Genomic DNA, 72,089 nt, shown 5'->3' on the forward strand with positions numbered 1-72,089 from the left:
ATATTACTCTACATTGACCACATTTGTAGTAGTTGGTGTGTGCGATTTTGTTTACATATACTTCATGATGATAAATGCTGTTTAGCACTGCTTTATATTGCTTAACACATGGCAATCATGCCTCAGGTGTTGATGCAGGGCTGCCTATGTCGGATGCACATACTACACTCCCTATACATGTTTGAAAGCAGGTAGTGTCAACGTAGGCATCCCTTTTACTATATGTGCGGGTCAGAGAGAGGTATCATTTCCAGAGTTCCTACTGAGCCAGTGTATGTGCTATGCGTTGCCTCTTTGCCAAGGCCAAAGCATACTGGGCATGCCTCCTTCTGCCCACTGGGGCAGGCTCAGGTTGTTCCTCCTCTGAGTCACGCTCTGCCTGTGATGGCCTTGGCAATGGTGGGGTCTGTTTGTCCCAGGCCTATGCTGGTCCTGATGCAGCTGTTTTCGCAGGATCATATTGTGTAGCATAGCACATACCATGAGAATTTGGGTACATGTAGTTGGTGAGTACTGCAAGGCTCCACCAGATGTGTCCAGGCACTGGAGCTGTGACTTGAGCAGCCCAAACACATGCTCAATTACATTTCGTGTTTGTGTGTGTGCCTCATTATGGCGTTCCTGTTCAGGTGTGTGTGCGTTTCTGATGGGTGTCATCAGCCACGGCTCCAGTGCATAGCCAGCATCCCCCACTAGGTGACCATGTGGGATGTCCCCACTGGCAAATGTCTGGTACAGCTGCATCAGATGCCAGATATGGGAATCATGGCAGCTTCCAGGGCAGCCAGCACACACATTCAGTATTATGCCCTGGGCATCACACACGACCTGGCAGTTGATGGAGGGGAAGCCCTTGCGGTTGAAGTAGACCCTACCCCGCTCACCAGCTGGTGCTTTGATGCATATGTGCATGCAGTCTATTGCACCCACTACCACAGGGTATTCTGCTATTTGCTGGAAGAGATGCATATTGCTAGCCAATTCCTCAAGGGAACTGGGGGAATATACATGATCACCGACATGTGCTGACATGGCATCCAGGAACTGGTGCAGTACCCTGGATGCTGATGCCTGTGGTATCCCCATCATATCACCAGTTGGTCTCTGGAAGGTACCTGTTGCTAATATTCTTAGGCCAACACATACCTTAGTTTCCACTGGGATGGGTTCCCCTCTGTTGGTTCTGTGTGTGAGGCGTGGCCTGCACAGCTCAACAATTTGCTGCAAGAGGTCTCTGTCCACTCTATAGCACTCCACTATCTCCAGCTCATGTAGCCCCTGGTAGGTAACCCTGGGCCTGTACACTCTTCTCCGTCTCCTCACTGTGGGTTGTCCAGCAGCATTTGCGTTATCACCACCCTCAGCATGTTGCATATGTCGCCTTATAACAGCAATGGCAGCCCCTAACATTTTTTGTCTCAGTGAAGCTTTTCAGTTTTCACTTCTATTAGCTTACTGCAGTGTTGCAGTGTCTCTTAAGAGAAACATAATGGACTGTTGTTTGCAGAGTTTTAAGTGCTGGGATGGGCTGGGCTTGTGTTCTGCCTGGGTAATTGCCTGTTCTGATTGTTTTCACCTGCTAGCTCTGCTAGTACTCCCTGGTAACTTCCCACTATTTGGTGTGCTTCCTTTTTCCTTTCTGTTTCCTCAGGGTGGGGGGGAGCACCGAGCACACAAGTGCAAACACGCGCACAGCAGCCAACTCACACGCACACATGCTTACACGGACTAAACCTTGCTTATACTTGTTAAAATGTGCGCATACCATCGCAAATGCACTTACTACTGTTTACACAGCCTTACATATGCTTACTCAAGCCTACACATGCACACACATGCTAACATGTGTGCACACTGTCTTACTCGGGTTTACTGGTGCACACACGTGCGCATGCACACTCAGCAAGAAACTTTGGTGTTATCCACGGCATACACCTTCAATTTCTTGACTTTACCTGGCCTACCTGTTGACACACCTCTTTCACTATTACGTGAATGTAAGCTGACACATGACACTCTGCTCCAATGAGCTTCACTCCTTTCATACATACCCCCCTCATGATGTCACCTATCTTCTACTCTGTTACACCCCTTATCCTCCTCCTACACTCCACTGACTGTGCTCATTTGCTATGTAAACTTCCGATTCACTATCCTAACTCTCATTTGCATAGGATTGCCTACTAATGCTTAGTTACATCTCTTAGACTGAGCTTCCCCCCTTAGCAACCTCTACTCAGTGGCCATGTTGTCTTCAGCCTGCCATTCTCTTGCATTCTAAGTTCTTTTTATCTATAAAATCCACATTTGTGGATCTTAATTATTAATTTTCTGCTTTTAGGGCGCAATGCGTTTGCGCGGCACTGCGCTACGGTTAAACCCCAGAGATCGGGATAAAAAAATAAGTTATTTTATTTTTAATTTGCATCCCTTCCCATTGCCAGTGGCCATATTTTTGGCCATTGGCATGCTTCCTCCTGTACATTCATGCTTTATTTCCAGCTGACACGGCTCAGTTTTTCTATTTGCAGAACCGTACTCAGTTATCAACTGAGTACGTTTCTGCAAGTAACACTACTCCTACTCGGACAGGTTCGGGTTTCCTGGATCGCAAATGTACCTCATTTGCATAGCTTTCACCTGCAATTGAGGTAATTTGCATATCCCAGCCCTGTCCGTGTAGGACTAGTTTAGAGATCTCAGTTGCACGCCCCTACCGGCTGTTCCTGGATCGCTCGGCGGACATGTTGGCTGCATGGAGTCTTACTCTACTCTAAGACTCCATGCAAGCCTTTGTGAATCCGGCCCACAGTCATTCATTTTTGGACTTGCCTCTCTGCCAATACTTTACAAGCTATGGAAGTCACCTACTTAAAAGTTCATGCACCCAGCTAACTTATACCAAGTACCTGGCATCACTTGTATTATTTATAATACTATCTTTCAGACCTTATAAACTGTGTGGTTGCTGAACATCAGAGTTTATCTTTAATCCCCCAGCTAACTTCACCCATGCCCTATAGAAACATAAACACCATATCTCTGACATTTGAGTAGTCCTTTTCTATATTTAAGCACATGGGGTACAGCACATTATCCTCACTTTAGCTTTCTTGGTTTAGCCATCATGCTGCTAAAGTTCTGTGCTCTACTGTTTTCTCATGTTCCTTTCAGCCAGACTATGGCATTGCAGTCTGGAGTGAGCATGACATTTGTATCTAGCCTACCTTGAGTTAAATGTCCCTAGTTATTAACCTCTCTTGCAGTGCTGTATAGTCCTTACCACATTTCAGTGATTCTGTGAGTGCCACTGATTGCTTTGATAGTATCTAATGCCTGTTATACAGGATAATCACTGTCAGTAGGTGAACATTTTTGTTTATTTATCTCATTTCAGGGTTTGACATGGTGCACCATCCAATGTCAGTAGCTCATAAATTACCTGATAAATGCTACAATAGCCCTGTTTGTACATCACATCTGAACTCCTACTGTGGAATTATTGTACTGTCTTTTTAAATTCTTTAAATGTGTTGTGAGCCCCAGGAAGTGATGTAATGGTCTCCTCCTGGTTGTAGTAATACATATTTGTGTGTGTTAAACAAGAGTCATTCATTCTTATGAGATCTTTTCAAAAGATGAAAGCGCTAAATAAATAGTGGATATTTTACAAATTCTGTTTGGAGGAGCGACAGGTTTTTTTGGTGTGTCATTGATGGAGGCATTCTTTAGGGTTATTTGTATATTTGTTCCTCTCACTGCCAATTTGTTTTGTGATTACATGCAGTAACATACGTAGTATTATATAATAGTAGAGTACAGGGCAGATGGATCTCAAGGTGTTAGATGCAGGTCCAATGAGGATGAATCATAACCCACAATGTGATGCAAATCTACAAATCAGAGGTCACATAATATTTAAGTTTAAAGAAATTACTATAATGAAAAAAAAATACAACTGCAGAATTACTACTGCACACACATATGGTTAGTACCTTTCTATGGAGCAAAATGAATGTGCACTACACATTTACAGCCAAGACTTAAGTCCAAAATATACCTCACATTTCTCAAATCAAACCCTACCAATGGTAGAATGAGTGCGGATGGTCTTCATCCCAAGTCCCTATACATTCATAATACCATTAATGCCATTCCTCTTACACATTTACTCACTCTATTCATTTCTATGGGCAATGTCTTATTATAGAAATCTTCAGACATTGTCCCCTCGCCTAAAACGTCCATGCCCTTCTCTGCAAATAACAAAGATCCTACTCCTCCTACTCTTGTCCTCAGCAAAATCTTGAAAAAGACCTTATCTGTCCTTGCTTAATAGTGTGGAAAAGGGTGCTTTGAAGGAAATATATTTGTTCATAGGTTCATAGGTTCATACTAGGCTATCTGCCCTAGGGCATTTATAAGCCTAGCCAGAATGTGTTTGGCTTTTGCCACCCATTTTAAATTTATTTTGCTATGCCCTTTTTCGAGGTTAGTATACTGTGCCTCTGTCTAACAGTGACACAGAAGTGATACCCGGGGTAAACCTACAATCTCCCATCCACTCATCAAGATTCCTCTTGAAGAGAGTCAATGAGGGACTCTGCCTAACCTGGACTGGGATTTTATTCCAGAGTGAAGGGAGCCTCTGGGTTATGAATCTGTCCCTCCAGCATGTCGTATTTATTTCAGTGCTGAGGTTCAAGTCTCTCGAGCACGTAGCTCGATGGGATTTGGATTTTCTGAGATGCAGCATGTCCATTAATTCCGGGTTGGACATGGCTTTATACGTCAGGCACAGATCGCCTCTGAACAGGCGGTATGCCACTGAGTAGAACTGGAGTTTCTTTAACCGGGCAGCATATGGCATCTGTTTGAGCCCTTTGATCCTCTTGGTGAGGTACTTTTGGGGTCTTTCCATTTGCTGCAGGTGTCTGGTAAGGTACATCCCAAAAGGGGCATTGTACTTAATTATGGGCCTGATGAGGAATGAGTAAAAAGGCACGATGACCTCTCCTGATTTAGATGTGAATCCCTTCATGATTAGGTGGGCTATATAAAATGTTTTTCTAACCACTTTGGCCACGTGGTTATCAAATGAGAGATTGCTATCAACTTGGGTCCCTAGGTCCCTAATTACTTCTTCTGTACTTAATGGATTACCACCTATGTGGTAATTTGTGGGCACTTTGTTTTTGCCAAAGGGGATGACTATACACTTTTTGGCATTTAGCTTGAGGCCATGGCTCTGGCACCAGTTGTATGTTTCTATGAGGCCCTTTTGAAGGATGCTTGTGTCAGCTGGAGAGTCGATTATGGCACCCAGTTTGCAGTCATCTGCAAACTTGGTCAGCCACAGTCCTTCCGTGTTGGCCTGTACCTCCGAGAAATATATACCGAACAAGAGAGGTCCCAGGACTGAGCCTTGTGGGACACCACTTGTAACTGGTTTGGAGTCTGACATGGCTCCAGCAATTCTAACCATGTGGGTTCTGTCCTTGAGCCAGTTTGCAATCCATCTAGTGACATAGGGGTTTATATTTAAGCTGGTGAGCTTATCTATAATGCTCGAGTGGGGTATTGTATCAAAGGCTTTTGCGAGGTCCAGGTAGGCTGTATGGACCACCTTCCCCTCGGCAATGGCCTTGGTGACTGTTTCAAAGAAATCAACCAGGTTTAAGAGGCAGGATCTGCCCTTAACAAAGCCAAACTGGGTAGGATCCAGTGTCTGTAGGTCCCCAATATCTATATTTATGAGGTCCATGATGATCCTTTCCATAGCTTTGCAGACCAAGCTAGCCGGGCTTATGGGGCAATAGTTTCCAGGATCCGTTGAGGCACCACCTTTATGGAGAGGGACCACTGTTGCTGTACGCCACTCTTTGAGCACATATCCTGTAGTAAGGCTGAGACTGAACAGTAGTTTTATGTTTGGGTTTAGCTCTTCTTGGAGTTCATGTAGGACACAGCCCAGGACACCGTCTGGTCCCATTGATGCTGTGTTTTTTGCTTTACAGAGGGCGGCTCTTACCTGAGCATCTGAGATGTCAGGGGGCAGCACTCTGCTGGGATAGATATTTGCCCTTTTGGTGGGGGGGGGAGAAGTTTGCGCTGAACCTGTCAGCTAGGATGTTGGCAATGTCTGTGGGTTCGGTGTATTTTTTGTCATTTTGGACTAATTCTGAGCATATCTGGGAATTACCACCCAGGTTGCTAACATAACTAAAGAAAGCCTTGTGATTATCCTTAGTGTCCTGTGCAATTTTTCTCTCGAAGCTGGCCTTAGGCAATTTTATGAGTGCCCGTAGTTTTTTGCTAATACTGATCAGTGATGCCTTCCCTTTTTGGGATTTTGCTCTATCATTTAGTAGCTTCCTCCTTCTATTGTATAGTTTGTTTATGGCTGGGGTCCACCAGACAGGACATCTGCCTTTGGAGGATTGGGTCTTGGTTTTATTTGGGATCGCATGATCCATGCATTCCTGAAGGTGTTCATAGAATGCGTTTATAAAGGATTCTGCAGTCTGGGTCGTATTTTCCACAGGCCCGGAGGCTTTGAAGGATTCCCTCTCGGTTTTGAGGTGTGTGAAATTTGCTTTAGAGAAGTTTTTCACTGTGGTTTTCTGGGCAGGGGGTGGGGTCGGGATGTGAATATCCAGTGAGATTAGTTTATGGTCTGATCTTACCAGTGAGGGATACACTTCTGGTCTGGAGCATAGAGTCCCCATGTTGGTGATGATCAGGTCCAGTATGTTTTCCCCTCTTGTGGGAGTGGTAACAAGTTGTTCCATAGCATTTGAGTTGATAAATTCTAGGAACCTTTGGGCTAGGGTGTTGGAGCTAGAGTAATGCTCCCAGTCTATGTTTGGGTAGTTGAAGTCGCCCAGTATAATGGTGTTTGGAGAGACCTTCATATTTTCCAGTGTTCTCAGGAAGGCCGAGTGGGGTTCCTTGGTTTGGGAGGGTGGTCTGTAGCAGACTATAAACTGGAAGGCAGTTTTACTCACTGTTAGTTGCACATGGATAGTCTCTGATGCTTCGTGCTTTGCCACCAACCTGGAGGTGTGGGTATCTTTGATGAATATCGATACTCCCCCTCCTTTTGTGGTTCGGTCCAAGTTTTGGGGCCGAAAAGCATGGTATGAGGTATAACCTGGCAGTGCTGGGATGGTCTTGGGAGCCCGGAACCAGGTTTCTGTTACTGCACAGATATGCATGCTAAGGAGAGTTTCGAGTGCATGAATCTTGAGGTTTAGACTTCTGGCGTTGAGTAGCATTACTCTTAGTTTCTTATCCCTTGTGATACCTATGGAGGTGGGTTTGTCTTTTGAGCCTTGCCTAAAAAAGGCACTATGGGGGTAGCAAGAGCCTTTGCCAATATCCGAAAGCCCAGGGGTGACAGGTGCAAGCCGTCCCTAGCGAAGCATCGTGGCTTGTCGAGCATATCATCCCAAGCTGACAGGCATTGGATCCCCTTTGAATGACACCAGTACTTAAGCAAATTGTTGAAATTGATCATCTTGTCTTCATATTGTGGCATCATTCTTGGTGAGGGTAAGATGCTAATCAAGGTCAGGGTCATACCGGCCTGAGCTACATGCTCAGAGAGCTCCTCTATGTCTCTTTTCATGTAGTCCAGGGAGGTACGTCTCAGGTCATTCACACCAGCATGGACAATGACTGAGTCATATTTGCTCAGCACCACACCTATTCCTACTATAACTATAACTATATATATATATATATATATATATATATATATATATATATATATATATATATATATATATATATATATATATATACGCTCGAAATCCTGAAATATCTCATTTCAGAATCTCGAGCCCATAAAGTGGAAAGGCTAAAACAGCGAACACCAAGAAGCGCAAAATTAAAAATCGTGACTTTTATACTACACACACACCACACACATACACATACACACACCTTTGTCCCCACAGACAAACACACAACCCAATCCTATGTACAAGCAGGGGGCTGTGCCCCCTGAACCCCCCCATGTGGGGGGCTGTGCCCCCCTACTTAAATATACTAACTCCAAGGTCGCATTACATACATAAGCACACAAAACACCACCACACAAGCTACATCCTCCTCGCACACACACACCACAGTAACAAAACACACTAACAAACACTACAGCCCCTACCCAAACCCCTTAAAACATAAACACTTACCTGAATCCATGAACACAGCGCAACACCATAACTGCTAATTCAACATCTCTGAAATGCGAGATTTTGAATTTCACACTTCTGGGTGTTCGCTGTTTAAGCCTTTTCACTTTATGGACTCGAGATTCTGAAATTCGATATTTCAGGATTTCGAGCATATAAAATTTTTCCATATATATATATGTTTCATGACCTGAAATTGACTGTAATAACATAGGTTTAGAGCTACCTTGGTAATTGTTCAGAAAACGTCATATTGAAGGCATCTATGTTACTAAAGGCTTTGTGCTCGGGCCACCTCTTTTCTCCATTCTCCTGAACTCTGGCCTTATTCAAAATATTTAGGATAACATTTTGTAATGCACAAATAATATGGTTATGATCAGGTTTGTACCCTAATCCACTAACATCATTACTGTTCTTGACTCTGACATATATTTCTTCTCCACTCAGCCTTTGGGAAAAAACTCTCACCCTAGGCAATGATAAAATCAAAGCCTTGGTGTTTTCATCTCCAGGAGAAGAAGCTATGTTTGCTTAGAATGTGTTGTCTGCTCTCCATCTGGATCTTAGCTGCAAACAATGTGGTTATTTAGGTTCCTGGGAGTAATCTCCACACTTTTCTATACTTTTCCCTTTATATGGGCTGTATCCAAAGAAGAATCCCACCCATGCTCAAAGCCTGCTACAGATCCACTAGGTCCTTAAGCTCTTCAGGCTGCTTAAAATGGGTATTTATACCTATTCTAAAATATGTTTTGCGCTTTTCCCCTCACAGTCACAAATATTGATGGAGTTCAATGTACACAAAACAAAATATGTAGAGTTATGATACACTAATGTAACATGGTACACCACTGCATTGCTTTAGCAAAAGCTAAGTATCAAACTATCTGCCTCATACTGACATTCTTTTCCTGTTCAGATGCAGTCAAAGTCCTGCTTCTTGGCTAGAATCCTTTTCTTATAAACCCTCTTACTTCCCCTTTTAACCGAACACTTTGATTATCCTGGATGAATACAAAGACTCTAGCCCAGTCCTGTTGGCATAAAGGGATAAATCTCTGATTTTGAGTCATATGATTCAGATTCAACTAATGTCTCAGGCCCCTGAGGGAGACTGGATGTGGGGAAGAAAGGAATGATGTGTCTTTGCCTGCTTCCCTTTCTCAGAGAGGAGTGATGGGGATGATAAATCTAAGGAGGTGGCCTTTTCTCTGTAGCCTTCATGAAGACCAGTGTTCAGAAGGGCTGCCATGTTTGGTGAGTGAGTGTATCTAAGAGATGGTAGCACTCAAGGTTGGAACACTTCCAAGACCACTACTTATCACCCACCCAGTCTATGATAAGACAGTAGCACAAAAACAGGGGTAGAGGCATATCTGTTTATGTCTACCTCTACAACTAGCAGTATTTGATCCCATGCCCACTCCCCTCCAGTGAGAGACTATTGTCATTGGAAGAGGGAATAGGCAAACTTGACCTGGAGAGGTTAAAGCCCCCAAATAAAGCCACAACTAGTGCCCGAATCTTTGGTTCATAGGTTCATAGGTGCTTACTGGGCTAACGAACACAAGGTCCTTTTTAAGCCTAGCCATGCATCCCAAATCTCTGACAAGTTCTGTTACCCTTGATAAGTGTAAGCAGGGGCTTGATAAATTAAACATTTACAAGCAGGGGCCTCGGAGATGAACCATTTACAGGCACCCTGGGTCCATTACAGACATAGGTGCCAAACCAGGGATGAATTTCCTGTTCCCCATCCAATTGTCCAAGTTACACCTGAATTAGGTTACAGAGGAACTCCGTTTCACATGGATAGAGAGTCTGTTCCAGAGATGGAGTAGTCTCTGGGATACATACCTGTGTCTCCAGCAGGTCCTATTTATATCACAGACAAGGTTTAAGTCTTTAGAATCGGTAATTCTGGTGCTGTTTGTTTTGTGGATATGCAGAAAGTCCATCAGGGTGGGGTCTCACAATTCCTTGTATGCCCTGCATAGCTCTCTCCTCAACAGCCTGTAGGAGACACAACACAGGGATAGGGCCTTGAGGTGATCTGTGTAGGACATTTTACTTACACCCTGTATTCTTTTAATGAGGATTCTCTGTGGATGTTCCATTTGTTGGATATGCCTACACGGGGAGAGACAAAACTATTGTTTTGTTGAATGTGTGTTTGAGCTAAACTATTGTCACAACCTAGGCAGGAAGTGGTTATAATCCTAACAACCATAGCTCTCAACCTTCCATCTCCAAAATTAGGAACACTAGCCCTTATAATGTGGAACAAATGGGCAAAATGTGGAACACATACTAACGACTTACTAACAGCCTCAACTAGGAAGGTCATAGGATGGTTTAAATACTCTCTTTTTACTTATAAAAAAGATCTTTTAATGAATTATTATGATTCATTTCTATTTACCATGAATATCAGTTAAAAATTTCATAATACTGAATGTGTGACAGACCCTTTCAATGTGGAACTTTGAGGAACATGAACTTTTTAAGACAACAAATGAGGTACGTTCCTCATAATGAGGTACGCTTGAGAAGTATGCTAACAACCCAGAAATGTATAAATATATGAAACAATAAATGGTGAGACAGATGTCTGTTACTGTTTGTATATAAAAAGAAAGTTGCATATGTTAAGACCAATGTGCAATTAGTAAAGCTGCATCAGCTGAGAGACCCGCAGTGGTGTGAATTGTTAACAGATGTCTAGATCCTGTTACTATAGTACAGAGCTGTATATACCAATGAAACTGTTGCAACTGATAAGCGTGCAGCATTCAGTAATTCCCTAGATTAGTAGGATTCATAAAATACTTGCAGTGAAATTTGCACTATCTACTTACCTACTACTTACCTACAATTAATTGTGAAATAGATGAAGTTGCAACTCATCAATCTTAAATGGATGAGCTGTAACTCATCAAGTACTTTTGTTGATATAAAATTATTGTTATTGGTATTTCCATTACAGCCCCAGAAGCAATTCACTGATTTATGGAAGTTTCTCTTTTCTCTGCAATTCTACATCCATGACGTTGGTATTCATATGTCTGGGAGAGTGAGAAGAGCTTACAAAACTGATGTAAGTAAAGTGTTGCATTGAATTGAAATTTTGATGCATTGTTTCTACCCTGATGAGCTTTCGTGCATTAGTTAATCAGGAAAGCACAGGTGAACCTTTTAATGTGACAATGAAAAAAATACATGGTGCTTCTCAAGTATGTGCCTCCTAGTGTACAACTTTATACGTAAGGATTAGTACCAGTTAACCTATCATTACGAGTGGAACATTTAGCACTCGACAACAGGCAAAGACACAGTAGCCTTTTATAAATGAATTTTATTAATTCATTTAATTACATTTGTTAACCAGGTCAGTGACATACCTTTGAACGGTCCAAATTTTCACAGAATGTCTAGATTTTTGCCTCATATTTTTGGTCTGTTCCTGATAAAATTTGTGTTTTTCTGGCAAATCACTGGGATGCTCTGAGAATTTAAGTCACTAAATAATGGCATACAATTACGTTTCAGACTTCAAATCCTTCAGAAAATTAATGTTAACACAAATGCTGTTACTCTAGCAACTTTCTAAATTTATAAGAACAACATTTAAAATCTAAAAACAAAAGAGGATGAACCAAGCCACAACAGGCAGCAGATAAAAAAGAATTCCGTTTAATGGTAAGCACTTTCACAGCACATCAAGCTGCTTCATCAGACACACAAGAAATGCAATGCCTTACTTTTAAACTAAAATCAACCAATAAAATAATTTGTTCAATTACATGGAGTAATTAACTGTCGTATCCTCTCATGCAGATGCAGGTGGTTCCTTTCCCATGCAGCCATGACAATTGCACTAAGAGGTTGAGAGGTATGGTGAGTGATTCAGTCTGTGGACCCTTTTTAATCACAACCCAGACCAAAATGCAGTTACAAGCAAGCCCAGAAATTGCACTTAAATAATTAAAGTGAAAAAAGCAAAATTTCACCTAATTATTTAATGCAATGTATGACTCATGAATGCAAGTAAAAATGTTACAGATGTAGCCTTAGGGTTAACATTTTTACAATACACAGACACATCACCAAAGCAAATAAATAACAATGTGCTGAGTAAAAGGATACAAGTTGCAATATAACAGAGGCATACAAGTTGCTACACTGTCAGGATTCTGGCATAAAAAATAAAAGTGCATAGAGATTGGAATGCTTTTCATTCAAGAAGCACCACTACTGCAACATTGTATTATGATAGAGTCAAGTGATAGATATTGCACAACGTATTATGTACCACATATATAATATGTTAACACAGCTTATGTACTGCTTCTTGTGCATATAAAACAGTAACAGAGTCAATAAAGTGGCATCTGTGTGGTACCTTTAGTACTGTGTTGGAGTCAATGGTCTGCATCAGTTGTATTTACAATGGTGGTGGCAGGATTTCTAACAATACACATCTGTAACATACATTATATCATTGCATACCTACACACATAAGTTAGAATTCTCTTCCCGACTGCAGGCATATCAGCTCAATATTTGATTAACATGCACTTCCAGAAGGGTAGATGGGAGTCTTAGGAGCACAATTCAAACTAAAATGTGGGTAGGTAATGAAGGAAAATACATAAGGATTAGGATGGAGCAGGAACCTAATCAGGGTATTACAATATACAGTTTTAAAAATATATATATTGATCTTCCTATAGTCAGAGTAAGTATCCATGTAGTTAAAACTGTGGTGCACATACATATGGTACACATAATTAGCTACTTGTTTGGGCAGTCTCAGTGCTTACACTGTAAATATTCATTTATCCTTTGGGTATTTTGTAGTTCAGTTATCTATGCCATACAAGAACTAATACCTATTTTGCTGGACACACAGTGAGACTTCAGTGGTAACGATATAATAGCACCTCTACCTTTATTCCTCACAAACCACACCCACTTATCCAATTACCCAATCATTCTCCATTCCCTCAACACACCCATTCTCTTATCCCGCCCACTTTAATCTTAAACTACCCCACCTAGTTTACCCCACCTATCCAAATACCTTCAATTACTCTATTAACAAACAACCTTTAACTACTACCATATCAAACACTACTCTACTCCCCACTCCATTCTCTAAAATAAAAGACCTACCAGCTTCACAACACATACAATCACTATATAATTCGCAAATTGTTTTAGTAATCTACTTAACAACTCGTCACCTCATCTCATAATGCTTTCTAAACCTTTACTCATCTCCCTTCTACTGCTACTATTCCTACAGTTTTCCTTTATTCTCTACCTCACCCAACCCACTAATATCTACCACTCACAATCCTTCCATATAACTAACCATCTTACCTCACCTCTCCAACACTCATACACCCCAATCTCTCCACACCTATATCCCATAAAAAAACATCTACTTTTTCCATACAAACTTCTATCCTCACATAGACATTATACCCCCATAGTAACTAGCAAATCTTCCACAATCATAAGGGAGCCCAATGTATACTCTAAACTTTCCAATAACCTCTCTAACTATATCCACCCTATTATCTGGAGATATCCACCCTAACCCAGGTCCACTCACCTCAACAACTATGAACAAGTCCATACTATTTACCTCTTTAAACTCCCAAAGCATAGTCAACAAAATCCCAACCCTGCATGCCTGGCTCACACACAATAAACCTGACATCCTATCCATCTCAGAAACATGGGTAAAACCTCACATAAAAGACTTTGAAATTATCCCACCCAACTATTCTATCATTAGAAAAGACAGATCTCATAAAAAAGGGGGCGGTGTAGCTCTCCTATACTTATCCTCACTATCAGTTACTCCCTATAATAAACCCACTCCCCACTTTAAAAATGCTGAGTTACTACTAACATTACTCCAAATCAACAAACACAAGCATATATGTATAGCCTCCCTCTACATTCCCCCCAGGTGACAATATTTCAACACTTGAAGACATTCTCTACTGGCTCTCCACCAACATCAGTAATGAAACAATAATCCTAGGAGACATGAATATCAATTGGGCCTCCATTCAGTCTCCCTCCAACCCACTTAACATTAACCTCTACAACTTCTCTCAGCTTATGAACTCTGTAACCCGCCCCTCAAAAAACCTCTCCAGTGGCACTACCCTAGACTGGATCTTAGTCTCTCACCCTCATAATTGCTCTGACAGGGGTACTCTCCCCGATCCTCTTAGTGACCACTTACCCACCTTTATACACTGACTACCCTTACCCCTTCATCGTACTCATAACTTTATTACCACACGTAACCACAAAAACTTTGACCCAACAGCTTTTTCTAACTCTCTAAAAGCAATAAATTGGAACAGCCTAAAAACACTTCCTCTAGATAATGCAGTTGCCCATTTTAGCACAACCTTCTTACACCTCCTAGACCACCACGCTCCCCTAAGAACAAAAAGAATAAAGACCAAAACTGCCCCTTGGCTTACCAAAAATACACTTGCTACAATGCGACACAGAGACAAACTCTGGACTCAATACCAAAAAAATAGGACCCCCCTCATCCATAATGAATATAAAACACTTCGAAATAAAGTAAAAAAGCTCATCATCACTGACCGACAAAACTACTTCTCCTCACTCCAAAACAACAATAAAACAAACCCTCAGAAATTCTGGAAAGGCATCTCCACTCTCCTACATCCCAGTAAACCAGACACCCCCACCCCAGACCCGAATGCTTCCGATACAGACTTGGCTACTCAATTTAACTGTTTTTTATTGACTCTATATCCAAATTAACCTCTTCCTTCTCTAACACTACTACTCTTTCCCATTTACCCCCACCCTTGTCTACTTACCCTCCACCATTAACCACTAGTGCACCCCTTCTCCCATCATCCAACTCTACACCCTCCTCCTCTTACTCCACTCCCCCTCCCTCCTCATCACCCCTACCCCTAGATACCCCCACCTCCCACTCTCCACCTTTCTCTTTAAAACCCATACCCACATCTACCATTAAAAAACTCCTTCTAAAACTGAAACCTGGTTCAAATGCTCCTGATAATATTCCTCCACAATTCCTGAGCATAGCTGCCGAAGCAATTGCCTACCCCATTAGTATTTTAATAAACCGCTCCATCCAAGAAAGCATAGTACCCCTAATTTGGAAAAAAGCCTTTATCACACCCCTGCATAAACAACGTGACTAATTTCCGGCCCATCGCTATCCTGTCTCCCATCTCTAAACTCCTTGAAAAGTGCATCCAATTACAACTCCTACCATATCTCATTGATAACCACCTACTAACTCCCACACAACATGGTTTCAGACCAGGCCACAGTACTATGACAGCCCTCCTCTCCTTCCTGGAAACTGTAAACAAAGCCTGAGACTCAGGTCATACTGTTTCTTCCCTTTTTCTGGATCTCTCCAAGGCCTTCGACACTATCTCCCACAACCTTCTTCTATCTAAACTCTCTAAGCTTAACCTGTCTCCTTCCTCTCTGAACTGGTTCTCTAGCTACTTATCCAACAGATATAAAGCAGTAAAATGGAAAAAGGCAACCTCTTCATTCCTTAATACCCCAACTGGAGTTCCTCAAGGTTCCATATTGGGTCCCCTTCTCTTTAATATATTTATTAATGACTTCCGCAACTCTATCCCTTTCTCTAATATCATCCAATATGCAGACAACTGTACCATTATTTGCTCAGCCACTTCTATCCCCACACTTCAAAAGCTAACTCAAGATGCTTTTTCTTCCACTGAACAGTGGATGTAAAAAAATCACTTGGCACTCAATGCTTCTAAAACCAAATTAATGGTATTTACTCCCTCTAAAGTCACCCCTTTCAACAAAAACACATTTTGTATTACTATTCAAAACAACACAACCCTGGAACTGGTATCAGAGACCAAGCTACTTGGCATCCAAATTGACAATCAGCTTAAATTTAACTCCCACATACAACTAAATATCAAAAAAACCCATCAAAAACTAGGCATGCTTTATCAACAAAATTATTATCTTACACCCACCACTAAACTCACCCTCTCTACATCTTTTCTCATCCCCTCCCTCCTCTATGGTGCCCCACTCCTAACTAATCTACAATCCTCTCTGAAAACTCAACTATCTTGTTGCTACAACAAAATCGCCAAGTTCGCCACTAGCCATAAGTCTTCCACTCACCACTGTTCCTCTCTTCACAAACTAAAATGACTAGAGCTACCCAATCAGCTTATCTATACCCAGCTCACTCTAGCACATAAGCTCATTCTCAACCCCTCTCTCTGTCCCTCCCTTTCCTCTGCATTTAAAATGCACCTACCTGACAGAGTGCTAAGGTCTAACAACCAAAATCTTCTAGAAGTATACAAACCAGCTCGTCCCCCAGGCAAACACCTCCTATCCTTTAGTCTAGCACGACTCTGGAACTCCCTACCACCATCCATTCGTACTACCCCTAGCTACTCTATCTTCAAAAAAACTCTCCACTCACATCTAGTAACCCAGTGGGAATGCTCCTGCTGCCACCCTACATAACTTACTCTGCAAACTTTCATCTTCTCTTCCCTTCAATAGCATTCTTCCTTTTCATATACTCTTGTAAATCAATTTCTAAATGTATGTAATTCTTACCCACACCTCTCTCTGCAAGTTTACCACATGTATTATCGATCCTGTATATGTCTACTAATTATTCCCATAATATTCTGTATTATCTGTTCATTCATCACTAACCTAGACTTTTAGTAATATTTGTCCTTGTCTAAATTTCTGTAGTATACTTTCAATCTATGACATATAGTAATGTTAATAGTTTATGGTCCCTCTATTTTATAACACATGTAAGCTTATAATCTATACCATATAGTAACCTTGATTTGTTTATGGAGCTTTTCTCCCTAGGTCTAATTCCTGTTGTATATTTTCAATCTATGACATATAGTAATGTTAATAGTCTTTGGTCTGCTCTATTTTATAACTCATGTAATCTTATAATCTACATCATATTGTAACCTTGATTTTTATGGAGCTTTTCTCCCCAGGACTCCATTGAAAACGGGTTCACTTTGGCCCAATGGACTATCCTGGTAAACCAACTGCAAATAAAATAAAAAAAATAAATAAATAATAGATGGTAGCAAAGGCAGAAAGCAATCAATAATTGTGAGCACTATTATGTTATAAATTTCAGAAAGTTTATTGCCTTATAATATCACAAGTCACCTGATTATCAAGGAAATTGCAATGCAAAAGATTAAGGTTATGATCTGTCAATTAGCTTCATCCTGTAGCCTGTGGCTTCCTTCCCTCCATTTCATTTGCCTACTGTGTGGCTGAGCAAGTCACTTCACCAGGCACTTCCAGACAAGAGGCTTTTGTCTAGTGGGTCTAACAGTTTAACAAATTAATTAAAACGATTTCCCATAGATTTATCCAGTTTAATAAATGTGTCACTATATAGAACACATGAGGAATTCCAGTAAGGCAAGACAGAGGCTGTGTAAGGTAACTGGTAATTCAAAGACAGGGAAGGGGGTCGAGTCATCTGTCCCAAGCATGCATTTTAGTGTACTAGCTATTGCATCCTAGAAATCTGCATGCTGCCACATAAAATATTCAGCATGAGATATATATTATTATAAACATCATCATCTGACAGAAGAACATAAGGCAGCAGAAGTTCAGAGTACTATAATCATATACATCAGTATAAACTAATCAGCAACATGAAGGAAACCAAGACAATACAATACACAGTATTCAAACAGAAAGTTAAACAATGTAAAATAAAGAATTAAAGCAATTAAAACAGATAATACAATTTTAAATCAGGTAAGACACGTAGAGATTACTGCTACAGGCATATGTGGATAGTATTGTTCCACATCACACAATAACTGGGGAGTGTAACTTTTAATACAATTACTTTAAGTTCAAAATGTAAGTAACCTGCATGTATAAACAGTGTCCAGTGAGAGTCAATGTATTATCTGGAGTTCAACTTACGCACTAGTGACGATAAACTGTTGTTCCGTGTTATTTTTAAAAGTATTCAAAGCAGCTACCATGTGGAACTGATAGGAAGTTGAAATGGCAAGCAGGAATCATTGTTTCCAGTTCTAGTGTTGATTTTGAAGCTGCTGCTATTTATGGAACCCTGGGATTACTTGCAAAATATAACAGAAAAGCAGCTACCTAACTGCAGTTACAGTAGTCTGTAACCACAAGCAATGTGTGTCTGGCGCAACATGCTGCCAAGTTTCACTTATGGTCTCCTACTCAAGCCTGTCCTAGCTCTTGGAAAGTTTTGTGTTTGTGATAGATACAATATATGTCTTTCCTCTCTTCAGGATACAAATACGTCAATGTTAGTTGGTTAGAACAGATGGCAATATGCATAAAACAAAAAGTATGTGGGAAATGGCATCAGACAGCAAATAAAAGAACACATCTACCTTTCCCTATTTACAGAGCACTCTTATGTAGTTTTCACACGATAAAGCAATGACCAAATGATTCTCTCTATGTTTTTGTTCTTTTAGATAAATCTTGTAGATTGCTTGATAGCATTTTGTAACAGGCAATTCTTACAGCTGTCTAATAGGCTGTTATCCACCTGGACTAGGTTTAGCTGTTTTTCCACTAGATATTTATCAAGACATGGATACTTCAGATATTACAGGCTATCCCAGCTAGTCTGATGAAAACATAATTTGCAGATGTCTAGACTCTGAATGACCTAGCTGGACAGTTATTAACTATAACAATCTGTTTTAATTGATTTTGTCTTAGCCAACCCAACTGAAATGCAGTCTGCAAATGGTCAGACTTTCAGTGAAACACTACAGAAATTACTGAGATTTATATTATCAGGCTGTGGCTATTATGTCTCAGGCTAGCTAATCTGCCCTAATAGGCTGCTTGCAGTAGCTTGAGGTATTCGGATCGTGTCCCAAAGGAGAGCTCGGATGCTCTTTTCACATCTATGATTTAAATATTAAGAAAGGTAGCTGGACAACAGAAAATGTTGTATAAAACAATTTATTTTAATAAGCATTAGCCTTTAGTTGTCACCAGAGTCACTTACAAAGAATGTAGCTTGCATGTGTCCAAACCCTGAGTGACCTAACTGCGCAGCACAAGATGGATGCTAGGAACAAGGAGCATGTCCTTTACAGTGTTGTACCTGATAACTGGCACACTAATGAGTCTGAATGAAATGTAACCCACAGCTGTCATAACAGTGAGTGAGCTAGCTGGATGCCTAAGATATTTCATACGAACAAGATGGAACTATTTTTTCCAGTCTGTGACCATTAGATGTTTCCCTAGCCCCTATGCCCTAAATGGAGTCTGCAACTTATGCAAATTCTGGGTTGCTGTTAAGAACCAAAAAGAACTGCCTTAATATTTAGCTTTACCTTAGCCAGACTGACTGAAATTCAGCCTGTTGGTTTCCAAACAGTGGGCAAACCAGCAAACAGAACAACAAAGCATACCTCTCAACCTCTTAGCACAAGAAATCCGGACAAAGGCTAAAATATTGGGGGGGGGGGGACAAAGGCCCAAAAATATGGACAGATTTTAAATATTGCTGATATAAATGTAGAAAGAAGCTAAATAATAAGATGCATGTCATCATGCATTTTTCTGAAGGATATGAAGTCTGAAACTCAAATGTTTGGCATTATTTGGTGACTTCAATCCTCAGTGATTTGACAGAAAACCACAAATCTTGTGAGGAACAGACCAAAAATCCGAGGCAAAAATCTGGACATTCTGCAAAACTCTGGATAGTTGAGAGGTATGCATCAAGGGCTAGAGGTAAAAGCAATATTTATTGTTGGCATTTTCTATGGCCATAGACATCCTCTGTCTGTCTGTACTTCAAATGACCTTTCTGGAAAGTATTGCTGTAGTCACAAGAACAAAAATGCTTGTGCAGAAAAGGTCAATGGTCTAGATGACCAGCAATAACCAACAATCACAATATTAGCTTCAGTTATTTAGGTTGCGAAGGCCTAAAAAGCTGATGGCCATATGCATAGTAAAACAACACAGTAGCTATTTATGGGGAGCTGCTGTCACCTGACATTATAATCAATATGTGATTAGTACAATGTGAAGTCAAATCTGGTTCACAGCATCCTACTCAATCCTGGCCCAGCCCCTATAGATCTTGTGTCTGTAGAGATAGGTGCTTGTAACTGTTGTCCATGAGTGTGTGGCAAATGCCCTTGCCTTCAATAACAAGGTAGAAATCAACATGTGTCACTCCTTTGGCAAGTTTGTCATGCCTTGATGCCCTTAATGCTAAATAATGACCCTACTTTTCAGAGTTTGGCTTTTTGCTTCATATCTGGGGTTGGAAAGTTTGCCACATGCTTACATAGATAAAATTGTCATACACAGTCATATATGACAGGACATATCCATGATGTCAAAGGTGCTGAGCATGTTTACTTTAGGCATGTACAACTGAATGTTAAGACTGAAAAATGACAGAACTTGTTCCTATGGCATAGAGTGATAAAGCCCAAACTGTGACCTTGATGACTTGGATTTGAACAGAAACTTGGTTTCTGGAAGGGCTAAGACAGTCGAGACTAAGACTTACCAACCATTGCCAGTTTGCCCATTTTTGGGGGTGGTAGGGTAGTGTAATTGCTGCACCACTAACTCGAACAGCACTGTTGTGGGATTGTAGGTAACAGCTACTGAATCGAGTGGTTCATGCTGCATGTAAGCCGAGAGAACATGCATATGTGTGCAAAAGCACATACTGTGCAGGATCATCCATGAGTAGCAGTAGCAGCATCAGAGAAGCTGCCACAGAGAAAAATGTAGTTAGGTAGGACCAGCCTCACATGCACAACAGCCCACTCCTAATGCTTCACTGTCAGCCCAGAAGACAATGAGTGGGCCTTATAGATCTCACCTCACCTCTAGTGGTCATGTCACCCTGGTTACAGCTGCTTAATCCTGAACTGGTAGAATGTATGAATTTAAATGCTGGGACAGCCAATCAATTTGCTCCAACTTTCAATTAGGTCTCTTTCATTCCCATAGCCTGTGAACCAGAATGAGCTGCTTGCAGCTTATAATAAAGCTGCAGTGTTTTTTTTTGGATCTACTTGTCCTATTTTGTGTAACGTCTGTCCATCTTATTTAGCATGAGTCCTAGACTGATGCTGAGCTGTGTGATATAAGGAGGAAAGAGAGGAGTCTTGAGCATAAGTATGTGGTGGGCTATTCTCCTTGAAGACAAGTTTAGGTTTGATGAGTCTTATGTGGTTTACCAAGTGGACATGCTTTTTTTTTGAGGAATGAGTGTTCTTAGTAGCTTCAATGAGAACAGTATCCTTGTCCATGTTAAGATGAAATCATAGGAATAATAGGAAGTTCAAGGTTGCTAAGTCTAGCAGTCATTACGTTTTGCCAGTTCTCACCCTAGACTGTACCTCCCCCCTCAAGGATAGCTAGGCAGTCAAGCATGAGATTAATTTATGAATACTCATCCTATCATCCAGGTCCCATTTGAAGGAAAATAGTGCATTACATTGCTTTATCTGCAAGTGAGTGAAAACCACCTAATCTAGACTGAGACATTGCCTTGGATCTGGAACAAATTTTAGATTACAAACTACACTGATCATATCTCCATCATTTCAGATATGTAACATTTCAGCTTTGACGTAGACTAGATTCAGCTAGATTTGCTATTGCTCACCTTGATGTCCTCGGACTGTGGTTTATAAAATTGTGAAATCCCTCTTCTGGGCCAGTAATCAAGGAGCCCCAATCCTCATCACTGACACCAGTGAGGGAAGTCCACCTGGAACAAAACTGGATGCACACAGTATTTTTAGATGCAGCTGTCTGCACCAATCACAGTTTCCTTTAAGAGCACACAGGGAAGACACTCCAGTCCCGGAGCTGCATTCTCTCTTTCTCGCTCTCTCTCTCTCCACAACCCAAATAAGACACCACACTGACCACTAAGGAGCTCTGTGTCCCTGTTCCAAGTAGCTGACACACACACTCTTTGAGATTTGATTTTTACACACACACACACACACACACACACACACACACACACACACACACACACACACACACGCGCGCACACACACACACACACACACACACACACACACACACACACACACACACACACACACAGGAAAGGCTGGCACAGATTATTCTGCCCAGGCTATAAGGTAGTTCCACTGCCACCAGCCAGCTACTCTAAGACTTTTAACAGGGTATCCTATTATACTGAGTGAAATTAATACTAATACTATTGGTAATGTTGACCAAACAGCAAGGGTTTCAGGAGCGGCCACAGTATCCAAAGGTTAAAATATTCTCTAAAAGACCAGCCACAATGAAAAGTTTAAATATATTTAATAATAAATAATAAAAGAACATGAAAATACTAAATATCTATTTACAATAAATACCAGAGTTTCAACTACAGGAAATATTAACAATAAAACAGATGGAAAGGTTTCCACAGATACATAAAAGCAATACTTAACTAATCTCTCTATATTTTCCAGACTGATATAAAGTATTACTGTCCCCTAGTTCACTTACTACAGCAAGGCAAAATGACGTGGGTGATCAGTCCTTCTTTTTCAGGTTTCACAGACTGCTGAGAGCTGAGTGACAGCTCTAACTAATATCTAAATATAATTTCAGTGCTGGCTATAGAATGACATCACATCTGGCCATCTGACTCTGGTTCTCACCCTACCCCATTTACAAGAAACTCGAGACAGAATCTTGCATATATGTTTCATAATACACACACAAACAGAGCTTTTCTAAGATGTGTTACAGCATCTGGAAGCTGTAAAACAATTTTAACACTTCCATTCATCCTACAGAGCTACTAAATCAGGCTTCTCGCAGACATTTTGTCTCTGGCTGCAGTCAGAACTTTGAGATACAATTTTTATGGCCTAAACCAGGTAATTTAATTTCAGACGGGTTTTCAAAGTTTTCTGGACGGAGATTAACCTCTACTCTTCCAGTATCCTCTGTTACAACATATTCATTTCAATAGCTACAATACATTGTGACACGCAGGCGTATTTCTTTTCTGTCCAGCAGGACCCACTGCTGGAACATTTTTTAACACAAGCAGCTTTACAAATACATTTTTCAACACAAGCATGTACAAATCAGTTTGATATACAAATATAATTCTTTACAAAACTCCAGCTATCTATGCTGGCATATGTTACGCATCCATAGCCTTACTTCTCTTGACATAGCTGGCAATACCTCACGTAATCACACAAGTCACCATTAATCTTTAGTTAGTGGTGTCTTTCCAACTGTTTTGAATGAGGCCTTAGTAACTGTACCCTAAAGAAACTGATGCTCAACATTGATGAAGTAGATAACAACAAACCAAGCTCTAACCTTGCCTTTAATGGTAAGGTTACTGATAATATAGAATGCTCACAATGTTTATGATACATTGCAGATCACTTTTCATACATGACATAGTACTGAGACTGCCATTACTATGGTCATGGGTGCTCTTATTATGGCTAGAGATCAAAAATCTTATTCTGTCTTGGTCCTTTTTGATCTTTCTTTGGCATTTGATATGGTGGACCACAAAATCTTATTGGATCATCTTCAGACATATTGCAGGGCCTCAAAAACTAACTTAGATTGGTTTGCCTCTTACACTTCTGGACATAGCCAACAGATAGCTTCTGTCATACACACTTTGCCAGCTTTAATATCCTACACGGACTCATTTTGGACGCTTTGTTGTTTTCTGTATACATACTTCCACTAGATGAGCTCATTCATGGGAGAGGCTTGCAATGTCATTATTACACTAATGACACCCAGCTTTATCTTTCATTTCCTCTGGATGAAATGTCTGCTGTACAATCACTAAATAAAATAATTTATTTTAGGATTGGAAGAACTGTGGTTACTCAGACTTAGTACCTCCAAATTTGTGTTGATGGCTGTTTATGGTACTCTGAGACCATCAAACATTACAGCTTTGAAACCCATCATGTCATTGTTAATGGTGGTGGTACTCTGAAGTTCGTGTGTTACTCTACTGCCATACCTAATGTCTTAGCTTTCTTTATGAATCACAGTGAAGTATGACAGTGAACACAGTGCAGCAGGGGAGAATAATTTCTACATAGATGTCCTCTACTAGGCTGTCCTACTTTATGATGTAACACAGCAGAGTACAGCAGCTGTCTGGCTGTGGGGGTGGGATTAAATTGGCATAGGAATACACTGTACAACGCTGCATACAAAATGCTTCCATGTGCAATTTATAAAGAACTGAAGACATTTGCACACTTTCCTTAAGGACCACAATCCATGTCTATGAATTATGATCTTGAATAGTGGTATACATTATATAGTGCAGATAGTGGCTGTATGCCTCTGTGAACTAACATCTCTATATACTATGTCTATGAATAACATTGCCTGGGAATGGGCTGAGGCATTTTGGTGTGGTTATTGGCAATAAACTGACACTTACTGACCAGGTGTTATCAGCTGTCCACTCTTTTTGGTTCCATATTTGAAATATCTCCTACCTCAAGCATTTGCACCCACTTCAGGACCTGTCCACTTCTTGCCTTAGTTACTACAACTCCCTCTACTGAAGATTTCTTTACATAGAAGTCAAGTGGGTGCATCTTGTGCACAACTCCTTATCCTGGCTGCTGACTGGTAAACTCCATAAATTACACATTACATCAGTGTTGCAGACCCTTGTAGTGTCAGCACTGACTTCCTATCAAGTCTCATATCACCTTTCAATTTTATGTTAATCTAGTTGGCCCATAGTATGAGTCCTCTATACCTAAAACAGCTGCCGGCCCAGTACAACACAGTTAAATCTTTGTGCTCTTCTTCCTTGGGGTTGTTGGAGTTTCCAAGATATAATTTAGAGTCTTCTGTGACTTTTGTCTCTTGCCACCAGGCTCTACACTTCTGAAATCTTCTCCTCCAATGTTCAAAAGAGTCTTCCATGCTATCTTCAAAAGGTCACAGGAAACCCATTTATTTTATATTTTATTTTAACATTTTCTTGCAGTTCCATTTTATTTCAGCCAAAAACTTTTATAAATTGTCAGCTTTAATTAAAGTCATAGTGTTTTAACATGCTTTATTGTATTAGTACTTTAGAGTATAGCAGGATAATAAAATTAAATTTGAATGTTGAATTTGCTGAGGAGCAAATAGGTTCACTCAAATTTGGAGCAGGGTCAAATGAGTCAATTGGGCATTGGGAGGTGGGGCTTGAAGACGGTCATGTGCGGTTTCAAAACAAAAATAAAAAAGACTGAGAAGTGCCAGTTGTGGATCCAGTCTTGGGTACAATGTAGGGAGAGGCAGCATTTGATCTAAAGTCTGCTAAGACAATGGCAAGTCATGATAGGACCACCGCTGCCATCATGAAGAAAGTTAGTACATTTCTTTAGGCTGCATGTTATTACAGAAGAAAATCCCTTTGCTATTGCAGATTGGCAAGTTCCACAGACCTTATCCAGGAAAAACAAGATGGTTTGCAGTTGAATCTTTGAGAAGATTTCAGACCATGGCCTCAGAATGGTACTAAGTCATGCCACATCATTTAGTTCTATTATTTTTGCATCTCTATACAGTAGGCAAGGCTATTTCATATAACCAGCTTAAACCAGGAAATACTACACCAGCTATTGGCAAAATGATTAATCATCACAAATTAAATCAGTTTCATATCTGGACTTGCAGATACCAGTTAAAAAATATAGTTTTAAAGCTATAGTTTTAAATGCTAAATCATTCCTAAGCAACTGTGACAGACTCTTTACCACTTACCCCTGAGTTAAGGTTTTATGATACCTATTAATCTCCTGAGAAGAGTAAGAATTAGTTTGTACCAACCCAACAATGAGCAAAGGAAATAACCTACCAATAATTAAATCCATTTAATTGTGTACAAATTTATACAAATAAAGTTCAGATTAAAAGAAAGAAAGAAAATGACCTCTGAAAGCAAATCACAAAGATCATTATAATAAATCTCAGAACAACACAATAAGCACAGTGGCTTTCTGGAAACATAACCTGAACAACCAAGCACACACAGTCAAAGTACAATTTAATAAGGGTGATAATAGAACTGATCTCGATATTTTTCTAAATTTATAAAGTATGGTGGTTGCATGCTTATCTTACGTGCCGATTAAGGTTGCCGCCCAACAGGTTGCATGCTTATCTAAAGAAGCTAATCTACTATATACCTTTTACAAACTGAGTTGATGTTGATAAAAGAAATACTGACTGGTCTGCTAGGGCAGTTGTAGTATACATACCTTTAACCTTTTAACACAAGAAAACTGAACAAAGCCTAAAGTAATGGAGGGAGAAAGAGACAAAAATATGGACAGATTTTAAATATTGTTCTTACAAGCTGAGAAAGTTACTAGAATAACAGGGTTTGTTAGCATGCATTTTCTGAAGGATATGAAGTTTGAAATTCAATTGACTGTCATTGTCTTGTGAATTTAGTCCTCAGTGATGTGCCAGAAAACAACAAATTTTATGAGTAGCAGACCAAAAATATGAGACAAAGGTCTGGACATGATGAGAAAATCTGGATAGATGAGAGATATGGCAGTATGTCAAACTGTTTTACTAAATATAATTGATGCAGATGTATGGGTGGGGGGTAGTAACCGAAGGTGGGATGGAATGCACTCTTCCTCTTCTGGGTGAGGATGTGGGCTTTTGTTACTGCAAGGACATAAGACTCCTGTGGCTGCATGTGCCTCTGTGTGTTAATAACATATAGGTGGTAGAATAATTGCATAGCTGTGATACACAAGGATGCATTTTTGATGGACACAGATGCCATTGCATGCTTCACCCTCTGCATTAGGGCAGTTCCTTGCTTTCTAGTTTGAAGTTTTCTGTATAAATAAAAACAGTCTCTCCCCACCTGATATATCACAACTTTTTGCTTGCATCTAACTGCATAATGGACAGGGGGTAGGACTGGATGTAAAGGCTAAAAAATAAATAAATACATACATAAAAAGAGAAAATGATAACATGAAATTGCAACCAAATGCACAAATACAGCAATAAAGTCATCATTCGCAAACAATGAAACATCAAGGGGAGAATAAAAAAGTGTTCTTTTCATTTTAATAATATTCAGGATCAGGTTTGTTGGACTAACTAGTCTTGAAAATTATCAAAATTAGACTGTAAGTGAAAAATATATTTATTTACTTCATCAGAAGAAAAAAAACTTACATATAGCTGTGAGTAAATTTGCAAACTTGAACTACAGTACTGTGAAACACCATGAAAAACATGGGACCTAAATCAATCCTTGACGGATGCCAGAGGTCAACTTTTATGACGAAAAGAATGCCTCATTAAATGTAATTCAACAAGAATTCCTGAACTTTGGAAAAGAACCATTCAAGTGTATGCACTCCAGTGGACATTCCTCTCCCATCACAGCTGCACATACCTGACAGCAGTCAACCACATCAAACGCCTTGGATAAATCACTATATAAAGAACAGCACAAGAGCAGTTGTTGCTATAGGATCTATAAGTAGAATCCAGAAGTAAACTCAAGGCTATTTCTGTACTATGACTACAGCAAACACTATGCGTATCCTGGGGGAGGTGCTAAGCAATTTCCAAATAATTTATTTGCTGGTATGTACATTTATAAATAATCAAGAAATGGGTTACAAAACAGTTACTAGATGGTAATTATCAATTTCCTCCTCTGAACATTTTTAATTATAAACAAGCATTAGGCTGGATTCTTTGACTTTCCAGGGAAAACTCAGCATTAAGAAGTGAAGTGTTAAATAAACTGGTAACTGTCCATTTTAAATACTCATTTCCTTTCTCACAGTTCTGATAGCTGTTCCATCACATCCAAAATATGGCTCTGGACAAAGCTAAAAACAACAGGGGACAAAGTCCCAAAATCAGGGACATGTTTTAAACATTGCTCTTATAAACTTACCGTTACTAGAATAATATGTTTTGCATTATGATGCATTTTCTGAAGGATTTCTGAAACTTAAATGAATGCCATTATTTACTGAATTTACTCCTTCAATGGTTTGCCAGAAAGCCACAAATGTTAGGAGGAACAGATCAAAATTATGAAGCAAAACTCTGGACATTCTGTGAAAATCTGGACAGTTGAGGGGTATGAGACTACCTACAATACTACAATATATCATCAGGGGAAAGAGTGAAAAAAAAGCTCACTATCCATGTCTGTAAATGATGGTTAACTAAATGCAATACATTACCAGGGAAAATGAGTGAAAAAATAAAATGTATTCTCACTATCCATGTTGTAAATGGGAGTAGGCTAAATCTAATACTGGGAAAATGTTAATTACATCTATTTAATATAGCATTACTTAGAAAATAACCCCATCATCCATTGCCATTATCATCAGAGAATCAGTTTTTGGTATTTTAGCAGGGGGATAGATTTCGCTAGGCTTGTAAGGACTCTAGGGCCATTAACCTAGTAACCTCCTATGAACCTATAAATGTACAGCATAGTCTAAAAGAATTATTGGAGTTTAACTGAAAATGTATTTCAATACACCAGACTTCTATCAGAATAGTATATCCTTACAAATATTTCAGCTAGCATTAGAGTTCACTTATCATTTGATGTGCTCCTGTTATGTATCCCTTTTCATAGAATGACAACAGGAATAATACATAACATATGGAACAGTGTTATTGGATATGTGGACTTTTTTATTAACTTTACCTGAAGCAATACAAATCAGACCATTTCTATAAAGAAAATGCAATACTAACCTGTTTAGCAAAAACACTATTTTCTCTATAGTGAATGTAGTTATGCGTGGTATAACAAATCAAAAATACTACAGGTATGTGGTAACTGTTTGCTTCCATTAGTTCTTTACAGCAGCGATCACTGGCTGTATAGATCAGAAGGATAAAGCCTTGGAAGTGACTAAGGTGATTCAGGCATGATATGAGTACCAGTGGCTGGCTGGAAGGGTGAGAATAAGCAACTAATATTAGAAGGTTAAAAAGTGCTGCCTTCTAATACTGGCTGCTTGTACTACATGCAGCATTATCCATGTAATGTACGTATGCCTGCCAAGTAGTGTGAGCTATAGCTGTATCAGGCAAACGCTGGAATGTGCAGGCTTCACAGAACAGTAAAACAAGCTTTACTTGTCAGCCACTGAAGGCTTAGGGACAAGGCCATATCAGAAATACCCATCCCTTACTGTAAGTAGTAATAAAAAGTAAACAGCAATCTCAGAAGTGAATATGTAAGTCCATGACACAGGGGCAATTAAAGTATACCCTTAATTGTGGGTGGTCCACTCTTCCAGGTCAAGACCCTGAGGCCTTTAAGGATTAGGCTGCCCCCTCACAATGTGGGTAAAGAAAGTGAGGGTTCAGGGAGATAGGAGAATAAACTTCCTTAATGTATGCTTAGTGGTTTATCCAGGTGAATGTAGAGGGCTGATGGTCAGCAGGTACAAGCAGTATAAAGCATATAAAAATCATTCTATCATGGTCATTGATAAGAACCCAGTCATTGGTAGTACCGTTATCTTTAGGTAATACATATCTATGCAAGTTTAGGTAAGGCAGTCTAATTGGTATTAATGTATCTAAATGTATTAAAATCACAGTTGTAACCCGCTTAGGCATCTACAGGGAAGTAGTTTTTGTAATTTATTTAATTCAAGTAAACCCATAAGAAAATGGATTATAAATGACAGAATGACATTTTCTGTCCCAGAAAAAATATACATAGAGAAAAAAAAATATTTGTTGTGGATGAGACATAAGACAGTGAAACAGCAGAAATAAAGCCCTGTCTGTAATAATGCCATTCTCCATGAATATTTATTTTCTAAACATATGCATGCAGGACACTTAGCTGTATTTCATCATGGTCCACTTTATGAAACTGAACCTATAAATGAGCATTTACACAAAAAATAAAAAATGTTTTCTTTTGGAGACTGTAGGCCCCTCACAACTATGTTTGCATCAATAGACCCTGTACCTCCCTAATTAATATAATAAACATTACAAAATGGTGCTGTTATTCAGGAAAATCATGCTGTGATCTTGGAGAAAATGGAACCTGTAAGTGGCCACAAACACCACACTGCAATGAAGTAACCCACAAAAGAACATATGAGGTCCTATACAGACATATCCAGGAAGATGTGACTTAACAATATTACTAATACTGTATTTATCAGATAGTCATGACCTGCAAATAACAATAACAATCAAATTTATATAAGAACCCCAAACATAAATAAGTCAAATTTAGACATTAGTGATGTGCATTGAGAAAAAAATGCAAAATGTTCTGTATTGGCAGTTTGTGTAGGAGATTAAGGCCATGAGCTGTTATTGAGCTGCTTTATATGGTACAGGGTTTGATTCCCTCAGATTTCATTTGTGCACTGTATGACTGAGCAAATCACTCAACCAGACAGTGATTCCAGGCTAAGCCTGAAAAGATCCACGTGGATCAATGTTCTATCCTAGTGAATAAAAGAAAACAAGTGCTATGGTAAATAAAACTAATAACTAGCAAAATGAATGAAGATTCCAGACTACTCAAGAATGGTTTGGCAATTTAATATAAATTTCATTATTATGTATAGTGTAGAAAATATTTCCTGTGTTAAAGGGTAATAGGTAATCTTTAACATATCACTGTTACTATATTATAAAAGGGCAAACAATAACATTTGCAAATATAGATAAGTAAATAAATAAATACAACTTTTAGCCCATGCACCCAGCCAAAATATTAGCTTTTATACCTTCCCTTTAGCAGTTTTGCAAAAATGTCATGCCTTTAGGTACAAGTAGATACTAAAGTACTGTATCTAACAGCAATGACTTAATAACTCCTGATAAAGGACTGTTAGTCCAAAAGCCTGATAAATAGCAAAATCTATGCTGGTCCAATAAAAGGTATTTTTGTCACAAATTTAGACAATGTAACAGACATAACATAATATACTCACTTATTATTTTACAGACTACATAAGACAGTGATATACATAAAATGTATCATTGTAAAGAAATGAACACAGAAAACTTTACGTATAACTTATTTAACGCTTTGAGGGTGAAGGGCAGGAGATCAGTCTTTTGTTTTCTGAGTTCGCATTATTCCCAAGCATGTCTGAGCAATTTATGTTTAAAATAAATGCATAAAAAGTAAAGGAAGCAACAGACCATGGCTGTAGAGTATGCAAAATAGTTTAATCCACAACGTACATAGAATGGTGAGCACTTTCGTGGACCTGTCAAATGAAGTGGCTTGGTCCACGAAAGCGCTCACCATTCTGTTTGTTGTGGATTAAACTATTTTGCATTCTCTACAGCCCTGGTCTGTTGCTTCCTTTACTTTTTATGCATTTGGATTATTTTTTGGAAGTGCAGTTTACCAGCATCACCTGTTTTGTACTTTTCTTGGTTGTGTTTAAAATAAGTTTACCAGAAATAAAGATGACTTCTGCAGTATCCAAGAAAGCAGCAAGAAAAGCAGGTTCACAGAGTTTTTGATTATGCTTGAAGGCAAAAGAAAATGTAGATATAGCAAATAAAGTAAATAAAGTATACAGGCTATTTCCAAAGGCTGCGTTTTCACATTAGATGTTACAGGGAGCTACGAAAAGTGTTCAGAACAAGTGCTACAGCACTGGAGTTTGGTGCTGCTTCTTAGCAGCATTCGCCAGATGGAAGTCAAGAACCAACCACACAAAGATGTCAGTGATGTCTCATGTAGAAGTAAAGTACAGAATTAACAAATGCATATGCTGGCAGAATAAATGCTGAGATGTTAAAAGCCTATTTTCTCACATTAGGAATTACAGGAAGCCAGAATAATGCAAAGAACAAGAAATGCACAGAAGCAATCCAGTCTCTGCCACGCCTTTTAAACAGCATCTACCAATCAGAAGTCAGAAAAACAAGTGCAAAGAGTTAGCAAAGTTGTTCTAAGCTGAAATAAAGTGCACACAGCAAGTGGTAGCTTATCTTCTTAAGGATACAATATCACCTGATAATACCTCTGCTGAAACACACCCCTATACTATCCAGGTTCAACTTCAAAACGATTCCCACTTCTTCCATCAGTAAGTTTCTTTCCAGTTTAAAATCTACCATCCTTGCTCCAGACAGCTTCCCTCCTGAATATAAAAAAAAAATGTGCCACTGATGCCTTAGCTTATCCCATAGCTATTCTTTTAAATCACTCAGTAAAGGAAAACTATATACTCTCATTATGGAAAAAATCTTATATCCCTCCACTTCACAAATTAGGAACTCCACAGACCTTTCTAGCTATAGGCCTGCCACCATCCTATCATTTCTATCCAAAGTGCTTGAGATATGTATTTAATCTCAGCTCCTTAAATACATCACGGATAATAACTTACTACCACCCTCACAACATGGATTTCATCCTCACTATAGTAGCACTATAGCTCTCTTAAACTTCATCATCTACATAAACCAAAATAGAAATGAAGAAAATCTTGTTTCTGTTGTTTTCCCTGGCCTTTCAAAAGCATCTGATACTGTCTTCCTCTCCTGTATAGATTCTCTAATCTTGGACTTGGTGGATCTCCACTTTCCTGGTTCTACAGTTACCTCACTAAGAGATCGAAATCTGTAAAATAGCTTAATACCCAATCCACCTTTCTTCTTGTCACAGTGGGAGTACCCAAGGGCTCAATAACTGACCCCTACTCTTTAAAATCTTCACCTCCACACAGCAAAAGAAACATGTAACTCTGGTTCAATACACTGATGACTCCACATTAAGCTGTAGTGATACTAACCTCCACATGCTGGAGCAAACAATGCAAGACCTGCTCTCATCCATTGAATCATGTTTAACTAACTCACAACTCTTTCTGACAAAACTATACTCACAGTCATATTCTCAAACAGCACTATAATTGAGCTTATCTCACATAACATGCTGTTAGGAGCCGTCATTGATAAAAACCTAAAATTCGCTTTTCATATAAATAAGGTTGTCAACCATGCCTCTCAGCCTTTTGCTACAAGAAAATCTGGACAAAGCCAAAAATAATAGGGGGTACAAAGCCCCAAAAATAGGGACAGATTTTAAATATTTCTCTCATAAAATTAGAAAGTTGCTAGAATAACGGGTATTGTGTTATAATGCATTTTCTGAAGGTTATGAAGTCTGAAACTCAAATGCTTGTCATTATTTAGTGAATTCAGTCCTCACTGATGTGCTACAAAAATCCAGAAAACAACAAATTTTATGTGGAACAAACCAAAAATATGAGGCAAAAATCTGGACATTCTGCAAACATCTGGACAGTTGAGAGGTATGTAATGTCAACAAAACTATCAAAAGCTGCACCCTACTTTACCAGTTCCACTAGAAAACACACTTCATCAGCATTCCTTCACCCAACCTTGCTCCTGATTAACATACATGTAGCTCAGACCAACTTGCTAGAACAATGTTACAATAAGATAGCAAGATATGCCACAAACAAATCATAAAACTCATCAGTGCCTAACACTCAAGCAACTTTCCTGGCCTGAGCACCCACACTACCCAGCCCTCTCCCAGTTTGACATATCACATAACCTCATCTACAGTCTGAGTCATTGCCCTAACCTAGCTAATATCCTTCAGCCATACTCTCCCAATAAAGCTCTTCTTTCCACTGATAAGTTATTTCTTTTAACAAGAAAATCTAATAATCATGCTGGTGTCTGTCTTTACTCCTCACATGTCAGTAGGCTATGGGACTCCTTATTGTTTCAAATCAAACAACTTAACAAAAGTAAGACTTTTGGGGACCAGCTCAGAGAATACCTCAAACATAAGGGGATATCTCCCTGCTCCAGCCCTTACTTAGTTGATTACCTCTTATAATGACATGTTCTCTCTCCTCTCCACCTATTTCTTCTGTAACCTTGCTTGCCCGCTGTGCATGTCTAGTCTACCTTCTTACTGATTGAACCCTTCATCTGTCTGACTCAACTACTGCTAACCACACCTGCACTATCTTGAGTCTCATATCTCTCCCTGCTTACAGGCATTCATAATAACCGGCACCAAGATCATTGTCATTAATATTCCATACCAAATTATTTATTTATATACTCACATTTGATTACTGGGAAAGTCCAACTGGGTAGGTGCCCATTTTCTGTGGAAGCCAAGGGGGAATCTCCAAAGTATTGCAAAACATTTTAAGAACAATAATTTTAGAGGCTTCAAAATAATACAAAAACAGTTACCTTTTAAATAATTATACCAAATTCAACATAATATGACATTGGTTAAAATTAGATACAAGTTATATGACAATAATTTAATATTTGGAGGAAGTTTTAGCCAGTTTAGTGAAATTAAACGTAAGTTAGTATAATACAAACACGAACTGCGATATGAAGTGAGAAAAAACACGGTTATTATGGTATGATTAGATAAAGAGCCAGGGGAGACTGATTGCTGATAAGAAGTGAGTAAAGAAGGGGGAGTTAGTAGGTGTAAGATATGAACAGGTACTTGTTCATATTTAAAAATATAGTTTATTCTCAGGATGAACAACAACAGAGACAGATTTTGGCTAGGAAGTCCTTTAGAATGTTTTTAAAGGACCAGATGGCGGCCATTGACCTGATGGATATAGGTAAGGAGTTCCATGTTTTAGCAATATGGTATGAGTACATACCACACTCAGCAGATTTGAAAGGTTTGTGGACAGACCAAAGTTTGTGGTTATTGGATCACAATGGCCAAGTGGGAATATAGTTGTATAGAATGGTATTTAGGGCCAGACAAGCAGATGGATGCTAGAAAATGTTATTGGTGGTAAAAAGCTGTATAGCTGTTAGTTGATGGGGTAGTTCTAACTAATTAGTGCTACAAAGTGGTGGGTTCTAGAAGAGGTATTTGCTGCAAATTTAACCACTGTATTAAGGCATTGTTCAAGTTTTGCTTTCTGTGATTCCTGGAGGTTAGTAAGGATGGGAGTGCCATAAAGTAGTGAGGGGAGAAGGTAAGTAATAGCAAGTGTAATTTTAGTTGCAGTGGTGAGAATGTTTTTGGCTCTATAAAGTATTCCTAGCTTTTGTTAAGTTTGTAATGCAGTTTTGTATATGCAGATTGAATTTAAGATTATCATCCACTATCATCCCTGATAATTTGCTATGAGAAGTTACTTCACTGGTTGAATCATTAAGAGAGAGAATTTTAAATGTTTTTTCCATGAGGGAGGGATTTGGGGGAGGGTAGTTTTTGGTGGGGTTGAGCATCAGTTGTGTGTTGCAAAGCCATGTTTCAGTGGCTACTAAGGCTTCTTGAGTAATTTTTTTTTTTTTTTTTTTTTTTGAGGTGTACAAGGATGTCTGCTTTTCATATGAGTGTGGGGTCATATGTGTATTGTATTAGGGAAGCCTGTTGTGTGGATGTATAGAAGGTGTTAGTGAGAATGATAAAGAGGAGGAGACCAAGGCTAGAGCCTTGTGGTATACTAACGATGACTGAAAGGTATGGTGAGATTTGTCATGCAATTAGATGGGTCTGATGCTGTCTTAGCTACTCTGTTTTATTGTTTCAAGAACACTTTATGTATTTAATTTGTCAGAAATTGGAATAATAAACCTACTACTACTACTCCAGCATTATTTTTGTTCAATTTATACCTGCATTTGCTATTAGTCAATGTTTATAAATTCCTCCATTTGTTGTTATTAATGTTTGATGCTCTATATGTATGTCTTAAGATAGTACTGTTATCTGATCTGTGTAATGCTTTGTGAAATGTGTTTTGGAGCTTTTATCCCTGGGCCGCCACTAAAAAGGGGTAACTTTACTTCTCCATTTGTACCAACCCAGTAAACAAATGCCAATAAATAAATACATTCATTGCTTATTCATTCCCTCTAATGCAGTACTTAAATTAATTTCAAGTCTTGTAAACCACACAAATTGTTCGAACACTGCACCATGTTTCTGCATCATCCTAATTTTACAGCCTCTAGACTAGTACATAAAAGCGAATGCTGCACCAAATAAGGATACACGGTTACTACTGCACTGTGAAGTAATTAATTCAGTAGGGCCAGTTACACCTAGATGCTATGATCCTACAGCTATTGTTAATTATCTACTCACAGTTTCCTATAATATTTTGTACATACTTGAGATGGCAGCCAAGTTAACATATATTAACAGATATTTTTTCTTTGTGTATATCTATTTAACTAAGCTTATTAACTTGCAAATACCTGGGTGTGCTGCCATCACCAATGGTTTCTGTCTTTGAATATACTAGTATAACTGATTCTGCAACCTCTTTAACTTGTCACATAAAACACATTGTCCATTTATAAGTATGCAATATCTGCATTAATAATTGCCTGAACCTTTCTCTCTTGTTGTCCTCTATAAACAGATTATGCCCATTGCATATATCTGGCTAACAAACTAAATATCTTTCCCACTCTGATACATCACTAAGGAGAAACATTTAAACCCACTAGAACACAGGCACACATTTCTGGCAGTATGGAAATATTTAAAATCCTCTTCTGATTAGTCTCAAAGTGCCAATAAGGTTTAATTAAAGGATAAACTACAATTGTTTCTGAAAGTCAGTAATTACGTGTTTAAGTGGGAAATCCCCAGGAAAGAGTAATGATGAAATGTATGCACTCTGTTCTTTTTCTGTTTTACTGTGTACAAGTATTTCATGCTTGCTTCCTTTCCACTGACCTTAGCCCTAAATTCAGCTGTCTCATCCAACAGTATTTTCTGCATGGCATGAGTCAGAGTTCACATTCTTTGCTGTCTGCCCCACCGAATTAAATTTGGATTCCTTTTTCAGTCAGTATCCTCTATCCACTTTTTCACAGGAACAGAATGCAAGGCTGATACGCAAAATATCAAAGCCTGTTGTCTGAGCTGGAAATTACACTTGTGTGCAGTCAAGGGGTTAGATAGTAAGAAAAAAACTTCAGACATAGAAGATACTTACAAATGTAAAAAATCCACATGCAGGGAAAGAAGACGGCCACATCAAATCTCCACACTCACGAAGTCTCCACAGTTGCTAATAACTCCAAGTTCAAAGGCAATCAGCGTATGTTGAATGAAAACTTTAATTAAAAGCTAGCACAGTTAGCGCTTTCACCAAAACGGCTTTATCAAACTACAACAGATGTGAGTGTGGAGATTTGATGTGGCCATCTTCTTTCCCTGCATGTGGATTTTTTATTTATTATTACTGACATTCTCGGGTGCAGGAAAGTTAATCTCTTTGGTGGTTTGCTGCGTACTTGTGTCATACTTACAAATGTACAAAATCTACCCAATTGAAATAAATACGTGCATGCACTTGGCATCACATTTATTCAAGCTGATGTTTGGTGCATACCCCCTGAATGATTTTCTAGTGACTGCTGCTCATCTGGATGAGAATACTTGGGGCCTATGAGAAGTATTCTGTGATTCAGGTGCAGGGTTTAATTTTGAGCTGGGACCCACACTTATAGGTTCATAGGTTCATTGGTAAGTACTAGGCTAGCTGCCCTTGCAGGCCATTTCAAGCCTAGCCAGTTTCCATTTTTTTATGCTTGAAATAACTTAACTTATCCCATTTGGTGATAGACTGGCCTCACCCATCCCATGGTTAATAATTATATATTATCCCTAGAAAGAATAGCTGGGATCATACAATAGATAACCAGAGGGGGCCCATGTAGGGGATAAAGCATTTAAGAGCTGCCTCTCTCCATTAGTAGTACAAGGGAAAGTCTTGAGGTAAAATTTATATTTCCTATCCACAGATCAAAGTTGCAATTGAAAATGGACATTGACGAAATTTGCTTTGTGTAGATCGGGAGTCCGTTCCACAGCAGCAGTATCCTCTACAGGATACATCTGTTCCTTCAAGCTGTTCTGTTGATGTTGTAGAAGAGGTTTAGATCCATAGACTGAGCATTTCTGATACCATTTGACTTGCTGATGTGCAGTAAATCCATTAGTAATGGGTCAGAGGATGCCTTGTGTGCCAGACACAGGTCACCTCTTAGCAGGATGCCTAGTATACTGACAGAGCTTTAATTCGTCTATGTAGGACAGGTTGTTCAGGCCTTCTGACATTTTAGTAAGGTATCTCTGTGGGCAACAGATAAATGTCAAAAGGGGCATTATATTCAATGACTGACCTAATAAGGGCTGAGTAAAAGTAGACAATGATATCTATACATCAAGACAAAATCCCATTGTTTATAATCTGTACAGTATAGTAAGACTTTCTTACAACACTAGACACATGTTGGTTAAAGGTTGGTCACTGTCCAAATCCAAAACAACTGGGTTAACTCTTACAGGCATATTGTCAATGTAATTGTTGCCTGGGGTAGATGACTTCCCAAAGGATACAATAATGCATTTTTTGGCATTTAGTTTCTGGCCATGATATTGGCACCAATTATTTATTTGAGAAAACCTTCCTGCAGAATAGCTAAATCATTTGGTGATTCAGTGACTGCTCCTAGCTTGCAGTCATCTGCAAACTTAGACAGCCAGAGCCCTTTGGTATTGGCTTTTACATCATAAGACTAGATGCTAAACAGGAGAGGTCCCAGGACAGAACCATGGGGGACTCCTGTGGTGACTAGTCTCTTTGTGGAGTGTTTTGATTATCTGCATCATATCTGTGAGCCAGTGGGTGACATAGGGGTTTATTCCCAGTTTATTTAGTGTTCCTGCTATGCCTGAGTGGGGAATTGTGCAATTTGGCCAGGTCAAGGTATGCAGTGTGTACCGTTTTGCCTTTATCCATTACTTTGGTGACCTTTTCAAAGAAAATCCGCGAGGTTAACTAAGAATGACCTGCCCTCAATGAATCCAAACTGAGACAGGTCCAGTGTCTGGAAGTTCCCTATGTCCTGATTAATTAATTCCATAAGTTTTTCCATGGCTTTGCATATGATGGTTGTCAGAGTTATGGGTCTGCAATTGCTTGGGTCTGTGGAAGGTCCTTCCTTATGTAGTGGAATGACTGTAGCTGTTCTCCATTCACTTGGTACAAAACCTTTATGAAGGTTGAGATTGAACAGTGTTGTTAGGGGTGTGGCTAAAACGTGTTTCATGCTATTTAAAATGTATCCAGGGATATTGTTGGGACTCATCGATGCAGTATTTTTAGGTTTTGATGTTACTTTTAGAACTTGGTCTTGTATGATAGTTGAAGGCAAGGATGTTTCTAGGATATCTTGAGGAACAGATGGAGTTGAGAGAGGGGTAAAGTTAGAGCTAAATTTGTCAGCCAGTAGCTATATCCTCAGCCTCAGGACATAGTGCTTTTAAAGTTATGAACATAACTAAATATGCCTTTTGATTGTCTTTGACTTCTGTAGCTATTTTAGCCTCAAACTTGGCTTTGGTGGATTTTATTAAGTTCTTGAGTTGTTTGTTTATTTCAATGACAAGGAATCCAACATTCTGGGAATTCTTCTTACATTTGATCAATTTTTTTTTTCTTTTTATTATAAAGCTTGTTGATATTATGGCTCCACCATGTGGGTTTGTATCTGGTTGTGCCCCACCCTTTTTTATACAAGGTACAGATGCAGCTATGCAGCATTTTAACATGCTGGTATAGTGTGTGGGGTGCACATTTCTGCATGTTCAGTGGAGTTAACTGGGTTTGGTGGGGATTTGAACCTTGATGATATATCACATAGGAGTTGGTAGTTTGTCTTAAAAGAAATTTCTAAAGGAACCTTGAGTGGAAGGGATCTCTAGTTTCTTATGATCAGACCTAACAAGTGATGAAGATACACAAGGGATGGTGCAAGATGCTTCCATATTAGTAAGGACAAGATCCAATATGTGGGTATTCTGACTAATTGCTCCAGGCCATTTTATTGACGGAATCCAGGAATCTCTGTACTTGTACACTAGTGGTGGTGTAGGTGTCCCATTCTATATAGCTGGAGAGTTTAGATCACCTAGGAAAATAGTACTGGGTTTATTACTGAGTGATTCAGGCTCCTATAGATAGGTGTTGTGGCTTTCTTTTGTCATAGAGGGAGTTATATATTCTTGGTGGATTTAGTGAAGTAGAAGGTTAAGGGGCCTAAGGAGTGAAGATGTCAGGAATGCAGAGTGTCGGTACTGGAAAATGATTATAGCTTCCCTCAGAAGAGACCACAGCTGTTTCTCTTGTGAGTCACACAGAAATTAGAAAAGATCAATTAAGGTTAACTAACTGTGAACTGAGGGTGGAGCTAGGAATTAAACTTTCTATTTAATGGGTAAAATAAAACATTTCAGTGCTTTACTGGAAAAGTGCATCCAGACTCTGCCACAACTTGCTGTGATGGAAAGGTTAGTTTGTTTTTGCTTTCTTGTATTTTGTATTGCTTCACTGCCTTCATCTGTTTTGAATATTGTGACTTATTTTCTTTACACTGTGTTTTACTTGAATTCTGATTTTGCTTGCATACTTAAACTAGGAAAGAGACCACAGCTGTACCTCTTTTGAGTCACACAGAAATTAAGTTTTTCCTCACCCTCCCACCTTGATGCTGTTATGTTTCTAAAGTCAATGTGTCTTTCTAGTTGCCTGCCTCCATGTTAAATTGACCCAATATTTCCTTCTCTTTCCTCATTCATTGCCTACTGTGAACACAAAATGTTCATTTTCTAAAATCACTCCTCCTTCAACTGTTTACATTTATTTACTATCCCACTGTATTCCACAAAAGCCTAATACAATGTGCCCACCCCTTCCAATCTATCTTGCTCTTTTAAAATTAGTAGCCCTCCACTTAGACAGCTAAAGCTTAAGTTACTCCATTTTTCATATCTAACTGCTTAGTTCACACTGCAGGTCTTAGCATATTAACCCATTTGTCCATCTTATCTTTAAAATCTGCAACATCCAAGACCACTAATTATTGGAGAGCCCACATTCAGCCTCTCAGTAATCATCTTGGGATTAGTGCTTCTGATTTGCTCCTGTTGAGAAAAGTAGCACAGGGGACATATGTCTGGAGACTGCTGATCACCTGAATGCCTAATAACTGCTTCATAGGTGCCAGGTTGGAATTAGTGCTTATATTCTGCTTGTGATAAGAGAAGAAGCAGAGTGCATTTACTCCTGACTGTTTCTGGTTGGGCAGTGAGTGTCTGTGCTTGATGTTCCTGATTAGTCTGGTTGCTATTTAAGGCATCTACCTGGAAAAGGCTACAACAAACCTATAGACCCTTGCATCATCTGAGACAAGACTGTGGATCACCAAACAGCCTGTGGCCTTCTTCTCATCTTGGGATTGGTGGTAATGTTTTGTTTCTGGTGAGATAAGAATCAAAGGAGCCTTGTATCACAGTAGAATGAAGATGTGATTAGACTAGCACTAGTAGTAGCCAGGGAGTAGCCATTCAGGTGACACCCCTCTTTTCATCATTCTTGACAAGCTAATTCTTTCTTTTCAGTAAGTACTGTTTGATTTACTTCTAACTTCAGAATATCTGCCTTAATATGTCATCCATAAATCATCAGGGTCTACTTATTAGCTTCTCCTCAAGTGTTTGGTGGTGCCATGTATACACACGGACAGTTTGAGTCGACATTTTTCCTGTAAAAGCATCATTGCAATTTCACTATTATCTACTTGCACACAGGACAAATAGCTTGAAGGGACAAACCCTGCCCCAGAGTTGCCCCAAAGTTGCAAACTGGATACTCCTGACATTAGTTTATATTCTCATTCCAGCTGTCTAACCAATAAAAAATGAGTCTGTTGCCATGGATATAAACCTTCCCACTATCTCTGTTATCATTTTGGTGGATATGGGCATACTGCAGCAATGTAGAACGTGCCTCATGTTTATTGACAGCCAATTAATTCTCAAACTGATATGGTATGTTAGAGACATTTTTACACAGTGTCACAGGAGTATGTTCTATGAACGACCACAGATGTTCCTCACTAAAAATACATGGTGTAAGTAACATGTCCTGGGCGGACCATCTCAAGGCTCTAGCCCTGTATTCTGTCTCTTACAGGCTGTTGAGGGAAGATCTAGGCATGGCATACAAGGAATTGCCAGTCCCCACTTTGATGGACCTCCTGCATAAATGCAAAACAAGCTGTACTAGAATTACCCGTTCTAAAGACTTACACCTTGCTTGTGATATAAATACAACCTGCTAGAGAAACAGGTATGTGTCCCAGAAACTACCCCTTCTCTGAAACAGGCTCCCAATCCATGTGAAGCAGAGTTCCTCCCTACCCCAATTCAAGTGTAACTTGGACAATTGGATGGGGAACAGGAAATCCATTCCTGGTTTGGCACCTGTGTCTCTATGGACACAAGCGGCCTGTAAATAGGTCTATCTCCCGCGCCCCTGTTTGTAAGTGTTTCATCTCCAAAGCCCCTGCTTTCACTTATTAAGGGCATCAGAGATTTGGGATCCAAAGTTAGACTGAAAATGGCCCTTGTAGTGATTAGCCTAGTAAACACCTATGAACATCCTGAAAGAAGTTTTTTTTTTTTTTTTTGCTGAAGTGCTGTTTAGGCATGTGATATTAGTTCCATCCATTTTTAGCAAAAATTTTCTTTTAGAGACTTATGGACATTTTGATAGGAAGCTTTTATACATATTTTTTGTAATATCATTTCAAATATATGTTTCATTAGGAAATGAAAATCTGTGTATATAAACAATTTTAGATGTTTTTTTTATATATATTTATAAATTTGAGGTTTTTTTACATTTTTGAGTGAATCATATTTTTGATTTTTGGTTTGAAAAAATGATTCACTGATTTTTATTTTTTATTTTTAATGGAATGAACATAGGCCTTTGTAATATGATTGGTTGACAAAGAAAATGGGGTTTGTAAATTTCTTTATATAAACAAGAAGGATGTGGAGGAATGTTTAACCTGTATTTGAAAAAGTCTACTTATATGATGGAGTCTTTCTTGCAGTCTTGGTAAACTAGCTTTTTTGGTTGAAATATCGTACTAGTTAGTTGTGGTATGGATTCACCCTTTTTAGTATTGGGTGAATTTTCTTTCATCCACCATTTATTTCACTTTTGTTTCTCTTTTACATCTTGCAGACAGATTTTATCTGAGCACTCCTTTCTTAGAAACTCACCAAGTAATTCTAGTAAACAAATCAGCAATTCAGTAAATGCATAACTTACATATTTATACAAATTAAGATGGGAAACAAAAAAAAGAAAGAGAAACAAGGATAATAAAGCAATAATACTAAATAAACGAAGAAATGGAGATGCACTTTTGACTGGTCAAGAAAATATCCATTGTAATATAGCAAATGTTTAAGGCCTTCAAGAAGGATAGTTAGTGGTCAAGTTCCAGTAAACAAAACAGCTAGTTTAATTTGATTAAACAGAAAAACAATTACTTCAGGCATGAAAGTTCAGTGAAACTAAAACAATTCTAGTTACAAAACAGGTCCATTTTCTTTGCATACATTAAAAAACAGTACCCTTTTTACAAACTCAGCAACCTTCATATAGTTATAGCATTTAGTAGTTTCAGTGCATTCGTGTTTAGAGAATTCATTTCAGTTCCCATTTCTGGAACACCTTGCTTCACTGTCTCTTCATTTGGATAATTCAACTTGTGGTTGCTGCTCAGCATTAATCCTGAACATTCTGCCTTTCAAGCATAGCTTAACCAAGTCTCTGATTTACAAGTCATTTCCACTGTACCTTGATAGACATCATCACTCTAGTAGAGCCCCCCCCCCCCATTCCTCTGCTCATCAAACCTCTCTCTCTCTCCTTAGTGTAACAAGAGCTTCCTTCCTCTGTGAAGCTCTGATTCTTAACTATATGGCAGGGATACTCCACTAAATTTGCATTTCATTACCCAGACTACACACAGTACTTATTGGAAGTTTCCCTTCTCCTGCCTTACAAACACTTTTCGGGCTACTACAAACTTCTCTCTATCCTGGAAAATTATAGCAAAGACCCTTTCTCAAACATCCAGAAAGGCCAGGTTACATACAACATTTGAAGAATTTCCCGCCTTAATTTCACACAGCAGGCAATTTTCATCTCTTCTGGTTTTAACTCTTTTACTGTCTCTAACTATGAATTCAAAACTCCAAAGAACTCTCAATTTGTGTACATAGGTTCATAGGTGTTTACTAGGCTACCAGCCATAAGGACCTTTTTAAGCCTCGCCATGCATCCCAAATCTCTGACAAGTTCTGGTACCCTTGATAAGTATAATCAGGGGCTTGGGAAGTGAAACATTTACAAGCAGGGTCCTGGAAGATGAACCATTAGAAACGGTTGTGTTGCCCACATACTGTCCAGCTATCTTTTAAGGATTAAACCTTCAGCATCACAAGGGGGTATTCAGGGACAATCAGTGAAGTTTGCAGTGTATTCTTGCACTGAAAACTAGAATGCACAGCTAGGTAGATACTCAAACAACCAAGTAGCTCTGTGGGGCAATGGCAAGTGTATAAAAGTAGAATGTAAATTTCCAAATAATGACATACAAGTGATGAAAAAATTAGTACATAATGATGTGCAAATAACGAGGATAGAGAAAAGCAGGTTGTGTTAGAGTACCTGAGTATAAAGGAAAAGAGTGCACCAAAAATTGCAACACTGCAGGAGAGACATGTTAGCAGCAGTAGTGAAATTTGTGCATAATAACCTGAACTGGCAGATTCCTGGGTGAGCAACATAGCTGCATGACCACATATGATTGACCACGCATGCCACTGAATGTGGTACCAGCAGAAAACTGCTTCCATTTGCTTTCACATAGTGCAGTCATCATATGAACATTAGTTAATATGTACAGTCCACAGCTATAAAGACCTTCCAGTGACAAAATGGAGACTCGGGTGCATAGCAAGAGTCATCAATATATTGTTGGTGCATGTGGAAGAACACACCTGCTTTCCTAACACACCAGGGGAGATAGACACCATCACAGACTGCACACTCAGACTGCACACTCATGTGACAATAAAGGCCCTTCCTGATGTATGTGGCAGAATTCCATCAAGAGAAAGGGCTACCATTTCTCCATTTGTCATGTGCGATGTAATTCAAAGGGGTTAATAACCCATATGCCTGCAGAGCATATTAGAAGTTCCCTGATTCCTACATATGGCATACAGCTCGTCTGTTTTGCTGTTTCCTGTGTGAAGACATCCCACAGGCCCTACTAGTGCAAGCACAGTGGTACTCACATGTCCACAGCCACATACATAACATGTATACAAGGCTTGCTCCTCCAGTATCTCTCTCTGTCTGTCCCATTCATAATGTGTTGCAGGTGATTTAGGATACCCCTTGCAGACCCGATTGATAAGGCTGATACTGCACCACCATGTCATAGCCAAACATTAATACAACATCACAAATATTCATATCAAAACGTGGAAGAGTATGTGTTTGGCCAATTGAAGTCTCAGTTCTGCTAGCTAAATATATCTGGGGGACATTGAAGTATACCCCCTTTACTGCCTGCAAATTATGTATTTATAGTATGCTGCATAACATAACATAAATCAGGTAGGTCAATAGGCATCCCAAGGACCCTCCACCAGTGCAGTAACAGGAGTTGTAACCACTACCATCACATCCATCAGAAGCAATATGGTTGACAGTGGACAACCAGGAGTAAACACACCACACACTTCCAAATGGTGTTGTGCACAGTAGGCATACGCACTGTCAAATTAGTAACATCTAGTCTAACTCTGTGAGCCTTGACATGTACACAGTCACAGTGCAGTGTCACACAGACCAAAGTGATGCATATCATATTATCTAACAGCTATGCAGGGCACTGCATGACTCAGTTACACTGTGCATGACATCTCCACATACACCACACAGAACAGAGGCTGGTGGGGGGCATGGCCATCATCATTTGCACAGATTCTAAGACACATAGACACAAAAACAAAAAAAAATTGATTCCACAATGAGAAAAGGCTCACAAGCACTTTATTATCCAGAGTAAAGAGTTTTGTCACAAAAAATGACTTCATCAGTTTTAAGTAGCATTTACACGTCACAAAATAAATGCTATACGGCTCTATGATATCATAATTACTATCCAAAATATAAACATCTAAACAAACCCACTAAAACATATATTGCAAACAACTCACTTCATAGCTTTCAACCTTCCAGCTCCAAAATGAGGAACACTGCCTTTCATAATGTGGAACAAATGGGCAAAATATGGAACACTTGCTAACAGCTTACAGCTTCAAGTAGGAAGCTCATTGGAGGTTAAAGTGTGTTATTTTTACTTATAGAAAAGCTTCTTTAATGAATTAATATGATTCAGTTCTATTTACTATAGATATCAGTTAATTTTTTTCTAACACAATATGTGACAGACTCTTTCAATGGGAACTTTGAGGAACATGAATTTTAAGATCACAGATGAGGAACATTCCTCGTAATGAGGTGCAATTGAGATGTATTATTCACTTATTTAATAACATGTAACCTAATAAAATCATTTATATTTGCTTCTTTAATCTTTGTTTCTTTAAAATACATTTGAAATTAACATGTTTATTATTATCTCCTGTATTCAAAGCATTAAGTTCTGTTCACCATTCATACTCTTTCACAACTAAGAAAATTTCTGTCTCCACCACCTATATCAGGGTCTACTTCATCAGTCACATAAAAAGAAAACTCTGACAATTTTTACATTTCAAAGTATGTTTATATGTTTTTTTTTTTTATATTTTCTTCCTTATTGCATGACAATGCTTGTACATCCTCACATTATAGATATATTGCCAATATACAAGAACTGGCATGTCAGACATGGTGCAATTTTCTTTCTCAAGACAATCCTTCAAACTTCTATTCCTTTTACCAATGAAAACTGGGACTTCATCTACCACCTGTTTAACTTAGGGGTCCCCTTCCAGAAATTACCAATAATTACTAATGATATTCTAAATTTCTGGTGTATCCAGTTTATTAATGTACAGATAAATCTGGTGATAAGAGAATTAGGAGAACATATGAATGCAATCAGTGTAGTTAAAGTCATACCTCTAAAATGTACCTTTGGGGTCTTAAAAAGTTCATGCTCCACAAAGTTCCACATTGAAAGTGTTTGTCACATTCAGTGTTAATTCATTAAAAGAACATATTTTAAAAGGGTCTATATTACATTCTCGAAAGCCGACAATGTCGAATCTGACATTGTCAACATGAGAATAGTGAAACTGCAGAACAACAAACAAGTAAACGGAAATCTCTGTAAGGGGAGATTTCCATTTACTTCAATTTAGTGCTGTCTCGGAGTTGGTATATTTAAGTAGCGGGGGGTGTGGGGAGTGTAGGGAGGCTCCCCCCCCCCCGCCTACACCATTTATTTTTTTGTTGTTGTTTTTTTTTTCTGAACATTCACTGTTTTAACAGTTTGATCACTAAAGGTCAACCTTTAGTGATTCAAACTGTTAAATGATTCAAACTGTTAAATATTCGATGTTCTAATATAGACCCATTTTAAAAAATAGCACATTTTAACCATTCTGAGAGCTTCCATGTTGAAGTTGTTAATATTCTGTGTTCCACATTTTGCCCATTTGTTCCACATTATGAGAGGTAGTGTTCTTCAATTTGGAGATGTAAGGTTGAGAAGTATGTTGTAAGCATGTAGTGAATTGTCCATCTTTTTACTGCATTGACATAGAAATAACTTATGCACCTCCAAAATATTGCAATTGAACCACCAATAATGTCATGTATGTTAGTGAATATCTGACACGTCAATCATTTTATGTTGGGAAACAAATGCAAGGACTTACAAACATTGTCATACGCTCAATGGCTTGAATACAGGAGGGCTTAATGAGCATATTAATTGCAAATGTATTTTAAAGAAATAAAGTTTAAAGAAAAATATAAATGATTTTATTAGGTTTATTAATTGCAAATGTATTTTAAAGAAATAAAGTTTGAAGAAAAATATAAATGATTTTATTAGGTTAAATGTTATTACATGAATGAATTGTTTGCAATACATGTTTTAGTGTGTTTGTTTAAATGTTTAAATATTTTTCATTTTTCATATAGTAATTATGACAACATAGACCTGAGTAACATTTATTTGGTGAAGTGTAGATGTTACCACAGTCTGATGAAGTCATTTTTTTTGTGGAAGAAGCATTTACTCTAGATGATGATATAGTTTTTGTTACCCTTTTGTCATCATGGTCCAGAATATTTTCTTTTTTTTTTTTATTTATTTTATTTTATTTATTTTTATTTTATTTTTCATTTGTTTACCGGGATAGTCTGACTGGACACAGGTCCATTTACAGTGGAGGCCCAGGGAGAAATGCTCCACAATTAGATTAACATCAACATGGTAATACAAACAATAATCTTCTTCTTCTTCTTCTTCTTCTTTCGGCTTTTTCCCGGTTAGGGGTCGCCACAGCGGATCACCTTGTCCGCACATTGAATGGCAGTGGAGTTTTACGGTGTCGAGTTGCCAGCCCGGCGCCCAACCTTCCACAGAAGGCACACTCACACGCACACCTAGGGCCAATTTAGAGTGTCCAATCCACCTGCAGCATGTCTTTGGGATGTGGGAGGAAACCGGAGCACCCGGAGGAAACCCACGCGACCACAGGGAGGACATGCAGACTCCGCACAGAAGGCACCCCAGCTGAGGATCGAACCGGAGAATCTCTTGCTGTGAGGCGGCAATGCTAACCACTGCACCACCGTGGCCGCCCTGGTAATACAAACAATAATATGAAGTGATAATTGAGGTAAGTACAGACATAAAAAGTCTCTTAAATTCCAGTCTAAACAATAAACAATATATCAGCAGTAAGTGAGTAAATTTACAAAGAAAGAGTCTCATACATCAAAGCTTTAACAGTGGATTAGTAAGATAGGGTAAAAGAAAAAAAATCATATGATTAGACGTGACATATTATGCAATTTCAAGTTGACAGTAAGGTACCTAACTAGTATATATACAGTAGAGATAGCAGGAAGGAAGGTGTAAAGTGTGCTGAGATTGTGAGCTTCATGTGATGCATGGACATAGCCATGTATTCATAAGATGTGATTTGAGAGCATTTTTGAAATGTGTTAGTGGGGGCAGAGGGCAGAGAAGGGGGGAGGTTATTCCAGGATCTAGCTATGGCATGAGGAAAAAACAGCTTTCCCTGAGTTGTTAGCTTTAGAGATGCAGAGGAGAGATTTCTCAGTAGATCAGAGAGGACGATTACGTCTGTATGGAGAAAGTAACTGGCTTAGTGCTGGGTTTTTTTTCAGGTTGTCTAACAATATTAAAAGCAATGACTAGCTGGTGGTAACTGAGTAGCTGGGGGAGTTCTAGCCATTGTAGTTCCCTTAGAGATTGACAGTGATGGGTTCTGAAGGTGGAGTTGTTAGCAAACTTGGCAATTTTATTGTAACAGGGTTCAAGTCTGGTGCGATCAAGTTTTCTGACTTGGGTAAGAATTGGCGGGGCATACATTAGAGTGGAGAGTAGATGGGTTTGGGCTAGAGTGATCCATGCCTGTTCTGAGAGGCATTGTTTATGCCTATATAAGCTTCCCATTTTTTTGTGGACCTTTTTTATGGTTTGTGAGATATTGACATCAAAGAGTAGGTTATTGTCAGTTTCTACACCGAGGAGTTTGGTATGGTTAGAGGGAGATGTGATGGTACCATTTCTGGAAGAGATTGAAAAGGATAGGGGGTAAGTATAGATTTGTTGGAGGTGAAAAGTCGCAATTTTGTCTTATTGGGGTTTAGGATTAGTTGGATATCAGTAATCCAACTTTCTACAGAACTGAAGGATTCTTGTGTGAGTTGCTGTAGAGTGGAAAGTGATGAAGCAGAGCAGATAAGAGTAGACTCATCAGCATACTGTATAAGGGAGGCATGCTGGGTGGAGGTGTGTAGATTGTTGGTAAATATGGAGAAGTGTAGTGGGCCTAAAACTGAGCCTTGTGGTACACCTATCGTAGTTGGGAGTAAAAGATATTGTATGCCTTGCCATTGAACTGATTTATTTTATTTTCAAAGCTTCTGCCCTGTTCAGTGATTTACTTTTACACATAGACACACAACAGTCTATACTACCAGTTTGGCGGGAGACCACAGGTAAACATAGACAGGGGTCAAGGGGAGGGAATCTAGCAATGTGTGCCAAGTATTATCTCCACTGTCTTGTGTGTGGGGGGTGTCACTATGGAACCAGGCACTGGAGTAAGAGAAATGAGTATCTTAGGAAAGGCACCATGAGACTGTGTAGTAGGACACTGGTCTTCTAAAACACTGCAAGTAGATGCTCCCCTGGGTTATGGATGTGGTGGAACTGGTGAAACAGGAACCACATGAAGTGGTACAGCTTTCCCCATTATTGGTTTGGGTGCATTGGGGCTCAACTGTGGCAAGTGCATATTGTGTGCTTTGAGATGGTGTTCCAGGGTGTCTACCATAGCTAAACACATGCCTACAGCTATGGACAACACTAGTATGTAGGGCACCAATGGGCATGGTAGCAACAAATCCCGCCATGGAGTGCCCAAGGTTAATCATGAAATAATCTCTGGACTCCATTGTCTCCTGAAGGGCACCCACAATGCCAAGTATCTCCATTTCTATGTGATATCTGCAGATTTTTCCCAAATTACAGCCATGTACATCTATGGATTTAAACCAAGAGCCACTCAGGTGGTAGCTGTGACAGTGGATTATGCTATGATGCACCACTAGTGAGTATGTGCACATCAGATGAAGTGTGATCATCCACCACTGCTGGCCACCCAGTAACAGTGTCCACTTCACCTGTCAAAATAGATGCTCCCCTATACTAACTTGACAGTATGCCATACTATGCAGTTCATAGGGTGGTTGCAGGGTAGGCTACACTGTCATCCTGGCAAAGTGGATGTGGGAAGATCCAGGAAGGATATGTACATTGACCATGCATCCTGTGACTGTGAACTGACTTGCTTGTTGGCTTCAATATCAGACCTTAGCAGGGGACTGGCCTCAGCTTGTTGTTCTAGCCCAGTCTCTCTACATTTGTCACAGTAACAGTGGCGTGCACTCTGAATACAAATAATACAAATGCATAACATAACTGTGTGATATTAATTGCCCCATATTGTCCCTGTGTGCATGTAAATTACGCCTGGATTACCAAAGCTCAATATAAAACACCTACATGTGGAAGTGGTTCCCTGATTCTGCAAACCTGATGTACCTGTTAAGAAAAGAGGTAGTAGCAAGTGCAATCATCATGACAATGGTGCAGTTGTAGTTGTGATGCCCCTGCACTGGCCCAGTAATCAAGGAGCCTCAATCCTCACCACTAGCACCAGTGAGGGAAGTACACATTGGGAGGATGACAAGTACACACACAGTAAAGTTTAATTTCCCTTAAGGGCACATAGAGATCACAGTCAGTCTGGCACTGGTTTCTGCCTCTTTCTCCAGATCCCCAATAAGATTACCCACTGGCACAACTATAGGGTTAAGATCTCAGCTGAGTGGTCAAGCCAAAACCTCCAGCACCCTCTCTGTACAACCAGTGCTTTGTGTCCCTGTCAAGTAGCTGACACACACACACAGACACACACACAGACACACACACACACACACACACACACACACACACACACACACACACACACACATGCACAAGCACGCACACACACACACACACACACAGACACGCACACACACACACACACACACACACACACACACACACACACACACACTTTGAGATTTGATTTATATACAAACACACAAACACGGGAAGGCTGGCACAGGTTTACTAGCTATGTGTTGTCATCCCCCTTGGGAAAAACCCGGTTCCCTTGAATTACCACATTGATGGTAGTCCACTGAGCACAGAAGGTGTTATAATAGATCTGGGAACACAGGTTGACAGCAACCTCTCTTTTGATCACCACGTTGCCACTGTGGTCAGAAAGTCCTTCTATGTGGCACATCTCATTACTAAGGGTTTTTCATCCAGGAAGAAAGAGGTCATTGTCTCTCTCTACTCTTTCCTCATTAGGCTAGTCATCGAGTACAATGCCCCATTTGGCATGTACCTCACTAGACACCTGCAACAACTGGAGAGGCTGCAAAAGTACCTCACAAAGAGGATCCTAAGCCTTAAACACTTGTCCTATATGGACAGTCTCAAAAAACTATTTTCTGTCTCACATCACCTACTAAGAGGCGATCTCTGCTTGACTTACAAAGTCATGTCTGACCCAGCTCTGTTAGAAATGATACATCTAAAGAAATCCCAATCCCCCTGCACCACATGCTCCAGAGACCTCAACCTCATTAACACAATCAACAGAACATGCTGGAGGGGCAGGTTCATAACCCAGAGACTGCCCATGCTATGGAATAGACTTCCCATACATGTCAAGCAGAGCACCTCACTGGCCTTCTTCAAGAGAAATCTTGACGAGTAGATGGGAAATAGAAAATTCACCCCAGGATCACTCCAGTGGCTCTACTCGATGGAAGCACTAGGAACTAAGGTCGGGTGGCACAATGACAAAGTAATCCTATGGGTTAGGTTTGTAAAGGCTCCAGGGCCATTAGCCTAGTACACACCTATGAACCTATGAACCTATGCCCCCTTCTGCCAAGAAAGGTAGTTATCACTGCCACCAACCACTACTTATCACCACTACTTATCAGCTACTCTAAGGCCCTTACAAAGGATGCTCAATCCTACTGTGTAATGTTACTATTATTCAAATGGTACGTGTGACCAAGATCAATGCTATTGGAGTGGCCTATACAGTGTCACCAAATACATATGCAAGTACTGTAAGTGTTTAAATATCTCTAAACAAACCAGCCACAATTATTAGGCTTAAATATATTTAATAATAAATAAAAAAATAACAAGACAATACTCAACACAGTAACTACAGAGTTCAGAATCACAGGAAATATTTAAAAACAACACTGCAGAACAGTCTCAAATAAATACAGAACACATCTAAACTAATCTTTACTATATTCCTATCTATATCTAAGAGAAATTATTGTACCATAGACTTACTTACAGAGCAAGGCAAATGCAGATGAGAAGTGCTGAATAGATGTTTCTAGGTCCAAGACAAGATACAAAATGCCCAGTCTCTCTCTCTCAGAGAGTTCTTCAATTAATATCACATATTACTGCTGGGTTAGCCTGGATGACATCACTCTTTGTCACCTGCCTTCAGTTTCCAGGCTAACAGAAATTTAACAAAATTTAACATTTCTCTGTGAAAAATATATATCTCTCAGATGTTTGCTCAGAACTGTAAGTCGTAAAACAATTAAATACTTTTACATGTGAAACCTAGTAATTATTTCTGTTTCAAGACAATAGGAAAACCTCTATCTCTAGACATTGTGTCTGTTTGCTGCACTGAAACTGAGATAACACAATCATAAAATACTTTACTTTTCAACTTATTTTCTTTAAGTTTTACAAGTTAACTCTGTATGTTCCAGCTTCTACTATTAAAACATACATTTGCACAGGTATCTAGTTTATATACATTTCTGTTCTTTTCCAGTAGGGTACATTGTGCTTAAATTCTTGAAGCTCAGTACATAACATACAGTTCTCATACATTTGTAAGACAAGCATATGAATCATATTAATATTTACAAATGACATATGATTATTTACAAAATTCCAGATAGCTGGGCTGGCAGTGTCACATTTCTATATAAATCATATTAATATTTTCAAGTGACATATAATTATTTGCAAAATTCCAGATAGCTGGACTGGCAGTATTTCCTTGGTGTCACAGTAGTTATAATATATTTCCTGCAGCATGAGTACTCACCTTGCTGGTCTCCATGAGAGATACGTCACATCTGTCCACTCTCAAAACCTGGGCTGAAATTTGCTGGTGTGATGCCTGTCCCCGCATCGCCATCATAAAGGAAATGGTAACCCCTCACACCCCCTTTCATATTAACCTCTATAATATCCTTAGCTTTGAAGTCCTGCAAAGCTGCTTGTTATAATAAATATGTACTTTATGTAAACATATCTACCTGTTGCAATGTTAATGATTATCAAGCTACTGTTTACTGTAACTATGTATTTAAAATCACTGATGTAAACAAAACTGACAGATGAAAAGTTACACGCTGTGTTAGGAGCTTTTCTCCCCGGCCCTCCGCTGAAAAAGGACCCATGTCCAGTCAGACTTTCCAGGTAAACAAATGTAAAATAAATAAATAATGATTCATCCTTGGTGACTGTTGAGCTTGATGGTAAACCACCCTCATTTCAGCATATTTTCTATCACTCTGCTGCATGTCATGTATGTGAAGCCTATCGTGTCTTTTCATTTATACATTTCTGATACTGCTGTGTGATACAGTTCCATCCACTCTCAATACTGACATCACACACCACTGTTTACCTTGCACATGCTCTTGAAGATGTTAATGGGCACGCACACACGCGCACACACACACACACACACACACACACACACACACACACACACACACTCCAGAGCAGCTGTTACCCATGTGTCTGGAGTGCCTGTTGCAAGACATCTTTTTCTGCAGGCTGAAACTTTTCCAACTTCTGCTGTCTGCTACCAATGGAGGACATGCATAAACATAGGTGGACAGGACAGTACAGAAATGGAAAGGCATATGTGGGTGCACAGAGGTAGCAGTGTCATAGTGAGAGCAGGCAGGCACAACAGGACATTGCTGCATTTCTGTGAGAAGGGGAGACTCTGAGGGCCATATATGTTTGGCACACAGGGAACTCATGATGTGTGTTGTAGAGTAAAGGACAGACTTGCACAGTAATATGACTGGATAGGTTCTGCACAGGGAACCAGTGTGTACCGTACTGTATGTAAGTGTTCCTGATGGTGTGTGTGTGTGCGTGTGTGTGTGTGTGTGTGTGTGTGTGTGTGTGTGTGTGTGTGTGTGTGTGTGTGTGTGTGTGTGTTTTGGTGGACATGTGCATAGGTGGCGTGGGGACTGTGAAGTAATCAGGGCAACATGTGTGCTGTCCCTTGCAGTTGTACCTGTGCTAGGGGTCTGGTAGCTTGGTAAATGAGTTCTAAGAGAGGCCATGCCACAGTTATATGTGGGTGTCTTCTGAAGAACAGCACATTTAGGATTGTAAAGATTCCATCCCTCCATTATGTTTAACATTGCGTACTCCCATACACATTTACTCAGGACACCATTGAGGTATAATGCAGCACAGGGCTTTTGGGAGGGAAGCAGGTCTAATTGTATCAGAGGGCTGCTGTCTCCTGTTAGGGTTGTATATGAACAGCTGCATACCTTTAATAGGATACAGTTGGTGGCATAATACTCTCCACCAGCAGACCATGTACATCCTCTCAAACATGCAAGCTGTGTGTGTGTGTGTGTGTGTGTGTGTGTGTGTGTGTGTGTGTGTGTGTGTGTGTGTGTGTGTGTGTGTGTGTGTGTGTGTGTGTGTGTGTGTGTGTGTGTGTGTGTGTGTGTGTGTGTGTGTGTGTGTGTGTGTGTGTGTGTGTGTGTGTGTGTGTGTGTGTGTCTATATTCATTGTACATTATAAGGTGTTAGGGTACAATGCACACAGTTCATAATCCCATGTACGGTGTGATTCTCATGCTATCATATTGTTTTGCAATGCATTTATAGAAATGGCTGCCAGTGCTATATCCCCATGGAGAATACTTGTCTGGTGTGCAAAGGAGAGCAAAATGATGTTCTGTCATGTGCACAGCCAGTTCAGGAAACAGCTGTTGTAATCACAGGCAAGTCTTTTCAGGAAGGTAGATGCCTGCTATGACAAAGCAGCTCTACTCTCCAAGGTGACAGGCATCTTACTTAGAAGCAGTACAACAGCCTGTGTCACCATCAACCTAAAGATCTCTGTGCAGGGGAAGCAGAGATTAGAAAGGATGTTCTCAATAGTATAAGTATTTACCTTGCTTCCTGTTTACAGTACTGCATTTATATATATTTCATATATATATATATATATATATATATATATATATATATATATATATATATATATATCCAAAACACGTAAACCAAACAGTTGACGGAAAACCAAAGGACCAGGAAATGGCGTGTAGTTGCGTGCCAAAATCAAGAATTATCAAATTCAAAGCAGAAACACAAGTTTATTGTAACGTAAGCGCTTTCACGAATTTCTTCGCTTCCTCAGACGTTAAACAGTCAATATATATATATACATACTGCATTTATATATATATATATATATATATATATATATATATATATATATATATATATATATATATATATACATATATAATGTCTCCTAACAGGTGTCTTCTTGATTTTCTGTTTTTTACTTTTTTATTTAATCTGACAGATACCTGGATATACTGTAGACCACGACAGAAGAACCAGCCAAATAATCCACAAAATATTTTAATTCGATGCAGAACTTCCTTTAGAACACAATAAAACAAGCGCTTTCACCTGATAAATATCAGGCTTTATCAAGATACCTGGATATACCAGACTGGCTGACTGGCCAAGATTGATTAACTACTGGTCTGGTGTGACAACAACAATCTAGCACTGAATGTCAGCAAGACAAAGGAGATGATTGTTGATTTCAAAAGATCTCAAGTACCACACAAACATCTAGTAATGAAAGGGATGACAGTGGAAAGAGTCAAGAGTGCAAAGTTCTTGGGTGTTCATATCACAGAGAACTTATCCCGGTCAGTCCATGTATCCAGCACTGTCAAAAAAGCTCAGCAATGCTTGTACTTTCTAAGGAAATTTTTGAAGGCAAAATTACCAAGGTCCATACTTCAGACCTTTTATACGGGCATCATTGAAAGTGTCCTGCCCAACAGCATTACAGTCTGGTATGGGAGCTGTAACAATGAGGATCGGAAGGCTCTCGAGGGAGTTGTAACGTCGGCAGAAAGAATCATTGGCACCGCCCTTACACCTCTGGTAGATCTACACAAATGCCGGTACATCGACAGGGCCAAAAAGATTTCAAGAGATCCAACGCATCCTGCCAATGGTCTGTACACTCACCTCTCCTCAGGCAGGAGATACAGAAGCCTGGATTGTAAGACCACCAGACTAAATAACAGTTTATTTCCGCTCTCCATTAGACTGCTAAACTCTTGGGAAAAACTAACCATGAGTCTGTCAAAACACTCAGCCACTTCTGTTAAATAATTACCCTATCAAGTGGCTTATTTTATGGATGTGCAATAACCAAGTGCAGTACTAAGGTAGCTCACCTACCACACTGAAGAACTGTAAAGTGCAATATACAAACTGTACAATAATTCAGTTTAATCATAGATATGCTGCTATTGTTTCAATTTTACTTTGACAATATTACCTTCATATTCTTCCTTGTCTTCCTTGTCTCCTGTTCTGGGATGGGTGTGGGTCACTGCTGTCCTACTTTACTCACTAATTGCTACTTATTAAATTTCTACTGTGATATTTTATTAATTTTCCTCTGTCTATATGTGCAACAGTTTCCTGCATTGAGAATAAGGCATTGTGATTTTATTCAGCTACTCTGCTGTATAGTTCTGTATTACAATAAAGTTTTCTTTGACTTTGACTGCTATGGGTGACTGTATGCACGTTGTGTATGTTGTAGATGACAACCACTGCATTGTCATACAGTGTTGGTCTAAGCACAGGGCTATGACTTTGTGATACATTGGGCACAGTAATGCTTGTGCATTATTGCACATAAGTGTAGTAGTTATGATGTGTCTGCATTAGTGTCCCTAACAGCATTTGTAAATGTGCCTGTATACCTAGGTAAACAAATATGGTCATGTAGATTGCTATCCTACAACACAGGAAACTTAGTGCTTGTTGCTCCTTTGCACATGTACCTGTTGCTATAGTTCTGAGTTGGGATGTTGCAATTATTTCATGCTTCTGCATGCTTGCACATGCATGGAGCAGTAGTGTTGCACTGTCATTTGTGTCTCCTCTCACCTGTATGTGTTATGTGATTGCATGTCAGTTGGTGTGCTGGATCTGGATTTTGATCTTGATGGGGGAAACTGGACCGTTGCTGGTGTGGAGATAAGGTTGGTGACAGAGTGGATGGTGGATTGAGATCATGGTGGACGATGGAACTGTGATCATTGATCTGGACCAGGGCATAACTGGACTGTGATTGCCAGTGTGGAAAAGAGCTTAAGTTGGCTTGGCTCTATGTTGTGTGTGTATATTTTTTGTGTTTATGTGCTTATGTTTTTTTTGTTAAAATGGTTCTGTGTTATGCGTATCTATGAGAAAAAAAGTAATTTTGTTCAGCTGTGCACTTTGTGGTTGTATGGTCTGAATGACAATAACGTTTAACTTGACTTGACTTTTTGTCTTTTAGCACAGGTAAGGTATGTAGACAATGCTGCCAGCTGCCACATTATGCATCAGAGATTACAGGCACAGTGGGGTAATAATATTTATGCTGTCTCCTGGTTTACGTCTGCTCTTTCATATCTGGCTGCACATCACTAGGGTCATACTTCCAAATTTTGTCTCCCTTGTGCAGAACACCATGGTCCATCAGAACTGAAGGAACATCAGCCCTGACCCATTGTCATCCTAGTACAGGCTACACTTGAGGCTGATGAGTAGGTTGGGAATGCCTCATCTGGGGAGTGTTCTGGCCCATTCCAGGCAGATAGCCCTCCCCACTCACTGTCTCTAGGGGATCGGGGGATCCATAGCTGGAATGGGTAGTGGGGGCAGCTATTGACCTGGCAATGACCTGCTGGTTCACCATAAAGTAAATCCTCCTGCAGTGAGCAGCAGACGCACTACACCAGCTGGACAATGACATCAAGTCGCCACTTGTGGGTGCTGGCTTTTTGAAGTAATGGTTTCTTTCTGTTTTTATTTGTAATTCCTTCAAACGTTTGGGATTTTAATTCTGAGGCAGGAATACTATTCCTAAGTCAGGGCATAGTTAAAGTTCATGAAATCAGTATTGCTTTATTGTTCAATATTTGCCAAGAGTGCTTTTCTCTGCAGTTGCACTGCATCGACTCATCCACACACCCACTGGGTGGCCAGAATTGTCTCTTTCTGTATTTCACACTGAAATAACAACCTGTATTTCTACCTCTTGTTTAAAGTCATTTTTTGTGTGCTGCAGTCATACCAACCTACTTATTTTTATACTTCTCAATTCATTATCGGTTTAATCTAAAGCATTTGTTTCCCAAACTCCCATTGCAAAACAATTCTGAAGGAATTATAGCCCTTATATTAGTTACAGCAAATCACAAAGAAGCAATGTGGTTCTTCCTCCCAATGTAGGTAGGTGTTGAACAGCTCTGGTTTCAGTCCTCACACATCTTTCAGTTTCTATGGTTTTGGTATAGTGCAGGGATTATGCCCTTATATTCAGCCTAACCCTTCCTAGATTTACTATTTTTTTTTATAAAGTTAAACTTGTTTAATGGTACAACTTTAATTAAACAGCTAAGTCTGTACTTAAAAATCTTTTCTGAAAATCAGGATTGTGTTCCACTTTCATAATCTGTGCTCTGGCTCTTTTTTAGCATTTGCACTGATTTTTAAGGATCAGTGGCTGAGAGATACGAGTCCTCCATAGTGAATTCCAGAAACGTTTCTTCCAACAGAAGTTCCCTCTTGCACCACACACTGCTCCCTTTCACTGCAACATACAACCTTTTCTATTTGTCCCAGCAGTTGCACTGTACCTCTCCATTTCACATTCAGACTGACTCTAAACCATGTCAACAAGCTAAACTTGCACCTCTTCACATTGACTGGATACCTTCAAGTCATTCTCAGGCAAAGTGTGTCCTTGAGCTTGAATGTATTGTTCCTTCCTTCATTGTCTCAGTAACCTAAATGTCATCATTTGCTCATTCTGTTAACTTACTAAACCACTTTTTAATTACCTACTTACAGAACAATAGACTCAGGCAAGCCATCACCTAATGGTATCCATACAAACAGGCTTTTTCTCTGTGCAACAAACGCCAGGTACTCCAAAAAAATAGCGTATAAAACCTTTAATTACCGCTTTCATCGACTGACTTCCTCAGAATGCTTAGTACAAAAAGAACACTCCCTTAAATACACACTTCAATTAATTAAACAATTAATTAATAAATGCTTAAAATTATATTACAAGAATTATTTTAAAAAAGAACACAGTAGTGAATCATTATGTTTGTCAATATGTAATTTCCTATACTTTAAAAAACACTTTATATTAACTGTTTCATTCAAACCTGGTGGTTGATCTGCTTTTAATTTTATCTGCCACAAGGTCTCTCTTTGTTCAAGATAGTTCTTGAAATCACCAGCTCTTAGATCCTGTTCACAAGTTTCCAAAATTGAAAAAAAAAATTTCTTGAAGTTTACACATGTAATGGAATGTTTAAATAATGCACTTTTAGAATCTTTAATTTTAATGTTGTATAAATGCTCTTTTTTGTCAACAGAGGATATGACGAAAAGTTAGTGACAGATAGTGGTAATGAGATTTTTGATAAACATGAAACATATTATCTGGCTATTTTAAATAAGTCTAAGACAAATGTTATTCATAAAGATGAACTTAGTTCTGTAGACCCAGGATTAATTTGCTCCTAAGGAATGAACACTAATATTAATTGTATTAAGTCAGTTTTAGAAAAAAACTGGAGAATTATACAGGGAAATAATGATATTTTTAAGGTGGTTGGTGACAAACCACATTTTGTCTTTCGAAACAATTACAGTATAAAGAAAATGCTTGAATCTGACAAGGTCTCAACCAGCAAAACAAATATTGTGAAAAAAGGAATGTTTTGCTGTTATAATTGTAAAATATGTAGGTACATCTCTACAGGTTCATTTATTTCCATCACTACTATAGACAGAGTCCTAGAGGTTCCAGGTTATTTTACCTGTAACACCTCTGGTGTGGTGTATATTGCCCTATGTACGGTCTGTCCCGCATTTTATGTGGGCATGACAACTAGGAGTCTGGGTACACGAATTAAAGAGCATTTATACAACATTAAAATTAAAGATTCTAAAAGTGCATTATTTAAACATTCCATTACATGTGTAAACTTCAAGAAATTTGTTTTTTCAATTTTGGAAACTTGTGAACAGGATCTAAGAGCTGGTGATTTCAAGAACTATCTTGAACAAAGAGAGACCTTGTGGCAGATAAAATTAAAAGCAGATCAACCACCAGGTTTGAATGAAACAGTTAATATAAAGTGTTTTTTAAAGTATAGGAAATTACATATTGACAAACATAATGATACACTACTGTGTTCTTTTTTAAAATAATTCTTGTAATATAATTTTAAGCATTTATTAATTAATTGTTTAATTAATTGAAGTGTGTATTTAAGGGAGTGTTCTTTTTGTACTAAGCATTCTGAGGAAGTCAGTCGATGAAAGCGGTAATTAAAGGTTTTATATGCTATTTTTTTGGAGTACCTGGCGTTTGTTGCTTGGAGCCACTGTTTTCTGCCATTTGTTTGTTTACTTGTTCATTTGGGCTATTTCCACTTAAAGGCTTTTTCTCTGTGTTGAACAGTGCTCATGTAATATGCCGCATCTTCTCCAAAGGAAGTGTGCACACCTGGAAATAAAAGCAGGGGCAAGTTTCTTTGTTATCATAATCAAATTCTCCCCAGTCTGAGTAACTATTGTGAGAAACTGGCTCTCAGTTCCTTGAAATACATCATCTAAAGCTTAACAATGCTAGTTACATTTACTGTATTGAAGCAACACAAAATAAGTCATGTTTTTGTGGAAAGGCATCATCCCCCCCCCATACCATCCATCATGAAGTAAGCCCCCTACACCTCCACTAAACATATAGAGACCAACTCCATGGTTGCATAACACTGAAGAAGGGAGAAACATCTCCATACAATAAATAACAAGTCCCAGGCAAGCCACCTGGTTGGTCCTAACATAAGCATGCCAGTGGTTTGCAAGTTGTTATCTTCCAGAAAAATACAGTATTACCCTGAACAAATACCACCTTGACTACCACCTAAAACATATAACAGTCATAGTAGAAGTAACTTTATCAAAAAAATGTAGATGAATAAATCAGCTTGGCACATTATGAATCCATGTCCCAATCCTGTGTATGAATCACCTTGGCACACTATACCTACCATGCCTTATATCCTGCATGTGCATCCATAATGGCACACTGCTGATGTCATCCTATTTACACAACATGTATTTCCTCCTGGAACACTGTAGCTTATGCCTTATATTCTGCATGTAGATTTTTCTTGAGCATATTCCTTGGCATATTGTTCAAGCTATTCACTATATCCTTATATCCATTCATCCTATTTGTGCACCTCCTTGATACACTGTTCAGTATATGCTCTCTATCCTGCACGCATACTCCCTTGGTGTACATACGATGTTCTGTATCTTCCATGTGCATCCCCTTGGCACACTAGTCAGTCTCATTCACTACATCCCGTTGGTACACACTTTTTGTGTCATGCCCTTTTCTTACACTTTTTCTATAATATTTCAAATTCAATTGCCCCAAAATGACTGTTTTGTCTTAATTTTTTGAAAGTATTTCCTCAAGTATTTATTACACTTTAAACACAAGTACGCATGGGTGAAAACACGTCTGGGGAATCACACCAACCACATGGTGAAACAAGTGATTTTGCAGGGAGCACAATCCTACCTACTTTTCCCTCCACCCACCCACCTACCCACCCATTGGGAGGCTTCATCCCAGAGGTCTCTACATCTCAGAAATTAAGCATAAACTACAAAAATAATAAAAGACTATCTTACGTTTTCACTGAGTCAGTGCAACCTCAGTGACAGAATAGCACACAGCAGTAAATAAAAGCACACCACTGTGGCACAAAGAGATCCCATCACTTGCGAACAAGGAAATACACATTTTAGGATCCATGCTCCAAATAAAACAACTAAGTAAATGGAATTTAAGAAATTGAAGGAAAACCATATCTTACATGTCTTATATATGCACCCCGGCCCTTAGTATAATATTCATGTCTTGCCATGCATCTGTCTACACTCTAATTTTTATACGATTTTCACCCTGCTTCTAATTTCTGCTCCCTTCCATTTCATACAGTGTGCAATGCATTATTGTCATTGTTACGTGTAATGTTTTTCTAATTGAGGTTTGTCAAAAATGTTTTTGTTTTTATATTCTTCATTTCCTTCCTTCAGTCCGCCATCTATGATCATGAGCTTTGGATAGTGACTGAAAGGAAGAGAATGTAGATATGAGTGTTAGAAACGGGGTTCTTTCATGAGGTAGCTGGGCTCTCCCAGAATGCACCTGGCTTTTCTACTTGTTGGGAGGAATCAGTTAAGGTGCTTAGGGTACCTTGTGAGATGTCGTCTGGACATCTCCCACTGGAGGCATGCCAGGCACTATCCATTGGGAAGTGGTGGTTGGGACAGACACAGGACATATTGGAGGGATTGTATCTCTCAGTTTTCCTGAGAATGTCTGGAGATCCCACAGTCGAAGAGAGTTAAGGTTACAGAAGTCTGGACCACCATGCTCAGTCAGCTACCCCTCTGACCCTCAGGAGATTAAGTCGTGTAGAAAATGAAAACATTTTTGAGTCAATATATTCTTCATGGCTCTTCATGCAAAATGTCTGTGCATAGTATTTATTAATGATACATATTTCTGGCTGTTGTATTCCATGCTATTATGCAACTAACTGCTATAATGCTAAATTCTTCATTTTCTATAGTGTTTTTTCTGTTTTATTGCATCCGTGCAGTCTGTCATTGTGCAGTTGATATGCAGATATATATCATCACACTAGACTTATGCTTCTATTCATAAATCACAAAGATTTGACATTAGAGGTGAGCTACAAATTGGTAATCATGAATCTTAGCCCATAGATGTGCAGAAAAAGAAATGAGAGAATCTTCAGCTAAAAAGACAATCCATATGACAGTAAGTTTCCAATTAAGGTGTTCCTAGGGACATGTTGAAGAGTTCATGAGTGGTCAGTAAACATTATGTTAAAGCTACTGCTACAGTGGCTGTTTTTGTAGAGCTAACATTAGATATGATAAGGGGACATCTCACTGATGATTATTTGCCTGGGAAATCATATATCTATATAGTTTTAGATACAAGTGGTGATTGTTTGAAAACTAAAATACTGAACAGCAAGTGTGTACAGCCAAGAATGTATAGTTGTAAAACTGAGTCAAATGACTGCTGAAGTTAGCGAACAGGGTTAAATCAACAAGTACCAGTTATATAGGGCCTCATGATGCACATGCTCAGTGGGAGATTTAAGTATGCCCTGGTTCCAGTTTAACACATTTAAGTAGAGCTTTGTCGGTTAATATACTTATGGGTTAAAAATGTGGGCTAATTACTGGAGACAGTTTAGATGTATGAATAGTGTTGTTAGTTTTCTCTGAAGCCACCAATTTTGCTTCTACAAGTTCACAATGGGTATGGAATCCCACTATTTTGAGACTTAACTCATTGTTGCCTGAATTTTTTTTATCCTATCTTCACCTCTTTTCTAATGTAAACCTGAACATATTATCAGCTGAGGAAGTGGTGAGGTGGTTACAGAGATCTAGTGTTTAAATGCTATTTATATGTTCTTTAATTTTTTTGTTCACAATTTGCGTTTCTATTTTTTCTATTGCAGTTGTACATTTTTGTTGGTGGTTTATGTCTCTTGGCTTAAGTATGCATCATGTTAATACAGAACCAAGCTCTACCTCCACAAATGCTGACAGGAGCTTCTCATGCTAGAAGTATGCAGTCACAGCAGCTAATTTTCCATATTTATGCATTTTCTGCATTTTTTAAAAGCACCTTAGATGTTGCCAGCCCTGCTGTTTTCTTTGGCTGAAGGTTAGTTTGTGCCCCTATTCTTGTATTAACAAGAAGGCAGGCTTATTCATCTCCCTGTTAGCAAAGATCTTTAATCTCCCTCTGGTTAATGAGCTATATCTAGCTCGAAGGAAATAAACTGCTGAGTGCAAGAAAATAAATCTCATTAATATTTTACATGTGCCACAAGTAAGTCATGGCCTTTGTTAATGGCACTGAAGTTTGAACCTGTCTCAGGTATTTTCTAGAAAAGGAGTTATTAGGGAGAGAATGTGTCAGATTGTTTGATTCCAACATTCTCTGATGAGCAGCTGTTTAGGCTAATGAATTGTAAGGGCAGTTGATGTGGCTTGTGATGATGTGACTATTGATGACTGACTAGTAGCGATGAATGGAGTGTGCGGGCTACAACGTGTGCCAACAAGAAGGAAAGTGCTACTGCCTAGCCTTGAGAAAGTAATGCAGCTTAATGATGTGGGCTGCAAAGGATGGCACACCCTCTGTTTCCTAGCATCTGTTTTCAGGTATGCACGGCATAAGCAGATTCATACATGTGTAGTGTAGATTGTCACATTGTATATGGTACTAAGGTCATCCAACTTTCTATATCATTGAGATTTAAATACGCAAATACTTGTTCTGAGGCAATGAGGTTGAGTTTCCACTGTAAATTTCTCAGTGTAGACATTTTAACTTATGTCATTGTCATATGCAAAATGTCAAAGTATTCACATTTAAAATAAAGAAAGCCCATAGACTGTTCACTTTTTAATGTTTTTTTAATTAGCAAGTAAATAAAAATAGTAATACAGTGTGTATTCCACTCAACCAAGTGTCAACATTTGAGCAGTAACAGTGGCTGATATCTAGTCCATTGGGCGCTGTAACTAAAATGAAGAAAGCCAGCTTATTTTCTTAATTTTTGTGTGTGACACAGGGGATGGCAAAAATCCCTCACTATTATTCCCTAAACAGATATAGTATAGCAGTTATAGCTATTTGTTTAAAGTTCATATGAACTTTTTCTTCCTAAGGAGCTCAGCATTCAGTCAACATACGCCCAATTTTTAGCACCTCTTGCCCAGATTTTCATTGTTATTTATTAGATCCCCATCTCACAAACTATAGCACTATTATTGTACAATTCTGTCAAGAAGCATGACTTTGCATTCAGTGTGCAAAACTCGTTCTTTGGGATAATATCACTAGGGGCATGTGAGTGATAGGAGTGAAAACTTACCTCAGGATGCTAGTCAGTGTGTGAGATTTTTTTATCCCTCATTTCAATCAGATAGATGATTTTCATAGTTACTAGTAATAATTCAAATGGAGTAAAACCAGCGCAAGTCAGACAAGGCTAGGTTTTGAACTCCGTGGGCATTCAAAAAAATGATGATTGTAAATAGTACAAAAAAGTTCAGATTATCGTGTGACAATTTTCATTAAACATTATGCTTAATAGAAAAAGTTCATGAAAATTATAAAAAAGGCAGGCATGGTGTTATGACAGACTGGTAGTAGAACTAGGCATTTAATTCTATAGGGGAGTAGATGTTTCCCAATTGCTAGGGTGCTAATAAATATAAATAAATGGATATTAACAGCTGTGCATCAGGACATGTTGGGGCCGGCTGCCACACAGGGAATGTCTTGATGTCACAAGAATGGGTGATAAAGCAGCCCTATATGCAACTGGCAAATCACATGTACACAAAACAGAGCAGGCAGAAGAAAAAAACATGAGTGTAAGAGATCCTATGGTGTTGTGAGGTGGTCCTTAATTTGCATTTAGCGCATAAAGCTCAATCTGTAGTTTATGGGGAAAGCCACAGTCCTGGAGTAAGTGGTCTCATGAGGTATGTCCTAAGTTAGCCTTCAAACCATAAAGCCAAGTGTAAAATTTAGGGGAAAGACACAGTCCTAGACTGAGAAAGAATATAACTATATTTAGCTGAGACATTTAACATCACCCCTCAGAGAGTTATTAAAGAGCGAAAACCTTTTACACCAGCCAGCTATTGGCACAGAGGGACAGAGTCCTGACTACTGCCTAGACAAACCAAGATTGATTAGTGGCTCAGGTCCTTTACAGAGCTGGTAAGGGAGAGGATATGTCCAGTGTTGTCCACTGCCACAATCCCTCAGAGGAAGACAGCACTGCAACAGTCCCTTTCAGGGACACACTTTCAGCCAGCAAGTCACTTCAGCTGTAGCTCTCACCCTGATCGCAGAGAAACATACACCCATATGGGGGGTAGGGGGAGACTGTAGTCACTGCAATGATGTGGGTCATTAGTCCCCCCTCCATGGTAGGGGCTAGGCTTAATTAGTACTCCTTTGTTACCATTATGCTGGCTAGGTAACAAACCAAGGCTGTTTGTATAATGGTCTCCCCAGCCATCTATTGCCTTTACTGGGAAATACCCAAAATGGGGAAAGGGGTTGAATGTGCATGTCTGATAAGGGAGGCTTGATGATTGTCAGGCAGAGTGAGCAAAAGCACATAGAACAAAAAGACCTTTCAGAGGAGAGGATAAGTGGGGGATACCAATGCAGTGAGGATCTGAGTCTAAGTAGCAGTAGCTCCAGATCCTTGTAGGTACCAGTAACCTTACTTTGCACCTGCTTTTTCACATAAAATTGTCATGGTTCCCTTTTCTCATTCTGCATCTTCAAGCTTCCCTTCAATAAAAAAGTGCTTTATCACTAGGTTTCTATATCCAGTTACAACATTTTATACAGAATAAAATCCAAAACTCCTCTACCCAAACAGTGCTGGTCAAGGCTTTTGCTGCAAATGCAACTGTGCACTTCTCTTTTCTTCCATATGGATTTTTATCTAGCTTAAATATAGGCTGTCTATAGCTCTGTCCTGCTGACCTATGAAAATATTGCTAAGATGACTCTTCTTTGTGTGCTCTGCTAATGATGTGTATGCCATGAAAGTGTGCATTCTGGTTTGAATGTCCCAGAATATGTCCCCTGATAGCATCATGTACTTCTATCTCTGTCTCTCTTACTCTGTCTCTCTCTCTCTCTCTCTGTCATAACTGTGACCACAGAATAATGGTGTAAGTAGGTAGCATAGCCATTTCATTCTTTGCTAGTGGTCAGTGCAGTAGATGGCATATCATCTTTCAGCAAAATGAGGTACACTGTCTCTGTATTGATCATCCAAGTATCCTTCACTGGTCACCAGAATCTAAACTGGAAGAAAGAGGGTGAAACTTCAATATTTGAAGATGGTCATAGTTTTGTGTGTTATTATTAAGTTAATAGGTTCTAGGAGTGTAATGGGAGGGTTTTTTGAGGGCTTTCAATAAAAGAAAAAGTTTTGTAAGATGTGACATAGGATCAAACGGATATGACAGGAGACAACTGTATAAAATATTAACCTGCCAGATATTAGTGTATGCATGTAACACAAAAGCTGGAACTAGACACTTAACAAAAAAGCTGTTACACATAAAAGGTAGGAATAATAACTTTTTAACATAATGGCACTTTCCATATTATCTTTAAATGTAAATGGTCTCACAGATATATACAAAAAAGAAAGAGTAGTTAGTGAATTATATTAAAAAATGTAGAGTGCAAGTAGTTATGTTACAGGAGACACATTTGGAAAGTACTGAACATGTGAATTTGATAAAGAAAGGTTTTCAGGACGGTTATTCAGCGGAATACCTGGAACAAAGGAAAAGAGGAGAACTTATATTAACTGCAAGAGGGTCTCCAATAGTGATAGATGAGGATAAAAAAGATAATAATGATAGATTTGTCATGCTAAGGGGCTACCTGTAAGAGAGGTGATTTATGCTGGCATGTATTTATATTCTACATAAAACTGCTACATAGGAGCTTAAGAAAATTCTGGGAGAAATAATCAGCTTTCAGCAGGGAATATTACTTATAGGTGGAGACTGGAATTTGATTTGCAGTAGCAGATGTATCTGGGGGGTCCAGAAGGAATAATATAACAAAGTAGGGTAGATTGTTGAAGAAATGTATGAAAATATTTGCCACACAAGATGTGAGTTTAGTATTAGGAGTTCAGAGTGAATGTATAGATTATTCCCCAAGATAAAAATACTGAGCTAGGCTAGAAAAAAAATTATATTTCACTGGAACATGTGCAGTTAATTGAAAGTTTTTATATGCATCCAGTAACTATTTCAGATCATGTGCCAATAATAACAAAAATAAAAATGAGACGCTGGCTCTTTCTGACTTATTTGTTGAAAAGAGCGGAATTTAAAGAATGGATAGTGGAAATTATTCAGGGGCTATTAGAAAAGATAGAAATTTCTTCTGAAAATATAGCTAGGTTTGTTTGTTTGTGTCTTTCGGCTTTTCCCGGTTAGGGGTCGTCACAGCGGAACTCCGGTCCGCTAATGATTGATAGTGGATTTTTACGTACCGGGTTACCAGCCCTGACGCACAACCTTCAATGAAGGCATGCCCCATTCACGTATGCCTCCACACAGAAGACGCTGAAATATAGCTAGGTAGTGGGATAAAATTAAAGTGGAATTTAAAAATATGGTAGAAATAAAAGAAAGTGAGATATGGTTAACAAGTATTAATTAAAGGGACTGACAAATGTTAAAGTATTGCATAGTAGGGGGAATAGGTTCATAGGTTTCATAGGTTCATGGGTGTTTACTAGGCTAATGACCACAAGGGCCTTTTTAAGCCTAGCCATGCATCCCAAATCTCTGACAAGTTCTGATACCTTTGATAAGTGTAAGCAGGGGTTTGAGAGATGAAACATTTACAAGCAGGGGCTTGGGAGATGAAACATTTACAAGCAGGGGCCTGGGAGATGAAACATTTACAAGCAGGGGCTGGGAGATGAACCATTTACAGGTGACCTGTGTCTATTAGAGGCATAGGTACCAATCCAGGGATGAATCTCACGAAACAAGAAGAGGAGCAATTGCAGAATGCTAAAGAGAAAATAAGGGACTACCTGGATAATATACATGAGCTTAGAAAGACTGCTGTAAAGCAACTGTTGTTTGATAATAACTCCAGAGCACACAAATTTTTAGCACAACTCAGGCAACAGAAAGTAGAAAGGATTGTCGCCAAGCTTAGGGAGCCTATAACAAGGAAGATAACAAGAGATCATGTAGAGGTACTACAAATATTTTATATAAATTTGTATAACTCAGAGAAATATGGAAATCAAGAAAAGGTACAAATGGAAATTTTATGGAAGAATTAAATATACCAAGATTAGAGATAGAGGAGTTTCAATTAGTAACAGGATAGGAGGAGATGAGATAAAAATGGAGATGTATAACCAATCCACAGGAAGGTCCCCTGGAATAGATGGTATTCCTGTGGAAGTTTGGATGCTAGGAGGAAAAAAACTGATAAAGATCTGGAAGGGTTTGTTTAACAGCATTTTAAGAGGAGCAACATCCTGGAAGAAATCAGTGGTGGCTGTAATACCTAAAGAGGGTAAAGACCCATCAGATCCAGCTTCATACTGGCCCATTTCCATACTAACCCATGATTATAAAGTGTTTATCTATATAATGGCTAAAAAGAATTGCAAAGGTGATGCCAAAATTGATAGATATGGATCAGTGTGGTTTTGTGGAGGGAAGGGAAAAAATTGACAACATTAACAGAGCATTGATGACCCAGAGGGAAGCAGAATGTAAGAAAATACCACTGTTGTTAGTGGGATCTTGATGCAGAGAAATCATATGACAGAGTAAACTGGGAGTTTATGAGCCAGCCAATGGAAGCATTTGCATTCCCTGATAAAAAGGTTGATTAATAGGATATATGAGGGATAGGAAGTGAAAATTAAAGTGGGTGGGTTCCTCTCTGATAATTTCTGTTTGAGCAGAAGAACCAGGCAGGGGTGTCTTCTTTCCTCTTTGTTAATTTGCAATATACGTAGAACCATTGGCAAAGAAAATAAGGGACTCAGAAAGTCAAAGATATAATTGTATGGTAGTCAAGAAGAGCTAGCTATATTTGCAGATGATATTATTTTATACCTGATAAAGCCATAAAAGGACATTTCAGTGTTGTGGAATATTTTGAGACAGTTTCATATCTTTTCGGGATACAAAATTAATGAAGCTAAAACAAAGGCAATAGCTGTAAATTATGTACCCACACACAAATTGGTTTAATAATAACTATAAGGGGACATGATAAAATGAAGTACTTAGGAGTATGGATTAAAAAGGATTCTGGTGTGGCAGCTAAGGATATATGAGAAGAGACTAAGCAAAATATAATACAAAAACTGAGAAAATGGAAGTTCTGTTTTATGGATATGGATAGCAAAACACAAGCATTTAAAATGTTTTAGTCCCTTTAGTTTTATACACAGGTCAGGCATATTTTTATCAAACAGAGAAGTTGTGGATAGCAATTAATAAAGAGCTGAAGGATTTTATCTGGGAGGGGAAGACAGCAAGAGTCAAGTGGGATAAGCTGATTCTTCCAATAGAGCAAGGTGGTTTGGGATTACGCAATTTGAAGAGCTATTTCAGAGCTACACATTTAAAGCTCCTATACACAGCACAAGCAGAAACCTATAATTCAAGGTGGAAAGGGATGATGATGATGAAATAGTGGGATGTTCAAGAAACCAGGACAGACTGGGATTTTGGATGCAGATCTTTAAGGAGAATAAAAATAACCATACAGAATATTATATTCATAAAGTAGCAGAAAGTATTCTAAGAACTAAGCCAACACAGGAGTGGAGAAAGGAGATTCTGCCTATAGGGATGACTTCAATTAGAGATACTAACAACAGGTAA

This window comes from Protopterus annectens, chromosome 4.part0, assembly GCF_019279795.1.
Source record: "Protopterus annectens isolate FY-2018-M chromosome 4.part0, PAN1.0, whole genome shotgun sequence".
Classification (NCBI taxonomy): Eukaryota; Metazoa; Chordata; order Ceratodontiformes; family Protopteridae; genus Protopterus; species Protopterus annectens.